The sequence below is a fragment of the Arvicola amphibius genome, chromosome 12 (assembly GCF_903992535.2).
Source record: "Arvicola amphibius chromosome 12, mArvAmp1.2, whole genome shotgun sequence".
NCBI lineage: Eukaryota > Metazoa > Chordata > Mammalia > Rodentia > Cricetidae > Arvicola > Arvicola amphibius.
This window is the reverse complement of record NC_052058.2, coordinates 121,502,522-121,569,483: the sequence shown is the minus strand read 5'-3', so window position 1 is coordinate 121,569,483 and position 66,962 is coordinate 121,502,522. Positions and strand designations below refer to the sequence as shown.

At 51.0% G+C, this 66,962-nt stretch overlaps 5 protein-coding genes and 5 non-coding genes across 21 annotated transcripts; all 10 read left to right on the top strand.

The window, feature by feature from the left end:
- Positions 1-3,302: 3,302 nt before the first annotated feature.
- Flt3lg (fms related receptor tyrosine kinase 3 ligand) lies at positions 3,303-11,341 on the top strand. 6 transcript variants are annotated; one of them, XM_038314222.1, is made up of 9 exons: positions 3,373-4,707; positions 5,005-5,071; positions 5,333-5,446; positions 5,827-5,880; positions 6,498-6,641; positions 6,979-7,123; positions 8,726-8,919; positions 9,020-9,088; positions 9,702-10,995. In XM_038314222.1, the coding sequence occupies exons 2-8, from the start codon at positions 5,039-5,041 to the stop codon at positions 9,041-9,043; spliced, it is 708 nt and encodes a 235-aa protein (XP_038170150.1). In that variant the 5' UTR covers positions 3,373-4,707; positions 5,005-5,038; the 3' UTR covers positions 9,044-9,088; positions 9,702-10,995. The 6 variants fall into 6 exon arrangements, with proteins under 6 accessions (XP_038170148.1, XP_038170146.1, XP_038170150.1 ...); XM_038314223.1 differs by lacking the exon at positions 9,702-10,995 and adding an exon at positions 9,558-9,576; XM_038314221.2 differs by lacking the exon at positions 9,702-10,995 and adding an exon at positions 11,121-11,341 and having other exon boundaries at positions 3,375-4,707.
- A 1,223-nt stretch (positions 11,342-12,564) lies between these two features.
- On the top strand, positions 12,565-15,421 carry Rpl13a (ribosomal protein L13a). Its single transcript, XM_038313761.1, has 8 exons — positions 12,565-12,650; positions 13,744-13,816; positions 14,047-14,112; positions 14,228-14,329; positions 14,530-14,615; positions 14,790-14,849; positions 15,097-15,219; positions 15,309-15,421. The coding sequence occupies exons 1-8, from the start codon at positions 12,636-12,638 to the stop codon at positions 15,393-15,395; spliced, it is 612 nt and encodes a 203-aa protein (XP_038169689.1). The 5' UTR covers positions 12,565-12,635; the 3' UTR covers positions 15,396-15,421.
- LOC119803125 lies at positions 13,850-13,932 on the top strand. Its single transcript, XR_005283541.1, has one exon. It is a non-coding gene; the product is annotated as a small nucleolar RNA Z195/SNORD33/SNORD32 family (small nucleolar RNA).
- On the top strand, positions 14,375-14,459 carry LOC119803124. Its single transcript, XR_005283540.1, has one exon. It is a non-coding gene; the product is annotated as a small nucleolar RNA Z195/SNORD33/SNORD32 family (small nucleolar RNA).
- Positions 14,656-14,725, top strand: LOC119803126. The gene has a single exon (XR_005283542.1). It is a non-coding gene; the product is annotated as a small nucleolar RNA SNORD34 (small nucleolar RNA).
- Positions 14,894-14,983, top strand: LOC119803133. Its single transcript, XR_005283548.1, has one exon. It is a non-coding gene; the product is annotated as a small nucleolar RNA SNORD35 (small nucleolar RNA).
- Positions 15,422-17,624: 2,203 nt separating the features above from the next.
- On the top strand, positions 17,625-19,358 carry Rps11 (ribosomal protein S11). The gene is made up of 5 exons (XM_038313935.1): positions 17,625-17,774; positions 18,176-18,307; positions 18,448-18,523; positions 18,745-18,874; positions 19,200-19,358. Exons 1-5 carry the CDS (start codon positions 17,760-17,762, stop codon positions 19,321-19,323), a joined length of 477 nt encoding a protein of 158 aa, XP_038169863.1. The 5' UTR covers positions 17,625-17,759; the 3' UTR covers positions 19,324-19,358.
- Positions 18,561-18,647, top strand: LOC119803132. Its single transcript, XR_005283547.1, has one exon. It is a non-coding gene; the product is annotated as a small nucleolar RNA SNORD35 (small nucleolar RNA).
- Positions 19,359-47,289: 27,931 nt separating the features above from the next.
- On the top strand, positions 47,290-56,831 carry Fcgrt (Fc fragment of IgG receptor and transporter). 5 transcript variants are annotated; one of them, XM_038313568.2, is made up of 7 exons: positions 47,290-47,392; positions 48,418-48,688; positions 49,155-49,421; positions 49,647-49,922; positions 55,281-55,556; positions 56,292-56,408; positions 56,527-56,831. In XM_038313568.2, the coding sequence occupies exons 2-7, from the start codon at positions 48,532-48,534 to the stop codon at positions 56,634-56,636; spliced, it is 1,203 nt and encodes a 400-aa protein (XP_038169496.1). In that variant the 5' UTR covers positions 47,290-47,392; positions 48,418-48,531; the 3' UTR covers positions 56,637-56,831. The 5 variants fall into 5 exon arrangements, with proteins under 5 accessions (XP_038169496.1, XP_038169497.1, XP_038169495.1 ...); XM_038313569.2 differs by having other exon boundaries at positions 47,355-47,517; positions 48,608-48,688; XM_038313567.1 differs by having other exon boundaries at positions 47,355-47,517.
- Positions 56,832-56,987: 156 nt separating this feature from the next.
- On the top strand, positions 56,988-66,258 carry Rcn3 (reticulocalbin 3). Of its 3 annotated transcripts, none has more exons than XM_038313572.1 (7): positions 56,988-57,725; positions 58,112-58,359; positions 59,661-59,863; positions 61,157-61,329; positions 63,159-63,219; positions 64,176-64,375; positions 65,802-66,258. In XM_038313572.1, exons 2-7 carry the CDS (start codon positions 58,118-58,120, stop codon positions 65,907-65,909), a joined length of 987 nt encoding a protein of 328 aa, XP_038169500.1. In that variant the 5' UTR covers positions 56,988-57,725; positions 58,112-58,117; the 3' UTR covers positions 65,910-66,258. The 3 variants fall into 3 exon arrangements, with proteins under 3 accessions (XP_038169500.1, XP_038169499.1, XP_038169501.1); XM_038313571.1 differs by having other exon boundaries at positions 56,988-57,740; XM_038313573.1 differs by lacking the exon at positions 56,988-57,725 and having other exon boundaries at positions 58,339-58,359; positions 59,661-59,769.
- Positions 66,259-66,962: the final 704 nt, after the last annotated feature.

The window sequence follows — 66,962 nt, the reverse complement described above, 5'->3', positions numbered from 1 at the left end:
CTCCAGATGGAAACTGAGTCACACATGAACTCCCACACTCTGTAGACCAGGCTGGCCTCAAACTCCGAGATCCACGCATCACTGCCTCCTGACTGAAGGGATTAAAGATGTGCCCAGGTGATTGTATGTGTCTTAATTAGGGCTATTTAAAAAAAAAAAGATTTATTTATTTATTATGTACACAGTGTTCAGCCACCATGTATGCCTGAAGGCCAGAAGAGGGTACTAGTTCTCATTACAGATGGTTGTAAGCCACCATGTGGTTGCTGGGAATTGAACTCAGGACCTCCGGAAGGGTAGTCAGTGCTCTTAACCTCTGAGCCATCTCTTCAGCCCTAGGGCTACTTTTTCTATGATGTAACACCATGCCCAAAAGCAACTTGGGAGGGAAAGAGTTTAAGTTTACACATTCCAAATCAAAGTTCACTGAAGAAAGCCAAGGTAAGAGCTGATGCAAGGGCCATGGAGGAGCGCTTACTGCCTTGCTCCATGTTTGCTCCGCCTGCCTTCTTATAGCACCCAGACCACCAGGCAGGGTTAACACCTCTCCCTGTGGCTTGTGCTCTCCCCACTCACTAGTAAGAAAATGCCCTACAGGCTTGCCTGCAGCCAGATCTTACAGAGACAATTTAACAAGTGAGTTTCCCTCCCCTCCCATGACTGTAGCTTATGTCCAGGACAGTGAGGGCTACACAGAGAAGCCCAACAAAACCCAGCCAGCACAGTATTTTCTTTATTTTTATTATGTAAGCGGATATGGGCACATGAGGCCAGAAAAGTGTTGGATGCCATGGAGCTGCACCCACCATGGGACTGGACTCAGATCCTGTATGTGATTTTAATCTTGAGTCATCTTCCCAGTCCCATGTTTTAAAGTTTTTTGAGACAGAGTCTTGCTGGGAGTGGTAGCACAGACCTTTAATCCCAGAGGCAGGGCAAGAGGATCTCCTTGAGTTTGAACGCAGCCTTTTCTATCTTGTTCCATGCCGGGTTACATAGTGTACATAGTAAGGGTGTTGTGGGAATTCATTCAGCCAGCAGCCTTTGGGTGCCAGCCTATTAGGACGTGGTCTGAGGTACTACAAGTGCAGACAAAAAAGCATGCTTGCTGTCTCTTAGCTGATGGTCTGGATTCTGTTAGCAGCTTCCAGCACCCACAGAGCAGAGGACCACAGCAACTTTCTTATTGTGAGTGTTCCCCAGTAAACATTTGTTATCTTTTATTCTGGGTTCTCATGAAATTCCTTAACTACTACATAAGACTCCCAAAGAGAGAGTTTGACTAACCCTGGCTGAATTGGAACTCACTGTGTAGCCTAAGCTGTTCCAGAACTTACTGTGATCCTCCTGCCTCAGCCTTCAAGTGCTAAAATACCAAGTCCAGTGTATTACTGTATTTAAGCTCCAGGTAGAGATGCCAACAATGTGAATGTGAGGTTCAGTTTCCAACACACGAGGAAGTTCAGGTGACACAGTCACAACGCAGGCCCACTCCCCCACATCCATTCCGAAGTCTGACGGCCTTCACCATGAAAACCCTTCACTTTTCACTCTCAGGTCATTGGCCAAAGGAAGACATATAAGCATGCCAGAGTTCCCAGGAGGGACCTGTAGAGCTGCAGACCATCTACCTCGGGCAGGTGGACCAAGGAAGATACAGAAAACTCTACAGGGTTTGAGGTGTAGGCCAGCAGTAGAGCTCCTGCCTCGTATCCCCCAGTAAGGGGCTGGGACATGGTGCCACAGCAGAGCCCTGCCCAGCATGTGGGAAGCCCTGGTTCACTCACTAGAGCTACACAAAGAGAAGCCACGTTGTGTTTTTGCCCTGTTTACTACCTCATCTCCCAGTTATGGGTAGAAAAAACCCCAACAACTTATAAAGGACTAGGGGCTAGCCAAGCTCTCACTGTGACAAAGCCAGCACTAGGCTGATACCTGTCAGCCTGGTTGTGACAGATTCCCTGGTGCTCTAAGAACAAGCTAGCCATGGCCTGCGCACCCCACAATCTATACAGCAGCCATCAGGACCCGGAGCACAGGGGAGCCTGGGCTGACTGGAGTTGGAGATGCAGGATGGATTGCTTTGGAAGACTCAGGCTGGCTTCAGTCTCATAGTGAAGGATGGTTTTGCTGGCATTACAGGTGTGCACTGCCCAGCCTGGTTTCTGCTGTGCTGGGGATGGAATCCAGGGTTTTGTGCTTGCTGGCCAAGCACTGTATGATCTGCACCAGCAGGATCTTGTGATGCGTCACCATACCTTATCCAGGAACAAGGAACCTGTGACTCATTGAGAGGACCCAGTAGAGGCATGTGCAGAAGCATGAGGAGAGCAGTGATCAGAGTGAGGGAGCTGGCGCGAACCCAAGAACGCCAGGAGCCTTGGGAAGATGTGTTCCTAAAGCTCTTCTCCCCTGTGTCCTGCAGGGGGAGCCAGTTGGACTTCTAGACTTTAGACCTAATGGAAATAAAACTCCCCACCACCACCACCACACACAAACACAAACCCCACCACACACACACACCCCATACACAGACACACACACAGCGTTTCTCTGTGTAGCCCTAGCTGTCCTGGAACTCACTCAGTCACTCTGTAGACCAGGTTGGCTTCAAGCTTAGAGATTCATCTGCATCTGCCGCCTGAGTGCGTGCGAGCGTCATCACTGCCTCACTGGAGATAAGGTGTTGTTTCCAGCCACTCAATCTCTTGTTATATCAGCAGGAAGCTAACAGAGGAGTTGCCCCAGATCACTGTGGTCGCAAACAAAGAATTGTGGGAAAAGGGATGCGGAGACCCCACATCATCTCTGAGACTGTGGTCCAGCTTGGGGCTTTTGCTGGAAAGACTGGGGTCCTGGAGACTGGAGACCAGCATCATCTTCATCATCATCATCATTATCTGGCTTTTTGAGATGGGGTCTCATGTAGCCCGGGCTAGGCTGCAGAACAGGAGAGGCCCTTTTCAGGGTTGGCGCCTGTAGATGGGCAGAGTCCTGGATCTCCCAGCAGGGGTGAGTTCACTTGGAATGCCACCACAGTCAGTCCTACCTGTAGCCACTTTTTCCCTTTCTAAATTTTATTTCTGTCATTTGCCACAGTTTGCACATGAAGGTCAGAAAGCAGTTTTTGGAGGTGGTCTCTCTCCTCTCCTGTGGGTCCCAGAGATTTAATTCAGATTATCTGGCTTCGAAGTTGGCACCTTTACCTGCTGAGCCACCTTGCCAGCCAGGCTTAGTTTTGTTCGGTTGGTTGGGTTTTCTTTTGTCTTATGTTCCTGAGACAGGGTCTCGCCATGTAGTCCAAGCTGGCCTCAGACTCACAGAGATCCTAGGTGCTAGGGATTAAAGGTGACATCACCATGCCCTGCCCTTTTTGAGACAGGGTCTTATGTAGCCAAGGCTAACCTTGGACTCCTGGTTCTCCTGCCCCCACAGTGCCACAGTCTTCATCCTCAGCCTTTCAGGGACAGCGTGCTCCTTTCTAAAGGGCAGCTCAGGTGCAGTCCAGGTGCCAGCCCTGATAAACAACGGCACTCCCCATACTTGGAAAATCCCGAGGACTTATCTCCCAGGAACCAAAACCAAACCCAGACACCACCTGTGCTCCACAGCAGTGATGGACAGGAAGAGTCAGGGCCTGCTGGACAGTTCGCGTGTGGTTGACGCTGTGGCGGGCAGAGTTCTCAGAGCAAGGACTTTTCAGGGTGGAGACAGTCACTGAAGAGGCCAAGACAATGGATAAGATAAGTGAGCCACAGGGCATGTTCAGTACTGATAAGAGCAAAGCGGGGGTCAGTCTGGTAGTGCAAGGGGTGCAACCTGGAAGAGGGAGTCATGAAGCCTCCGCCTTGTGTGTTTAAGATGGAGGCGGATATAGGTATCTGGAGGGACTGGTGTCCCCCATGCTGAGTCAGTGCATAGACCTTGGGGTGAGAGTAAACCCACCTCACACACACCAGGCTAGTGTCGGATTCGAACAAGGTTAGCAGGCAGAGGTTAGCCCAGCGCAGGACCAAATTCTGCAGATCTTTGTGGCACTCTTGTTTGGAGTCAGGGGCCTGGAGCATGATAGACAAAGCACTCTGCCGCTTACTCGTGGCTTCAAGGCAGCTGCTCTCCGACTGAGCTGTGTGTATCTGTCCCTCTCTCTACTGCTTGAGACAGAGTCTTAGTAAATTGCCCAGGCCAGCCTTGAATGCGCTCTGTATCTAAGGCCAGCCTCTAATTTCCAGTCCTCCTGCCTCAGGCTCCTTGGTAACTGGGGTGACCGATCTGTACCATCACCGCCCCCGCTGAAGCCTGGACTTGTATCTTGAAAAAATCAAGAACCCAGAGACTGGAAGAACTTGGCTGGCAGGTTCACAAGTTCTGTGTCCCTGTGAGCAGTTGGGGAAGTAGGAAACTCAGAAGGAAGGCCACTGTGACATTCTTTGTGGGAGATGGTGGCGGCAAGGCCAGTATGGTGGCAGCTGATGTAATGGGCACTGGTCGGTACTGGAGGGCCTGGTTGCAACCTCAGCTCTTTCACCGTCGCTGTCCTGCGCTGTCCTAGCTGAGGCCTGCGGCCGCACCACTTCTCACCGCTGGGTGGCGCGTCCCGCCCGGGCACGAACTCACCCCTTGCCCTGTCTACCCCAAAGCTTCTTTCACTTTCGGTCTTTGGCTGTCACCAATTTGGTCTTTCCACACCCAGCTGGGGCAAGCCTGGTGCGTGGGGTGAATGGCTTTCTAGGTCCCTGAGGGGCGGTCCCAAGGTCCCCATTCCCGGACCGTGAGAGCAGGGTGCGAGGCTGGGGAGGATTCTGGGGACAGGAACGTCGGTCGGTCGGGGTTCTTAGAAGGGGAGATGACTTTTCACCGTAACTGGGGCTCATGCAGGAAGCCTGAGGGAGCAGGAGACGGAAACGCACCCACATCAAGGGTGGCAGGGCGGGGCGGCGGGGCACAGAGGCGAGTGGGTAAGGGGCTGCAGGGTACGAGGTCTGCTCTTCTGTCCCTTCCAAGACCCTGCCACAGGCATGAGGGGTCCCCGGCCGAGATGACAGTGCTGGTGCCAGCCTGGAGTCCAAATGTGCGTATACCTGAGGGGTGATGGAGCAGGGCGGAGAAGGGAGATGGGCAAGGGATGGAGGCATGGAGAGAGAGACGCGCGACAGGGTCAGAAGAAAGAGGACGGTGCAGGATGAGATGGAGAATATGGACAGGTTTGTCACAGCAGCCAAGGCGCGGGACAGGACAGGCAGAGACAGGGAAGATGACACCCAGTTAAGGAAGGAGCAGGACACAGGGAGCCCCTACTTGGAAGTTAGGTGCTGACACGACCTCCCTGTAGTCCTCCCTGCTGCTGCTGCTGCTGCTGCTGAGTCCTTGTCTGCGGGGGACACCTGACTGCTACTTCAGCCACAGTCCCATCTCCTCCAACTTCCACTTGAGGATCAGCGAGCTGGTGAGCCGACTCCCACCCAGGCCACCCCACACCTCTTCCCTGTCTCTCACAGTGTCGCTGTGGGCTCTCTGTGTCTCTGTGTCTCTGTGTCTCTCTCTCTCTCTCTCTCCCTCTCTCTCTCTCTCTCTCTCTCTCTCTCTCTCTCTCTCTCTCTCTCTCTGAGTCCCTGTTCTACTGTCTGTCTCTGCTTCTCTCTGGGTCTCTCTCAATTTCTGGGTCCATGTCCCTATCTGTTCTTTTTCTCTGATGGTCTCTTTCCTACTGTATCTTAGAGTCCCTTCTCTATGTGGGTCCTGTGTTCATGTTCTCTTGTCTTGGGGTCTGTTTCCAACTCCGCCGATCCTCTCTAATTTGTCGTCTCTCCTTGTTTTCCCCCACAGACTGACTACTTGCTTAAAGATTACCCAGTCACTGTGGCCATCAACCTTCAAGACGTGAGTCACTGTCGGGAGGGCCCTGGGATGGAGGTGGGAACCAGACTCAAGATGCGCCACCGTTCAGGGACAATGCTATGGGCCACCTCCTGCTTCCTCAGATCTGGCGATTTAGACCCTCGCCTCTCCTCATCAGACCCAAGCGTCCTATCTCGATCTTTCAGAAGTCTGGCCCGCCATCCTCCCTCTCTCAAGCTCTCAAGACTTGCCTCACTGTTCATTTCTCCTTTAGGTGTAGTGGGCCCCTCCCTCTCAGGCCCCTAACCCCGCCTCTCCGTCAGGGACCTTCAGACCTGTAGCCATTTTTTCTCCCATGATATCTGGCCGGGTCCCATCTCAGGGGTTTGGTTCGGTCCCTCCTCACATGACCCCTTCTGGTCTCTAGCAAGGCCCCACCTCTTTCAGTACCCTGGTCCCACCCAACCTACCTTTGACATCTGGCCACGCCCATCCTCTTCAGCCACCTAGCCCCGCCCTCCCTCAGTCATCTGGCCCCACCCATCCCTTTCAGCCATCACCCGCCCACCCTCCCTCAACCTTCTGGCTGGGCCCTTCCCCTGTTAGTCATCTGGTTCCGCCCCTCTTCCCTGTGATTTGGCTTGGGTTTTGGTCTGCAGGAGAAACACTGCAAGGCCTTGTGGAGCCTCTTCCTGGCCCAGCGCTGGATGGAGCAACTGAAGACTGTGGCAGGGTCTGAAATGCAAACACTCCTGGAGGCTGTCAACACGGAGATACATTTTGTCACCTCATGTGCCTTCCGGGTTAGCACTGGAACTTGGTAACAAATGAAAAGAGCCAAGTCCCTCCCCAGGCCTTAAAGTACATACAGCTCTGCTAGGTAGGTCTTTTGCCCACAGCATACCACAGAGGTAGAGCTGGAACCTCCAAGCCCTGGGGTCACCTGGGGATCCTGGTACTGGGTCCGTGCCTCAGTAGGTGAAGAAGGCGTTACTAAGGGGTTCTCTTCTCTAACAACTGGAGGACCCTGGAGTCTGTGAGACCTGGGCCCACTGGCTCTGTGTCCCCTGCATGTTAGGGCCCTGGGTTGGTGGAGACTCTGGTGTGACATGGTGATGACCTATCCATCCCTGCTCCCAGCCTCTACCAGAATGTCTTCGCTTCGTCCAGACCAACATCTCCCACCTCCTGCAGGACACCTGCACGCAGCTGTTGGCTCTGAAGCCCTGTATGGGGAAGGCCTGCCAGAATTTTTCTCGGTGCCTAGAGGTGCAGTGCCAGCCAGGTAGCAGCAGTGCCGGAGCCCGGCAGCGCCGGAGCCCACCACCCCCAGTGCCACCTGGCTTGCTTACTGTGTGTCCTTGAGGCTTCTGCTTCCACTAGCTGGAACTTGAAACAAGGTCTTTCTCTTTTCTTTTTTCTCTTCATTTTTTCTTTCCTCCTCCTCCTTCTCCTCCTTCTGACTTATTTTTACGAGTGTTTTACCTACAAGCTGTAAATGCACTGAATGTGTCTCATGCTGAAAGAGGCCAGCAGAGGGCATTGGATCCCCTGGACCTAGAATTACACAGTTGTGAATCACCATGTGGGTGCTGGGAAATGAAACCAGGTCCAACGCAAGGGCAGCCAGTGCTCGTAACTGCTGGGCCATCTCCCCAGCCCCTTTTCTCTTCTTTTGAGGTAGGGTCTCATTATATAGGCTAAGCTGCTGTTGAGTGCTGGGATTATAGGTGTGAAGCCATCATATCTGGCTTCATACCACTTTATTTTTTCATGTTACCACATATAAATTACATATAGGAATTGTAGCAGGCTTTCTCTTTGGGCCACCAGTCATCTCCCAAATAAAGACATAGAGAGTTATTTTTTTAAAAAAATATTTACTTATTATGTATACAAGGTTCTGCCTGCATGTATCCCTGCAAGCCAGAAGTTGGCACAAGATCTTATTACAGGTGGTTGTGAGCCACCATGTGGTTTCCAGGAATTGAACTCAGAACCTCTGGAAGAACAATCGGTGCTCTTAACTGTTAAGCCATCTCTCTAGCTCCACATGGGATACTCATTAATAATTATGAATTCTTGGCCTTAGATTAGGCTATATTTTTGGTTGTGAGCCTAGCCTTTAATGGCTGAGCCATCTCTCTAGACCTAGGCTTGTTTCTAACTAGCTTTTTGTTTGTTTGTTTGGTTTTTTGAGACAAGGTTTCTCTGTAGCTTTGGAACCTGTCCTGGAACTCACTCTGTAGACCAGGCTGGCCTCGAACTCACAAAGATCTGCCTGCCTCTGCCTCCTGAGTGCTGGGATTAAAGGCGTGTGCCAGCACCGCCCAGTTCTAACTAGCTTTTTTTTAACTTAAATTAACCATTTCTGTTAATGTGTGTGCTCTTGTATGTGCGTGCACGTTTGCGTGTGTGCATATGTGTGTGTGTGTGTGCACATGCACAGAGCTCAAAAGAGGGTATTGGATTGGTAACTCCTGGAACTAGAGCTACAGACAGTTGTGAGCTGCCATGTGGATACCAGGAATCGAACCTGGGTCCTGGAAGAACATCCAGTGCTCTTAACCACTAAGCCATCTCTGTAGCCCCAAGCTCATACTTTTTATATCCAACTTGGTTTATTTTTGAAAGTGTTTCACTAAACATCCCTGTCTGCCCTGGAGCTCACTATGTAGACCATGCTAACCTGAAATCCACAGGGCTCCTTCTGCCTTTGTCTCTGGAAGGCTTGATTAAAGGCTTGTGCTGCCGGGCCCGTCTCATCCTCACTCAGGTTTGACCTTGGTTGTTTGAGGGCCCCTCATGCACCATCAGCTGTGGTCCAGGACACCCAGTGTTTGCTCTGATGAGTGCCCTCTGTTACTTGGTTCTGCTCTCTCCCCAGAGTCCACTACCCTGCCACCCCCAAAGAATCCTGTAGCCCTAGAAGCCACTGGGCGTCCAGAGTCTCCGTCCAGTCATCTGTTTCTCCTGCTGCTGCTGCTGCTGCTGCTGCTGCCTCTCACGCTTTTTCTGCTGGCAACTGCCTGGTACCTTCACCGTCAGAGGGCAAGATGGAGGGCAGTGCTCCGCCCTGGGGTGAGCCGAGAATCCAGGCAGTTGGGTGGCATGGGTGGTGAGGGATGAGGGTGGCAGGTGACCTTGCCAGTGTACTGAGGCTGACTTTGTGGGGCCTCAGGTGCCCCTCACCTCCCATCCCTAGAATATGAAACTTGCGCAGCGTTGACTCCGCCAAGGTCTTATCTCGGTGAGTCTTCTGCTTCTACCAGAGCATGGAATGGCCAGGCTTGGGGGGTACAGAGTCAATCCAAGATTGAGGGGCTCACTATGTCATAGGAGGGGCAGGGGTTCTGGGGAGTGGTGTGTCTTTGATAAGCTTCCAGTGTCACAAAGCTCAGGGGGTTTCTGAAGCGTCACCATCACAAGGCAGCAAAGAGCCATGGAAGTGTGAGGGGAAGAGTCTGGCGTGGGGAGAGCAAGCTCGGAGGCAGGCAAGCAGGCAAGAAGGCAGGGCCCCCTGCAGGCACTCACAATCCCTCTCATATGAGGCTACACCTGTAACCCCAGCACTCGAGAGGCCAGAGCAGGGGGATTGCTGCAAGGTCTGGCCATCCTGGGCTACACGGTGAGTTCAAGGCCATTGTGAGACACACAGTGAACCCTAGTCTCCTGTCTCAAATAAACAAAGAAACTCAGTGACCCTGATGTTTTTGCAGATGAGGTCTCACTATGTTGTCCACCTGAGTCTGAACACCTTGGTGAATCTTCCTGCCCCTGCCTTCCTAATAGCTGGGCCTACAGGCATGTTATATACAACAAGGCTTTTCTTTTTCTTTTTTTCTTGGTTTTCTCGGTGCTAGAGTTGGGAACCAAACAAGGAACAAGCTAGGCAAATACTGTGCTACTGAACTCCATGTCCTGCTAGAGGACACAATGTCCAGGCACAGTGATGAACATTCCAGTACTTCTGAGCTGGCGATGCTGAAGCTGGAAGATACTGACTTTAAGAAAATCACAAAGGAAGAAAGAGAAAGAAAAAGAGGACACTGTAGCCCTGTGTGGCTGCTTCTGTCATCCCAGCTTCTTAAAATAAAAAATGACTGCTGGGCGTGGTGCTGCCTGCCTGAAATCTTAGTAGTCAAGAGGCTGAGGCAGAGGGATTTAAGGAGCAAGGCCAGCCCTGGGAACTTAGTGAGAACAAAGAAGAGTAGCAATGCCGGGCTGGGCTTGGGGAGCTCGCACAGAAAGGTTCGGTTCCATCCTGGTTCCATCTGCAGCAGCAGCCACACAGCCGCTGGAAACATTGTATCTGCACTAATATTCCCACTGCCGAAACAGACTCCCTGCTAGCTTAGTTAAAACAATTAGATGGAGGAACAGTTTCTAAACTTTGTGGCTTCCTATTTCTGGGCTTGTTTCAGAAACACAGACCATTTATCAGACATAGTGGCACATGTCTGTAATACCAACTCTATTTACTATTTTTTTTTTGAGATGGTCTCTATGTAGCTCAGATGGCCTGGAACTCGGTAATCCATCCTCCTGCCTCTACCTCTGGAGAGCTGGGATCACTGGTGTGTACTCTCACATCTGAGAGTAATTGCTCTTTTTTTAAAAAATTACACTCAAGCCTCCCCAAAATAAATAAAAATTTAAAAATAATTCCGCATGGTGGGGGCCTATGTGCACCATTGTGCTTGCGCACTAGTCGGAGAACAACTTGCTGGAGCCACTTCTCTCCTTCCATCAGATGGGTCCCAGGAGAACTCAGGATGACAGGCTTAGTGGCAGAGGCCTTTTATCCTTTAAGTCAGCTTGAGGGCCATGATTTGTTTTGCTTTGAAACAGGGCTTCAGATAGACCTACCTGACTTGGAACTTGTGTTGACCAGGCTGGCTTAGACAGATATCCACCTGCCTCTGCCTCCTCAGTGATAGGACTAAAGGTGTGTGTCACCACGCCTGGCTGTGAGACTCCCTTTGGAAAGACAAAGAACAAAACAAAAAACCCTTGGAGCAGATTTTGTGGTCAAGTTGTAGTTCCTGCACACCACAGAAGAGGCAAAAGGGCAAGGATTCTGGGTTATCTACTAGTACATAGAAATCCCAGACTAACCTAAACGGGGTGTGGTGGAGTGGGAATGGGAGAGGTGGGGAGGGTTGGGAGGAGTAGATTAGTGGTAGAGGGTTTGCTTGAAAGGGGCGTGGCGGGGGCGTGGCTCAAAGGTGGAGTGCGGACCAAACGCCAGTCCTCAGATAGACTATTGGTCAATTTTACAGACGAGGATACTGAGGCGAAGCAGGAGGCACCTGACAGAAGCCGCACAGCCTGGACGCAGGGAAAGCTGGGTGAAGGTTGGCCCCCTCTTGGACTGCGCGGCCACTCCAGCTCTCTCCCCAGGATGGAGTCAACATCAGAAGCCAGCAAAAGCCCCACTCACCCCACTCTGTACAAAGGCCTTGCCCCCATTAACTTGTATATAAATGGTTTTTACAAGCTCTTCCGGACCTGTCTGTGGACGGGACAGGGAGTGGGTGGGCTATTTTAGGTTTCAGGATTTTGTGGTGCTTGGTGATGTAATCCCATCTCTCCAGAAGCTGAGGCAGTATCTCAAGCGTAAGACCAGCCTGAATTGCAGAAATCCTACGTCAAAAGCCAAAACCAACGACAAAAGGTTGTCTGTTTTCTGAGGCCTCCAATGGCCCTGGTCGGCGCTGGGTAATGCTCCATAGAATCCTGATGTGAGGCAGGAACAGCCCAGTTCCCCAAGATCATGACAACAAAGGGGCAGGGAAGCCAAGTGCTGGAGACTCCAGGTAGAATCGACTCAAGCTGGGATGTGTGGGGAGGTTCTCACGGAGACTGCCAAACCGACTTGTTTGGCTTTTGTTTGCTTTGGGGGGCTATAGGTGCACAGCAGGGAGGGTATCTCAGATAATGTGCCCAGCTAATGCAAAGCATTTGGAAACAGAAGCAGGTGGGTGCAGCTCAGGAACCTCAAGTCCTGCTTTCCCCCAACTCCTCTCTCTCCCTCCCTCCCTCCCTCCCTCTCTCTCTCCCCCCCCCCCGTCTCCCCTCCCCCCCTCTGTTTGTTTGCTTGCTTTGTTTTCGAAACAAGGTTTCTCTGTAGCTTTGGAGCCTGTCCTGGAACTCACTCTGTAGACCAGGCAGGCCTCGAACTTACAAAGATCTACCTGCCTCTGCCTCCCGAGTGCTGGGATTAAAGGTGTGCGCCCCCACCGCCCGGCTCCCCGAACTCTTTCTATTTCTACCTGTTTAATACTGGGAGACTGCTAAGCTCGGAAAAGGCCGGCAATTGTCTTGCACACCATGAGGGTGAAGGGAGGAGACGCTAACCGCTATGGTTCTAACGCAACACGGGCGAGCCGGCCAGGACTGATGCACGCCCCCTTATGGACACCACGTGTTCCGCAACCGTCGTTACTGGAGGGGAGCAATGGCGCCCCACACATCTGCCGTCTGTATGGAGAAGAGCACTCCCTCCAAAATATGGCCGCCGGGGCTGGACGGCCTTGTCCCGCGGAAGCCGCCTCGGGACCCACGTGACCTCTCGCCCCGCACAGTCATGGCCGCCAAGGGCTAACTCAAATGTTGTCCTGATTGGACAATATAAAGATGACGCACCTTCCAGTCTGCGCATGCACACCGCTTCGACCAATGAGAAGACGGAAAGCCTTCGGTTCGGCCCGGCCTGCGTCACTTCCTCCGCCCCTGCAGCAAGGGATAAGAAACCCTGCGCCAAGACCTCCTCCTTTCCCAGGCGGCTGCCGAAGATGGCGGAGGGGCAGGTCGGGCTCTGCGCGCCGGGCGGTGAGGGGGACGGGTGGGTTCCAGGCGGGAGCGGCACGGGGCCTGTGCCCCACGCCTCCTGTGCCATGGGACTTACGGACGGCAGTTGAGCAAAGTAAAAAGTTTTTTGACGCGAGGGGAGTGTGTAACGTGGGCATAGCAAGCCGCGATGTCTAGGTATGGGGCGCCGGGAATGCTACGTTTTCCCGGGGTAAGAGGGGAGTGGGGCTTGGGTTCCCAACACCCGCAAAGAATTTCTTCAGGCTTTATCCTAGGCGGTTGGGATGCGAGGAGCTTAGGGTTTCACATTGCTGTGTTTGCACATTCATGTGGTTTTCTAGGAAATGGGAAATAGCTGAAATGGAGGCGCCCGCTTTTGTGACTCTTTTTTCTTTTTTGGGGGGTGGTGGCCGGTTTCCGTCTTAAAGTTCTTGAGTAGGGTAAAGCCACTGTTCGGTAGACCGAGCAGAAGCATCGTGATTTTGTGACTACTCAGAGTCGGATTGCACATTTCACATTAATTTTAGACGTTTAAAAGTAACTATTTGAGAAGTCTGGTAAATGGTGCTATGGGACTTTCCCCTTAGATAACTACCCCTAGGATCTGTCTCTAGGAACAGCAGCAGAGGGAGCACAGTTGTGGAAGGGGGTTCTTGTGTGGCTGTCCCCTGTAGTTTGGGCTGGGTTGTCGGCACATGTCTTGAGAAATGAAGACCTCTTTGCTGCTTGCCAGAATTACAAACTAGACAGGACAGCCATTGTATACTGAGTTAAAAGGTTTTGCTTTGTACTGTTGATAGGATGGTTTCTATTCTCGTGAGACTTATGCAGAGCCACTGTGGCTTAAACTTACCCAAAACTAAGTCTTAGTGTTGAATTTCGTTGTAGTACAGAGCTTTCCCACAGGAGCCAGTTATCCCGTGATTGGAGGCTTGGTAGAGTACGGTGAAGCTTGGCTAAGGAATTGCAGGCACCTGAAGTCTTACCTGTGCTTGGCTTGTTCATCTGGTTAATAGGCATCCTGTGGGAAAAGGTGCAGGAGTGGTTGGTAGCTTGTAGGGAGAGCTCCCTAAGCCTTTCTGTCTCCCACAGGTTCTGGTGTTGGACGGCCGAGGCCATCTTCTGGGTCGCCTGGCAGCCATTGTGGCCAAGCAGGTACTGCTGGGTAAGTTTCTTCCAGGATTTCCCTGTTGGTCTGGGAGTCAGTGATGAGCAACAATCACCATCTTTCGTTTGAGTCTCACGACTGTGAGATCAACCCATGCACCGCTCTGAGACTTGCCAGCCCCTCTGTGTTCTGGACTCCTGGCTCAATGGATCTTTAGAGCAGGAGATTGGCTTTGCTGGGTGTTAGGTGTAACTTTCCTGACTGTTTACGACCCACATTCTCTCTAGGCCGAAAGGTGGTCGTTGTTCGCTGTGAGGGCATCAACATTTCCGGAAATTTCTACAGAAACAAGTGTGAGTTAGGGTTGAGGGGTGGTCTCCAGGTGGGGCACTGACTTGTCCTGGACAAACAGATCGCTAGGAGCTGTTCTGGGACTGAGGAGGCCTCACCCACCTTTTCTGTTGACAGTGAAGTATCTGGCCTTTCTCCGAAAGCGGATGAACACCAACCCCTCCCGAGGCCCCTACCACTTCCGAGCCCCGAGCCGCATTTTTTGGCGCACTGTGCGAGGTGAGTGAGCTGGGCCTGTCGGCTATGTGGAAGGGCGGGTTTCTGGCAGCCTGTGATGAGGATCTCTCCCACTCGTGTTCGAGTTCCCCAACTGTGAGATGACTCCACATGCACTACCATCTGAGGCTGGTTCCTCACCCTGCTCTGGACTATGGCCGGGCTTTCAGCCCCTCTGAAAAGGAGGCCTGATGTTCTTCCAGGCATGCTGCCCCACAAGACCAAGCGAGGCCAGGCTGCCCTGGAACGCCTCAAGGTTTTGGATGGGATCCCTCCACCCTATGACAAGGTGAGCCGCGCAAGCCTAGCCTCAAAGCCTCTGTGCGACCAGCGTCTGTGATGTTCTGCTATTACCTACATTGTTTGAGCCTCGTGAAAACGCCACTGGCTGAGACGCCTGCCCCAGCAGCCTCCTTCCCAGGTGTCGCTCACAGGTCTCTGAGCCCCTCTCGTTCTCTAACAGAAAAAGCGGATGGTGGTCCCTGCCGCCCTCAAGGTTGTGCGGCTGAAGCCTACCAGGAAGGTAAGCTCCAAATTGCAGAGTGTGGGCTGGGGGACCTCAAGACTGGCACATGATGGCTATTTTCTCACGATGGTCTGCGGATGCCGCTGACGGGCAGTGCCGATAATGCCAATGGGCTCAACTGATGCCAGGAGGGGCTCCTGTGTGGAAGGGGAATGTGTCCTTTAATAGAATCTCTAGGGTCCTCTAGCTCACCCTTGTGCTGCCGGGGCACCTTCCATGTCCTTACAGCTTTGTGCCCCTGCAGTTTGCTTACCTGGGGCGTTTGGCTCATGAGGTCGGGTGGAAGTACCAGGCAGTAACAGCCACTCTGGAGGAGAAACGGAAGGAAAAGGCCAAGATGCACTATCGGAAGAAGAAGCAGCTCTTGGTGAGGACAGGGCCTGCAGCCCGGTGTGAGAGGGTGGGTGCTCCTGGGAGAAGAGCAGGCATTCACTATCACTTGTCTTTACCCCACAGAGGCTGCGGAAACAGGCAGAAAAAAACGTGGAGAAGAAAATCTGCAAGTTCACAGAGGTCCTCAAGACCAACGGACTCCTTGTGTGAGCCCAATAAAGACTATTTGTGCCTCATGCCTGCCTGGCCTGCTCTTCCTCCGCCGACTAGGGAAGTGTGGGGAGGACAAAGGAGCTTCAGGCACTGCTCCTGTGGGAAAGAGGGTGTTTTTATAAAAGCTCTTGAGAGCTTTAGTGTTAACGACTGGGCTGCTCAGCCCAGCAGACCCAAGGCCATATGTATTCTGCAGCTGTGAGGATGGAGATCTAACATCTGGGCTGGGATTCAGAAGTGCACATTGCCTTTGCTCCTTCCCAACACTGCTCAGAAAGCAATTTTACTTTCTTGCTGCAGCATTCTGTTGCTAATAAATCGTTTACCTGTTAAAGAAAACTGGTATCTTTGCACTGTCTGCTATATATGCAGGAGCAGAGGGGCACCAACAATGGCACCAAAAATTTGGAATTTTTAGGCTGTGGTCTGCCCTTTTGTTGAAGGCACGAAGGTGCTTTGTTGCTCAAAAGGTGCAAGCACAAATCTTACCATGGGTCCTTCCTGAAATGGTTTGTTTTACTTCTCTAATTCAGCTGCAAAGTATGGGACTGTCACTAGCACATGGGCTTCAGGAACTCAATGCCCCAAATGAGTTAAGGCTAGGGTACTGAAAATGGGGAGTTGGAACAGTACCAACCAGGGAAGGGAGGTCAAACTAGACTATTTAAAATGGTTCCTCAGACACAAAGGCATGAAGGGTTTAAGGGACATCTTTATTGGTGGCTCACAACCAGGAGATCTAACCTTCTGGCCCTCGCAGTAATCTCATACATGTTATTTCATAAATTCCACCAGCCTATACCAGATAAGACTAAAGGTGGCAGTGCACACCTTTAATCAGGCAGATCCTCTAGTGTTCCAGGAGAGCCAGGGCTATACAGGAAGCGTGTCAATTAAAGGTATCCTGTAGTGCAGGCAGCTAGCATCCTTGTGCTCTTGCCATAATGACCAGGAACTTGCCTCATGAGACTTGAGTTTCGTGGAGAGGGTTTTGTTTCTCTGTAGCTTTTCCTGTCCTGGAACCCATTCTGTAGACCAGGCTGATTTTAAAGCTGGAGGTCCTTCTGTCTCCAGGTGCTGGAATGAAAGGTGAGACCCACCACCCTACTGAGGTGGCTTTAAATGTAGAATTGTTGATAGTGGTTCCCTGAGCCACATCCTCAACCACAGGTTTCCTTAATAGAGGTACTGCCACAGAAAAAAAGGCCACGTGGTAAATGTATGCTTGTAATTTTAGGTTGGCTGAGCTGGCCAGCCTGGACTAGTAGGGTAGAGGACGAATCCTGTCAGTGATCAAGTTTGTTGGTTTGGGGTAAGGTTGACCTCTGTCCCTCAGCTTTCGAGGTGTTGGGTGGTATTCAGATGACCATGAACACGTCCAGCTTAAAATAATTTTGCTTATGGTTTGTCACACACTGGGTCTGTTTTCTTGGTGATTTAAAAAAAAGAAAACTATCAAATCCTTTACGTATTAAATCTTTGAAATTGTAACATCCTAGAAAGACATCTAAAGTCCCTTCGCTCTTTATGCTGTCCCTAGGTGGATAGAGACTAATGTATCAGGAGGTTGCTTGCTTTGCTAGGCAGTCTCACTATGTGGCCCTACCTGGTCTGAAACTGAACTGAGTGCTGGCATTAAAGGAATCCCAACACCATTCGCAAAACGTTATTCTATGTTGACACTAGCCTTTAGTGTCCTGGATATAGCCGGGATAATCCTAACTCCATTTGGCACAAAGCTTTTTCTGCCTCCTGAGTCCTGGTTTAATAATTGGGGTCCCTCCAGAACGCAAACCCAGAGGGAATGGGGTTGAAATTTACACCCAACAAGCAATAAACTTGGCACCTATAGCTCCAGTCTCGGTGGTTTGAGTGAGGGCCACGCTGGTGCCAAGCGGTCTACAGAGACCGTGCCGCCGGTACACGTGGATGTACACTTCAATAAAGGAAATACAGCTATAACGTCGGCCAGGAAACGAGGGCAGCCCGCGGGAAACGTGGCCACCGCCGCCTCTCGCCGGGAATCTGAAGACCACCACGCGGGTCTAGATTCCACGTGACTCCCGTTCCTGCAGAAACCTGGCCCGCCCTGTTACTCTCGCGGCACCGCAGGAAGTCCCTGCCCATCCTCGGCGATGGCCGCCTGAGCTCTCGCGAGATGATAGGCTCCGCTTCCCGTCCCCATAGTCTTCCACTATCATGGCGGCGTACGGACAATTCCAGAATCGCGTGCTCTGCACCGGAAGTGCCTCCTAAATCCGTGCAGGGCTGGCCGTACGTCACTTCCGCTCCGGACCTCGCGTATTGAAGAAGGAAACCTGGGAGTTGGACCACCTCTCTTTTCCTCAGGCTGCCGGGAAGATGGCGGACATTCAGGTTCGAGCTGAGGGGTGGCGCCGAGGCTAGCGTGGGTCTCATTCCCTGGCGTCCCCGTCATCCTCCGAATTAGCCGGAGCGAGGGCGCGTGCCCTGTGCCTCCGACGTCCTGGGCTTACACAGCCGTGGGGGCTCAGGCGCTTTGGGCGTCAGTCCTGTGGGAAGGCCGCTTCCACGCGGTTCCCCCGAGTGGGGGTGAGCGCCGGCTTGGGACGGCGGTGCTGAAAGGCCGTGATTCGGGCCTTAGGACGGAAAGCGTGTTTGAACCTGGTGTGGACGCTAGAACAGATGCGGGGGGATCGTGTGTCTAGGGTGGTTGTGAGGCTGGCGTTAAGGGGTGGGAGCGTAAAGGGTGGACAGCTGAGCTCACCCGAGGTCTCACCGAACGATTGTCCCTACAGACCGAACGTGCGTACCAAAAGCAGCCCACGATCTTCCAAAACAAGAAGCGTGTTCTGCTTGGAGAAACCGGCAAGGAAAAACTCCCTCGGTACTACAAAAACATCGGTCTAGGCTTCAAGACGCCCAAGGAGGTACAGGACCCTCCAGCAGATGAGACTCATGTGGCCTTGCATGTGGGAGCAGGGCCACCGCGCTCTTTTCGGAGTGCCGCCTCCGGGGCTCCTGGGAATTGTAGTTTGGTAGTTCAAGCTGCACTTTCTCATCCTTTCAGGCCATCGAGGGCACCTACATTGACAAGAAATGCCCGTTCACTGGCAACGTCTCCATCCGAGGGCGGATCCTGTCCGGTGAGTAAGAAACTGAGGTTGTGAATCTGGGTCCCCCGGCAGATGATGTCCATTCTCACGATGGTCTTCAGACAGCCTCAAGGGCACTGCTGAGACAGCCAGTTGGCAAAACTGATGCCAGAAGTAGGGTTTCTTGGGAGCCCCGTTCAACAGCTTGTTTTCCTGCAGCATGAATTACCCTTGGCCTGCTAACACCTCCCCCCTCCCCCCACTTCCTCAAGGCGTCGTGACCAAGATGAAGATGCAGAGGACCATTGTCATCCGCCGGGACTATCTTCATTACATCCGAAAGTACAATCGCTTTGAGAAACGCCACAAGAACATGTCTGTGCACCTGTCCCCCTGTTTCAGGTGAGCACAGTTCTCTACTAACCTGGCACAGCCTGAGACAAGCACCTGTGCCAATCAGGAAGGGCCGCTGGGGAGGGAAGCCCCTTAAAGGCAATTTTGGGAAGAAGCTGGGGTGTCCTGTGGGCAGAGCACAGAGTGGCTCAGAGTCAGGTGTGTAGACTGCTGGGGAACAAGAGACAAGGCCACTGATAACGGCTGGGAGGTTGCTCTTAGCAACCACCTGAATGGTCACTGGTGGGTGGAGCCAAGGAGGGGACCCGCAGCCTTTCAGTGGGGATACTTTCAGGGGTCCCTCCTGAAGACACCTTCTTGTGTAACCCCACAGGGATGTACAGATCGGCGACATTGTCACTGTGGGAGAGTGCAGGCCCCTGAGCAAGACCGTGCGATTCAACGTGCTCAAGGTCACCAAGGCTGCTGGCACCAAGAAGCAGTTCCAGAAGTTCTGATCTAGAACAAATAAAGTTAGTTTCTGTCTACAAAACAGGTGTGGAGTCCGTGTCCTGGGCCAGAGTGGGCTTGCCCCTGAGGGCTTCTCTGATCTAGGGGGTCTGCTGCCTAAATCTTGCCGTCCAAGTAGACATGGTCAGTTATTTGGTGCCACTAGCCTCTGCCCTTCACCTCCCAGTCCCTAGAGAGGAAGTGAGGCCACCCCTGACCTCATTGTGGTCAAGCCTTAGAGTGCCCCAGGGGGCAGTCTGACACACGCCGCCACCCACCCCGCAGCTGGAGAGGGAAACTCAGCCACCTAGGTAGAGGCAGGCTGTCCACCTTGAGTGTCAACAGTCTGTTTGAATGTCCACTTCCAGAGAGCTGCTGCCTACCACCGGTTCCCAGGACAGGGCGCTGTTGAGATGGGAAAGATGACTTGGTATATGGGAAGAGGGCCCCAGGGTAGTGGGAGTGGTGGGGATACCCACTCAGGAAAAGGACCCAAGGCATCCCCAGATTTGTGGGAAGGGGACAGACCTGGAGGGAGGAGCTGGAGCTGCTGCTGCTGGGGTCCCCAGGTCCCTGCCCCCCAGGCCTGTACCAGGGTCTAAAATCAGCACTGGTACAAGGGTTGGGAGACAGGGCCTTGGGAAGAGTCCTCTGCCTGCAGGAGGTGCCGCATGCACACTGCCTCACCCCGGCCTTCTGCCTTTTACCAGCCTCTGAGGGAGGGGGTTCCTGTCAAAGGAAGTGGGCCTACATCAAAGCAAGCAGGAAGGGGCAGGGACAGGTCAGGGGGGCCACCGCCCAAGCTGGGATCCTGCCAGCTACCCCTGAGGGGAGGGACTGCAGGGGACAGGGACCCTGAGGAATAAGAAGCCAATTGTTGAGAGGTGTGGCCCCTCCAACCACAGGTGCTTCCGTTCGGGTGGGGCCTTGTGTTTACAGCAGCCAGGCTCTTATTTCCTCCCAGTGGTAGTTGGGGCTTCTCCTTGGTACCTGTGACAGGCCATGAGGAGAGACCCCTGGCTGTCCCCCTCGCACAGCTGAGGGGTGGTTTCCCTCAGCACTCGGGCTTGCTGAAGTCCCCGGTGCCAGCCAACCCGGCACTTCCACCCTGGGTGGCTTGATGTTTAGTTATTTTGTCAGGGTCATGTTTTGTGTTCCTAGCTGAACAGAAGCTCCCTCTATTGACCAGGTCAACCTCAGAGTCTCTAGGTGCTGAGATTCCAGATGATGGCCCTTTATCGTCTTTCTCCTTTCTCCAAGCTGCTTTTTCTGTAGCCCTGGCTGCCCTGGAACCAGCCCTCTTGACTAGACTAGCTTTAAACTCAAAAAAATACCCTGTCTGCCTCCCGAGTGCCACCACCATCCAGTCTGTTTGGTCTTTAATTTTGGGCACCATCTGACATGTCCAGCTCCAATAATTTGTAAACATTGGTGGTAATCCAGCAGCCAAGGAGGGTAAGCTGAGGCAGGAGGGTCATCAGAAGCCAGAGACTTAGAGCTGGTAGGGATGTGGCTCAGGTGTAGCGCCTGCCTAGAATCCGCCAGCACAATTCTGGGATTGTAGCTCCGAGGGGTAGTGCTTGTCTAGAGTGTGCAGGGTCCTGGGGTCCACCCAGGACCTCAGACCAACAGCAAGCATTCAGGAGACAGACTTGAGGAGAAGCAGAGTTTAAGGCCACAGGAGACCCTGTCTCAAAAACAAGCAAAGCATGGTGGTGTACACTTTTAATCCCAGCACTCTAGAGGCAGACAGATCAGAGTCCAGTCTGTCTACAAAGAACCCTTTCTAAAAATGAAAATATTGGAGTGTGTGCCTGCCACAGAACACCCCCACCCACACACACACACACACACACGTGAAGGTCAGGGTAGTCTGTTCTCTTCATCATGTGGTTCCCATGAGCCAAACACAGGCCTCCATGCTTGGCAGCAAGTCCCCTACCACTGCCCACTAAACCATCTCATTGGCCCACACTTCTCCTTGATTCTCTTATACAGAGAGTTGAACCTACTTCCTGTCTGTTGCAATGACTGTAAACCTACTATCTGTACCCCTCATCCCTGTAAGTGGAAACACAAGCAGGTAACCCCCTGCTGAGGGGTCCCAAGACTGAACCCCACTCACCAGCTGTGTGGCCTTGCTTAACTCCTCCACAGACCCAGAGTCACATCTGTAAAGGGTGTCCACACTACCAGCTGGGCAGGTGGGACACCACAGCCCTACAACAGCTACCTTTGGTAGGTAGCTGCAGAAGTTTGCTATGGTGTGGGACCTTGGGTCTTTTAGAGCTAGCTCTGTGGAGTCAGTATGCTTCTGGAAGATTCTGTGGCCTGGCATGTCTGGTGGAGACCATAGGGCTTCTCAGCAGGGTTCTTGTTTTTGTTTAGCTTTTTGTTTGTTTTTGAGACAGTTTCTCTCTGTTTCCCTGGCTGTTCTGGAACTCACTTTGTAGATCAGGCGCTTCTGCCTCCCGATTGCTGGAATTAAAGGCGTGTGCCACCACCAGGCACTCACAGGGTCCTGGTTTGGTGACAGCAAAACAGGGCAGGCCTGGCTCCGTTCTTACTGTGGCATGGTCTGGCCCTGCTGTGGAAGATCACTGGAACACTCTAAGGAGGCAGGATGGCCAGCAGGGGTTGCTGCTACTCCTGTTTGGGTTGTTTCGTTTTGAGACAGTCTCACTCTGTCTAACCTCGGATTCCTAGCCATGCTCTGGCCACAGCCTCCATAGTGCTGGGATTGCGGGAGCTGTGATGTCCCAGATTCCGGTGGCCTGTGACAATGGGAGAGCATGTTGGTGTTAATATAGGCGCAGAGCTCTGGCTGTGTACATACTGACTTTTGTTTGTTAGTTTTGAGACAAGGTCTCTACATAGTTCTGGCTGACCTGAAGCTGTAGACCAGGCTGGCCTTGAACTCAGAGATCCACCTGCTTCTGCCTTCTGAATGCTAGGATTAAAGCCCTGTGTCACCATAGCTGGCTCTGTTGTGTGTGGGGGGTGTGCATTTGTTTTGTTTTTAGTTTTTCAAGACAGGGTTTCTCTGTGTAGCCCTAGCTATCCTGGAACTTGCTCTGTAGACCAGGCTGTCCTCAAGATCAGAGATCTGCCTGCCTGTGCCTCCCAAGTTCTGGGATTAAAGGCGTGTACCACTACTACCTGCCTGTTTTTGTTTTTTGATTTTGTTCTGTTTTGTTTTGATACAGGGCCTCACTATGTACCTTGGGCTATTCTCAAGCTTGCGGCAAAGCTCCTGCCTCTCATTTGTTTGTTTTTGGCAGTCTCCTCAGCCCAAATTGACCTAGCAGCCTGTACCTGAGGATGACCTTGAACTTGTAGCCTCCACCTCGAGTCTTGAGGTGGCTAGTGTTCTCCCCCACGCCCTATTTATGTAGAGCTTGGGATCGAACTCAGGGTTGCACACTTGCTAGGTAAGAATTCTACATCCCCAAGCTCAAAACCACAATGCTTTAAAAAATTTATCTTTCTTGCCGGGCGGTGGTGGCGCACGCCTTTAATCCCAGCACTCGGGAGGCAGAGGCAGGCAGATCTCAGAGTTTGAGGCTAGCCTGGTCTACAAGAGCTAGTTCCAGGACAGGCTCTAGAAACTACAGGGAAACCCTGTCTCGAAAAAAAAAAATTTATCTTTCTTAACCTGGCTGTGATGATGCACGCTTTTATCCCAGCACTCAGAAGGCACAGGCAGGCAGGTCTTTGTGAGTTCGAGGCCAACCTACTCTACAGAGCAAATTCTAGGGCAACCACTGCTACACAAAACAAACAAACAAAAAAAACCCTGTCTTGAAAAACAAAACAAAGCCCTCTAAATTACAATTAGTGTCTGCCACAGAGTGACGTGGAGGTCTGCTGCATCCAGAATGGCTCTGGAGACAGACATGACAGGGGCATTCAAGGAATGAAGAAAAATGGACACACAGGAAACCTGAGCCCCTGGGGAGAGCACTGTTTATTATACAGAGTTGAACAGAAAAGCTGGGCGATGGTATGAGCTCATCTCCACAGGACGGTCTTCAGGCCATGAGAGCTACCATGATCTTTTACACACACACACCATCAACAGCCACACATGGCCCCGAAAGGCTTTGCCGTCCTCACAGCATCTCCTGCCTCACCCCAGTGGCGGGATTGGGGGTCTTTGCCATTTTCCCATGGGACTGGTACTGAAGTTCTTGGCATGGTACTGCTCTCATGAACTCAGGGGCGCCTCTGTTCCTCAGAAATGGGAGAATAACTTTGGGAGTCAATTGATTCTCTCTTCCTTCCACTCAGATTCTGGGAATGAAGCTGGGGTCGTCAAGCTCGACAGTGGGCATCTTTACCACTGTGCCGTCTCCCCAGACCCAGGCCCGTTCACTTCTGTTCACTAAGAAATCCATTCATTCAGAACTGAAAGTTTGAATGGAGGTGGTGCACACTGTAATCCCAACACTCAGGAGGCAGAGATGGCAAATCTCTACAAGTTTGAGGCCAGCCTGGTCTACAGAGTGAGTTCCAGGAGAGCCAGAGCTGTTTCACAGGGAAACCTTGTCTTGAAAAACCAAAAAAAAAAAAAAAAAAAAAAAAAAAAAAAAGAAAGAGAAAGAAAGAAGAAAGAAAGAAAGAAAGAAAGAAAGAAAGAAAGAAAGAAAGATAAGGAAAAGAAAAATCCTGACAGTTTGGAATGCATGCATCACATACAAGCTTTTAAAAAGAGATTGAAGAATGTGTGTGTACATCGTGGGCATTGGTAGAGAAAGACATTTTTTTGTTTTGTTTTTTGTTTTTTGAGACAGGGTTTCTCTGTGGGAGAAAGACATTTAAGGAAAGAACAGCTTTCTCAAGAGAGCTTCTCAAGAGAGAATCCCCTGTGGGGTCTTTTTTGTTCTTTTTTTTGTCTTGTTGTTTGTTGGGTTTTTTTGTTTTTGTTTTGTTTTGTTTTGTTTTGTTTTTCAAGACAGGGTTTCTCTGTGTAACAGCCCTGGCTGTCCTGGAGCTCACTGTGTAGACCACACCGGCCTCAAATTCACTTGAGATCCACCTGCCTCTGTCTCCCAAGCGCTGGGATTAAAGGTGTGCACCACCACTGTCCGGCTAAACATTTTTATTAGATTTATTTAGTGGGTGTCTGTGGTCAGAGGACAACTTCTGGAGGTCAGCTCCCTCCTCCCATCACGTGGTTTCCAGGGACTGAACCCAGGTCCTAGGACTTGCACAGCAAGCACCTTTACCCGGTGAACTAGCTCTTCAGGCCTGTGCAAACACTTCTAAGGGTTCCCCTACTGCTTTTCGGTAAATGAACTCATAGGGTGTTTCCCAAGAGGTGCAGGGTAGGATCAGAGGTGATAAAGACCCCGTGTCCCAGGGCAACACAAGGGCTTAAGATGCTTCCGTACAGAACACACAGTTTGTAGTCTTGTTTGTGAAATTCCTCGGAAATTGTAATTCACAGCTGGGAAAGGAGGAAGATGGATTCAGGGGCCATGTATGCTCGGCCTTAAACAGAGTTTGCTGCAATTTTATATTCTTTGAAATATCACTTCATAGAAGGAATGTTGTCCCTTGGTAAGCAACCAACATTAATTGGTTAATTATGATGGCATTTTTTCTTTTTCTTCTTTCTTCTTCTTCACCCCCATTCCCACCTCAAGACAGGGTTTCTCTGTAAAGCCCTGACTGTCCTGGAACTCACTCTGTAGATCAGGCTGGCCTTGAACTCACAGAGATTTGCCTTCCAAGGGACTAAAGGCATGTGCCACCACTGCCTGGATCTTTTCTTTAAAAAAATTTTTTTTTCATGTGTGTGGGTATTTGGCCTGCATGGATGTCTGTGCACCATCAATATGTCCAAAGATGTCGGAAGAAGGCATCAGATCCCCTGGGACTGAAGTTACAGAAGATTGTGAGCCACCATGTGGGTGCTGGGGAACACCACCCTGGTCGGTCCCCTGCAAGAACAGCAAGGGCTCTTAGCTCCTGAACCTTCTCTTTAGCCCCCCCATTCTTATTATATTTATTTTTTGTGTGTATTGTCATAGTGCATATGTGGAGGTCAAAGGACAACCTCTGACCTTTCAGGAGTCTTTCCCAACATATAGTTTCCTGGGGATAGAACTTGGGATGTCAGGATTGGTTGGCAGCAAGCACCTCTACCCACAAACCCTCTTTTTGGTATCTTTTTGTCCTTTTGTTCTATAAAACTTAGGAAATATTTCTCCTGCTTCTGAGGAGGAGAAATGTGCCCCTGAGCACTGGCTGAGTTCACCACTGGCTGAGTGACAGGAGGTGGCATGGGAGAGTTTACTGGTTACACTGAGATGCAGTCCCAGGGCTAAGAAGTGGAGAGACTGCCATCGACCCAGGGTTCTAGGGAGCTTCTGGAGCTGTCTCCTGTGTCATTGTGCCCTGGGTACTTAGGTCTTATCAGCGAGGACACCTGTGGGGCTCATGTCCTGTCCACATGGATATCTCACTTTGCTGAGGAATAAGTTTGACAGCATGGGTTGTCTCTTCTGCAAGCACAAGTCACAGGGCTGAGATTCCAGTGATGGGAGTGTGCTCACGGAGGGCCGTGTGCTCACGGAGGGCGGTGTGCTTACGGAAAGTAGCATTAGGGTCAGGGAGGTGTCAGCAGGTAACTGCTTCCACACTGTTATGTCCACATCTCTGGAGCTGGACGTGAGCTGGATTTACCATGCAAATGACATGAGGGTTTTTAATTCAAACTTGAGTTTGGGCCAACACCTTTCCAGCTCCCCAGCATGGTAGGTAAGGAGAGTGTAGCAGGGAGCCCTGAGAGGATTTATTTATGTATACAGTATTGTCTGTGTGTATGCCTGCACGCCAGAAGAGGACACCAAATCTCATTACAGATGGCTGGGAACTGAACTCAGGACCTCTGGAAGAATAGTCAGTGCTCTTAACCTCTGAGCCACCTCTTCAGGTCAGGGAGGATAGAACTTTTAAAGGGGAAACGCCGTAATCAGGGCAGTTCATGTCCTGTTGCCTTGGGACTGGCTAAGGAAGGCATAGGGTAAGGTAGTTTTTGAAGCCATTGGTCAGTTTTGGGGCACAAAAACCTAACAGAAAGCCATAAGTTACTGACAAGGTATGTTCAAGGACAGGATGCCTCCCAAGAACATCTGGACCTCATTAACTTTTATGGCCCTGCTCCCTAGCTCCATAATTGGCCATTTTTAGGGCATCTGTTCAAGTTGCTGCTATGGCAGCGCATTTCTGGAGCTGAGATTGCCCACCCCCCAGCTCATTATGTGGCTTAAGATGAAGCCTCTTCTTTAAAATGGAGTTTGCGAAGTTGGGTCCTCACAATGCCAACCTTACGACCTTCCTGTGAGCCCCAAGAATCCCTCAGTGTAAGGAGAGAAAGGATTCCAAGGAGCTAGCCTAGCCTCTAACTGCACGTGCACACCATGTGTCCTCTCTCTCTCTCTCTCTCTCTCTCTCTCTCTCTCTCTCTCCCTCCCTCACACACACACACACACACACACACACACACACACACACATCCCACATGCACTCATGGAAAAAGGGTGGAACCGGGCCTGGAGAGACTGCTCTGCAGGTTAGAGCACTGATTGCTCTTCCAGAGGACCCGGCTTCATTTCCCAGAACCCACATGAAGGTTCAAACATTTTTAACTACAGTTCCAGGGGATCCCACACCCTCTTCTGGCCTCCATTGGGACCAGGCATGCGCAAAGCACACAGAAACACATGCGAACAAACCATCCATATACAGAACAAAAATAAAGAGAAAACATTAAAAATTAAGTCACTACTAGGACTGAGGTGTCACACAGAGAGAGGTACAATATTTCTCTCGAGTCCGTGAGGCCTGAGATTGAGTTCCCAGCACTTACAGACTAACAAGCCAACTACCTAGCTAAATGCACACATGCATACATCTAGAGTTGAGTGTCCTACAGAGGAGACAGGAAGCCCCACGACAGACTGCAGCCTGGCCTGCTGAGGCACAACTTTGCTCAGAGCCCAGCCTGTTCCAAGACTAACTGTGGAACCCTTACCTGTTGGGTGTTCTGTGCTGTGTGGGTCGGTCGGAGAAAGAGGTCAGTCCAAGCTGAAATTTTAAGGCCTCTGATGAACTGAGCCCCAAACGGCCATATAAAGGCATACTTATTGATTGCTACATGAAGTTGTTTTCTGGGCCAAGTATTTCTTCACACCAAGGTCCCTAATCTGGTCTATATGTCCCTCTAAAGGAAAGCATCGCGTGCCCTCGTGACTTTAGTCCTTTACTGCCGACTGTTTGCAGTACACAGGTGTGCGAAAGGCGTCTTGTGACCAAAGTCATGTGGACGCTGCAACACCCTGTCAGAAAAACCGTTCCTTCCACAAATCCCAGAAAACAATCGCTGTTTCCCGCAAAGATTCCTTCCTGTTTTCTACAATGATTCCTCAAGGTCAAAGCACTTCTAGAAAACAACATTCGTTCTGATGTTTCCCTGGATCCAGTGGAAACTCTTCATTTCAATGTCTGCCCCAGATACAGTGACTCTGCTTGATTCCTACAGTGCTTTCCAGCCACCCCAGCACAGATCCGCAAGGCCCCATCTCTGGGTCTGGGGTCTTCTTCTGAAGCTGCTTCCCGCTGAGCGGTTATCCCGGGGAAGGGGGACGGTGAGGAGGGGCCTGGGCCGTGTTCCTGCTCTGCCAGAGGACCACAGAACCTCAGGGTCTAAACAGAGGAACCTTGAGATAGGAAAAAGGGTCTGTCCCAAGAGACAGAGGTGGGTGGGATCTCCAGTGCCAGGAGGCAACACTGATGCTGCAGGGAATGACATTAATAACTCTGGCAGTCAAGTGTTTATTAGTAGTTATCAGTGCCACAGGCAGACAGGCAACAGCATAGATGGGCTCTGAGGAGTGAAACCGAGCCCAAGTGGCTGAAGTGGGATCTTTTTTGCACCTTTCTGAGAGTAAGAAAGATTTCACAAAAAAGTCCCTGCAGCCAGGCTCCGGTTCCCAGGCAGTAGGCAGGGAAGTGAGAGGCAGAGGAGAACTGCCTATGTGGACATTTATACCCACTTCAAAGTGATGTGATGTGAACTGACTTCCCAGGTGACAGGTCCTGCCTACCCCACCCCCACCACAGACGAAGTTCATTCAGCAGGGTGTCTGCAGGTATCTTTAAAAGCGGCTGCTATGGCCTGAGCAGCCTTTTTACATTCAGAACTGGGGGGAGGGGTTGATACAGAGCTTATGGGCCAGCCAGGCCAGCTGAGCTTTGGGTTCCAGGTTCAGTGAGAGACCCTGCCTCAAAACAAAACAACGCAAGGTGAGAGAAAGGACTCTGGCTACAGTAGGGTCTGCAGGAGTCCAGAGACGCTGGTGTTCCCCAGGTCTATAGAGTCTGCAGGAGTCCAGAGACGCTGGTGTTCCCCAGGTCCTCAGGAGGAAGCTGTCATCTGCCCTCTCAGGAGTAGAACAGGTTCACTGGGGCCAGATGAACCCACAGTGGCAGGACTTGCTTGTACCTTGACTGCATTGGCAAGATCGGATAAGGTCAGGCCCAGACAGCGTCTGGTGTCCTTATCCTAGAGAAGGGTTTTTGATAAAGCCAGTCTCCCCAGTTAATGGTGAGGGGCACTCCAGAGAAGCTGATCTCAGGCCTGGGACTGTCGTTATCCTGGGCCTCAGGGACTTAATGAGTGTTCCTCAGATATGACGCGTGGAGCTAGATAAGGTGTCTAGGGTTCACTGAGAGACCTGTGTGCTGGACAGTACTCAGAGGCCAAAGGGGCTACACAGTTCACAGTAGCACAAAGTTTATCTATTTATTTATTATTATTTTGTTTTATTTTTTTAGACAGTTTCTTTGTGTAGCCCCGTCTGTCCTGGAATTGCTCTGTAGGCCAGGCTGGCCTGGCACTTACAGATCTGACTATCTTTGCCTCCCAAGTGCTGAGACTAAAGGCATGTGCCCCCAGCACCCAGCCAGAATTTCTTTTAGATGTGTTGCTTGTTTTTATTTTATGTGTGGGGGTGATTTGCTTGCACATGTGTCTGTGTAACACATGCATGCCTGTCACCAACCGAGGCTAGAGGAGGGGGGACTCAGCTCGACTCAGCTCGACTCAGCTCCCCTGGAACTGGAGTCACAGATGGTTGGGAGGTGCCATGCGGATGCTAGGAATGGAACCAAGGTTCTCAGGAGGAATAGCCAGGGCATTTCTCCCATCCCTTAGTATAGGATCTTAAAAGTATTACTGGAAGGCCAAGTGTGGTGGCGCACGCCTTTAATCCTAGTGATCAGGAGGCAGAGGCAGGTGCGGATCTCTGAGTTTGAGGCCAGCCTGGTCTACAGAGTGAGCTCCAGGACAGCCAGGGCTACACAAAGAAACCTGGTCTCGAAAAACCAAATCAAACCAAATCAACAAAAAAGAAAACAACCACAAGAAGACAACCACAGAGCTCTGTTGGCTGGAGAACTGGCTCGGGGTGACGCACTTGTTGAGGAAAGGTGAGGACCAGAGTTTGGGCCCCACAACCCAAACAAGATGGTCAGGCTAGGTGGCCTTCCTGTAATCCCAGCACTAGGGGCTTCAGAGAGAGGGGAATCACAGAGGAAGCTGGTCAGCTAGACTGGCCGGAACCGGTAAGCTCTTGGTTCAGTAAGAGACCCCACTTCAGTAAAATGCAGAGCCATCAAGGACACCTGATATGAATGAACTCTAGGCCTCCACAACTGCATGTATCAGCATGTGCATCCACACACGAACATGAATGCACACATGCAAACAGACGGACATGCATAGCTGTTACATGTGCGTGCAGGGAGAGCGCTTTCAAGACCTCCACTGGCCCTCGAGATTAACACTCTCAGCTTGTGGGTTGCGACCCCTTTGGGGTCAAATGACCCTTTCACAGGGGTCGCGTATCAAATGCCCTGCACGTCAGATATTCATATTATGATCCATAACAGTAGCAAAATTACAGCTATGGAGTAGCAACAAAAATAATTTTAAGGTTTTGTGGTCATCGCAACACGAGGAGCTGTACTAAAGGGTCCAGCATTAGGGAGGTGGGGAGGCACCAGTCTAGGTCTTTCCGGAAAGCTGAGGGTGACAGGCTGCGTGAAGAGCCCTCTCTCCCTGAGTGGAGTGCAGCCCAAGGCTAATATGTTTGCTCTTTTCTCTTTCTCTTTATCTCTCTCTCTTTCTTTTTTCCTTTTTTTTTGAGATAGGGTTTCTCTGTGTAGCTTTAGAGCCTGTCCTGAAACTTGCTCTATAGACCAGGCTGACTTAGATGGAACTCACAGAGATCTGCCTGCCTCTGCCTCCCAAGTGATGGGATTAAAGGTGTGCGACACCACTGCCCCTCTCAGAGTTAATATATCCTAAGAGTAATGTGGTGACCCCTATCTGCTTTCGAGGGGATGACACTGTCCACCTGCTGCTGACAGAATCCACTAGAACCACTAGATATTCTGGTGCTGGCATGGTGGTTCCCCTATGCCGAATAGGCTGTAAAGGTCCAAGTGTTGTAGACCTGGGCGCAGGGGGCAGAGGAGGAGAGCCCGAGGGCATGGGGGGCAGAGGAGGAGAGCCCAAGGGCGTGGGGGGGCAGAGGAGGAGAGCCCGAGGGCGGGTGGGGGCAGAGGAGGAGAGCCCGAGGGCGGGGGGGGGCAGAGGAGGAGAGCCCGAGGGCAGGGGGGCAGAGGAGAAGAGCCCAAGGGCGGGGGGGGGGGGCAGAGGAGGAGAGCCCGAGGGAATGTCAGAGACCCAGCTGGGTTGCAGACTTACTTTTTTTTTTCCTATTTATTTTGTTACATTTCTTTGTGTGTGGTGATGGCCACGGTAGGTGTGGGCGCCACAGCACAGGCCTGAAAGCCAGAGGCCGCCCTCTGCTGTCATTTCTTCCCTTTCACAATGCGGTCCCAGGAGTCCAACTCAGGCCTTTGGGCAAGCACCTCCACCCCTGAGCCATTCTTCTGGGCCTATTTATTTTTTTGGGTTTTGTTATTTTGTTTTTGAGTCAGGGTCTCACTAGAGATCAGCCTCCCTCTGCCTTTGCGTCCCGAGTGCTGGTTAAAGGTGCGCTCCACCAATGTCTGACTGACCCAGGAGCTCTCGTGGTTCAGGCTCCTTTGAACTGCTTCCACCTCCTGAGTGCTGGGACTGTAGGTGTGTGTCACCTTTTGACTTGGGTTCTGGATATCAAACACTGCTGCAGAGTTACTCTGTGGGAGACAGGAGGGACCCTCGTCTTCCCTGAACTGTTCCTCTACCCGAGTGACAAGCCCTGGGTGCTGCAGGGTCTTGTTGACTATGTGGCTTCCTTTGGATCACAAGGGCTGTGTGTCATGGGCCACTTCTGTCTCTAGTCTGGAGGAGAGGTGACTTATCAGAACAGTAGGGCCCTTTCCCTGGGGACCCATGGCCCCCCAATCCTGGATAGCTTCAGAGGACAAGGGTCAAAATACTGGCTGGCCTCTTTGACTTGCTAAAGTCTCTATGTTCTCTGAAATACCAGGAGACAGGATCCCCAGTCTTAAAGAGGAAATAATGAATTTTAGTCTTGGCTGGCTTGGTGCTAGTAGACCAGGCTGGCCTTGAACTCATAGAGATCTGTAACAGGCTTTCTTTGGGGCCACCAACCAGCTCCCAAATCATGACCCAGAGACTTACTCTTAGTTATGAATGCTTGGCCTTATCTTATGCGTGTCCCACTTGCTCTTGTAAATTAATTTAACTTGTTTCTCTTCGTCTATGTTTTGCATGGGGACTTTTTACCTTTCCTTCATTCTGTCCTGAACCCGAGTCTGGCTGGTGGCTGAGTCCGGGTGTCTCCTCTTTCTCCTCGTTCTTTAGATTCCTCCAGCTACTCACTCCTCTGCCCACCAGCCCTGCCTATCCCTCTGCTACCTAGCCTTTGGCCATTCAGCATTTTATTAAACCAATCAGGTGCCTTAGGCAGGCAAAACAACACATCTTTACATAGTTAAAGTAATATTCCATAACAGAGATCTGCCTGCCTTGCCTCCCAAGTGCCAGCCTGATCTACACAGCAAGTTCCGGGCCCATTAGCACTACACAGCGAGACCCTGTCTCAAAAAATAAAAAAATAAGCCAGGTGGTGGCGATGAGCATCTTTAATCCCATCACTTGGGAGGCAGAGGGAAGCAAACCTCTGAGGGGCCAGCTTGGTCTACATAAAGAGTTCTAGGACAGGCTTCAAAGCTGTCTCGAAAAACCAAAAAAGAAGAACTAAACTAAACATTTGTTTAGTTTTTAAAATGGTTGTTCAAGGCAGGGTTTCTCTGTAGCTTTGGAGCCTGTCCTGGAACTAGCTCTTGTAGAACAGGCTGGCCTCGAACTCACAGAGATCCACCTGCCTCTGCCTCCCGAGTGCTGGGATTAAAGGTGTGCACCACCACTGTCCTGGCCCAATGAGTATTTTTTTTAAAAGGAAGAAGTACCACATGCTGTAGTTGCTGCTGCTGCCAGCATTGCTGGAGACTCAGCCCAGCATCCCCAAGAATGGGGAGCTTCATCTCCACCCACAGGCAGAGCAACCCCACCCCTAGGAATTATGGCTCTTCCAGCTGATAGGAGACCATCCATGGGCTTTCCCCTGTAGGAGAAGCCTGTTTGTCCCTGCCACCCAGAACTGAAGTAATCACATAGAAATCATATTATTTAAATCGCTGCTTGGCCTATTAGCTCCAACTTCTTTTTTTTAATTAATTAATTTATTTATTATGTACACAGTGTTCAGCCTCCATGTAAGCTTGCAGGCCAGAAGAGGGCACCAGATCTCATTACAGATGGTTGTAAGCCACGATGTGGTTGCTGGGAATTGAACTCAGGACCTCCAGAAGGGTAGTCAGTGCTTTTAACCTCTGAGCCATCTCTCCAGCCCTAGCTCCAACTTCTTATTGGCTAACTCTCTCTCTCTCTCTCTCTCTCTCTCTTTTTTTTTTTTTTTTTTTTTGGTTTTTCGAGACAGGGTTTCTCTGTGGCTTTGGAGCCTGTCCTGGAACTAGCTCTCGTAGACCAGGCTGGCCTCGAACTCACAGAAATCCGTCTGCCTCTGCCTCCCGAGTGCTGGGATTAAAGGCGTGCGCCACCACTGCCCGGCATTGGCTAACTCTTAATTTTTTTTTTTTTTTTTTTTTTGGTTTTTCGAGACAGGGTTTCCCTGTAGTTTCTAGAGCCTGTCCTGGAACTAGCTCTAGTAGACCAGGCTGGCCTCGAACTCAGAGATCCGCCTGCCTCTGCCTCCCGAGTGCTGGGATTAAAGGCGTGCGCCACCACCGCCCGGCTAACTCTTAAATCTTAATTTAACCTATTTCTATTAATCTGTGCATCACCACAAGGTCATAGCCTACCAGCAAAGTTTCAGTGCCATGGTGTCCCCTGACTCCGCCTTCTTCCTCCCAGCATTCCGTTTAGTTTCCCTCCCCCCCAGCTCTGTTCCCCTATAGCTCTGCTATAGGCCCAAAGCAGTTCCTTTATTCATTAACCAATCAAAGCAACACATAGACAGAAGGACCTCCTACACCATTCCCCTGCTTAAGAGACACCTATGGTCATGCCCCCACCAGGAATAAGGTCCCCTCCACCAGCAATTACAGGCCCATCTCCTGTGAGAATTTGTCCACCAAGAACCAAAAATAAGCTAGGCATGGTGGCGCACACCTTCAATCCCAGCACTCAGGAGGCAGAGTCGGGGGATCTGTGAGTTCAAGGCCAGCCTGGTCTACAGAGTGAGTTCCAGGACAGGCAGGGCTACGCAGAGAAACCTGGTCTAAAAACAACCACTGAAAGAGCCCAAGATGGTGGTGATGAACATCTGCCTTCTTTGCCTGGCATCGCATCTCACGGAATTGTGTGGTGGGGCTCTGTGTCCCTCTCACTGCACTAATTATAGCTAATCACAAACGCGGAGTACCTGAACTGAAAGAAAAAGGGATGCCTGGCAGCTTGGAGTTGGTCCCCACAACCCACACAAAGGTAGAGAGCGAGTCCGCAGTGGTCCTCTGACACCTAGGTCAGGAGAGCAGCTGAGCCCGGCAGGCGTCTGCTGGATGGGGAGGCGGAAGGATCAGGGCTGCGGGGGCTAAGCTACAAGACACCCTACCTCAGAGCAGCAGGCAGGGGACAGCAAAGGATCCAGTGAGTGAAGGTGCTTCTCCCCAAGCCTGGTCACAAGTGCAGTGCCCAGACCCAGAGGAAGGGAGGACTGGCTCCTGGAAGTTGACCTCTGACCTCCACCCATGCCAAGCAGCACATACAGACACAAAATAAATAAACAGCATTGCTGTTGTTGTTTCGAGACAGGTTTCTCTGTGTAGCCCCGGATGTCTCTGTAGGCCAGGCTGGCCTCAGAGATCCGCCTGCCTCTGCCTCCCAAGCGCTGGTATTAAAGGCGTGTGCCACCACATCTGGCAAAAACATTGTTTTTAAAAAGTAAAAATCTTTGATTTTTGTGAGAAAATCAAATGTATGTGCAACACATACATTGGCCAACTTCACAAAAGAAGGTTGAAGCTAGGTGATGGTGGTGCACGCCTTTAGTCCCAGAACTCGAGAGGCAGAGGCAGGTGGATCTCTGCAAGTTTGAGGCCAGCCTGGTCTACAGAGTGATTTCCAGGACAGTCAGAGCTGTTACACAGAGAAAGCATGTCTCAAAAGAACAAAAACAAAAAAAATTCATGGTGTGCTTAGCCCGTTGTCCCATCCACACCCTGACTTCAGGGGTCACGTCCTGTGCGTGTCCTGGGTAGAATTTATTGCTTCTTGGGTCTTGTTTTCTATGAAGACTCTTCTGTACACTTTTGGACCTCACAAGAATCTGAGAGTTACAAAGTTTTACATTCCAGAAAGATAGGCCAAGATAATGACTGGTGTTGCTTAGGGAGCCTGGCTCAGCAAGAAGAGAGAACCCACAGAGAGCCAGGGAGGTTTCTAGTTAACCCTGAAACTGCAGGTTTGGATGCAAAAGAAGTGTGTTCTCCGGTGGGGGGGAGCAGAGGAAAGAGAGGGGGCTGGGGTGGCGACTGAGTCTGTAGAATGCCTGCCCACTATGCTTGAAGTCCCATGTTCAGTCCCAAGCACTGCACCACCCACACACGGTGGGGCCCACCTGGAATCCCAGGTCTTGGGGCTCATTCTGGATTACTTATTGAATTTGAGGGAGTAGCCTGGGCTACACGAGCTGTTCTTTTTTGCTTCTCTCTCTCTCTCTCTCTCTCTCTCTCTCTCTCTCTTTCTCTCCCTCTCTCTCTCTCTCTCTCCCTCTCCTTCCTTTCTTCCTTCCTTCCTTCCTTCCTTCCTTCCTTCTTCTTTTTATTTTTGTAATGTATTTATTATGATTTTTTTAAAGACAGTATCTTTGTGTAGTGTAGCTGTCCTAGAACTCGCTCTGCAGACCAGGCTGGCCTTGAACTAAGAGATCTGCCTGCCTCTGCCTCCCTAGTGCTGGGGTTAAAGGTGTGCGCCACCACCACCACCACTACTGCACGATTAATGTATTTATCTCTATTTTATGTGCAGTGGTGTTTTGCTTTCATGCATGTCTGTGAGGATGTTGGATCCTCTGAACTTGGAGTTGCAGTTGGTTGTGAGCCATCACGGGGGTGCTTGGAATTGAATCTTTGGCCTCTGGAAGAGCAGCCAGTGCTCTCAACTGCTGAGCCATCTCTCCAGTACCCACAAGCTGTTCTCAAAGGGGCGAGGAAGAGGGGGCTGGTATGAGTAAATGTGCTTATGGTCAATCCTGCTGATCTGAGGGTGATCCCCAGGGTCCATGCTGGGAGGAGAGAACCAACTGTTGCGGTTGTCTTTTGGCCTCTGCATGTCCTCCGTGGCGGGCCTGCCTCCCCCCACCCCCGCCTCCTCCCCCCACCCCTCACCTCCCACATGTCCGTGGTGGGCCTGCCTCCTGCCCCACTCCGCCATGGCAGGCCTGCCTCCCCCATAATTAACATAATACAAAAGGGGACGAGATGGAGAAAGACAAAGGCTGAAGTGTAGAAACCTGTTCAGTGGAGACCCATGGACCAGGGATGGCAAGCTGGATAGTGAGCTGGGTATTTGGAAGAGGTCAGCCACAGAGAAAGTTGTAGAATATTACTTTAAATATATAAAGGTGTGTTGAATTTGTTTATACTGTATATTTTTAATTACGTAAAGATATGTTATACCTTGCCTGCCTAAGGCACCTGATTGTTCTAATAAAAAGCTGAATGGGGCCGGGCGGCGGTGGCGCACGCCTTTAATCCCAGCACCCAGGAGGCAGAGGCAGGCAGATCTCTGTGAGTTCAAGGCCAGCCTGGTCTACAAGAGCTAGTTCCAGGACAGGCTCTAAAAAAGCTGCAGAGAAACCCTGTCTCGAAAAACAAAAAAAAGAAAAAAAAAAAAAAGAAAGAAAAAAAAAGCTGAATGGCCAATAGCTTTGCAGGAGAGGTATAGGCGGGGCTCGTGGGCAGAGAGAATAAATAGGAGGAAGAATCTAGACTCAAGAGAGAAGAGAATGAGGGGCCAGCCAGACACCGGAGAAGCAGGAAGCAGGACAAACAGAACAAAAAAAGCCCGAAGGCATAATGTAGGTGAAGAGAAACTAGCCAGGTGCTGGTGCAGGGCAGGCAGATCTCTGTGAGTTCAAGGCCAGCCTGGTCTACAAGAGTTGGTGTGAGTTCAAGGCCAGCCTGGTCTACAAGAGCTAGTTCCAGGACAGGTTCCAAAAACCTACAGAGAAACCCTGTCTCGAAAAACTAAAACAAACAAACAAACAAACAAACAAACACCCAACAACAAAAGACAATAAAAATATGGAACTAATTTAAAAAAAGCTAAAAAAAAGAGCTAGACAAGCGTCATAAGATAAGGCAGAACATTCGTAATTAATATTAAGTCTCCATGTCATGGAGGCTGGCGGCCTGAGATAGCCTGACCCAGAAGGGGACACATCCAAAGATCCCCTCCTGACCACCTTGTGTAGTGGAAGACGTTCTCTGAAGGGGTGAGGGTCGCTAGGTGTGGTGGTACACACCTTTCATTCCAGCAACTGATGGAAACAGATGCAGAGACCCACAGTCAAACATTAGGTCAAACTCAAAGAATTCTGCTGAAGAGAGGGAGGAAGGATTGTAGGAGCCACTGGGGCAAAGACATCACAAGAAAACCCACAGAAACAACCAACTTGGACTCATAGAGCCTCACAGAGACTGAATCAGGCCCCGATGTCATATTATGTGTCTGAAGGTTGAGTCAGAGGAGATAGAACACATAAAACTTGTTAGGTTCTGCTGAAGATGTCGCCTCCAATGAAGAGGCATTTCTAGCTGGTATGGACTTTCCCTAAAGCCAGGGGTGAGACCCAGGCTCACAATGCTGACTTTACTGAGCTGGGCCTCAGACTGGGCATCCCCTGAGGATGACGGCCTCCAGCCTCACGGAAGAGAAGCTCAGCACCAAATGAACTCAGTGCCTCAGGCTGCAGTGATCTCGAAGCAAGATTGATGAATTAGAACTGGCCATCAACAGGTCACGTGGAGGAGCTGGGGAACCTGTTTGGGAGGAGGTGGCATAATGCCCATCAACTGCCTCCTCCTGCAGTGGAGGCTGGGAGGAAATGCTGGCCCAGGAAGAGAAAGGAGATGTAGGTGGTGGAGTGAGTGCTCACGCGGAGAGTGCCACAGAAGTTGGGCGTGGCAGTTGTGGCTTTAGTTCTCAATTTGACAAAAGCTAGGGTCATCTGGGAAGATGGAACCTCAGTTGAGACAATGTCTCCATCTGATCTGCCAGTGGGGGCATCTTCTTGGTTTTTGTTTGATGGCAGAGGCCCAGCCTTCTTGGGCAGCGCCATCCCTGGGCAGGTGGTACTGAATTGCATAAGAAAGCAAAGTGAGCAAGCCCTGGGGAGCAAGGCCAGGAGCAGCCTTCCTCTACGGGTCTCTGCCTCAGCCCCTGCCTCCAGGTTTCCTGCTAGAGTTCTTGTCCGGACTTCCCATCATGAAGGGATATGAAAGACGAAACAAAGCCTTTCCTCCTCAAGTTGCTTTTGGTTTTGGCTTTTATCACAGCAGCAGACAGCAAAGTGTTACTCACTCTAATACTGCACTTGGGAGAAAGGCTCAGGGTGAACCTGGGCAACAGGGGAGCCTTTCTCAAAACAAGAAGTGAGAGAAGAGAAAAGACAGTTTCCTCTGGAGGAGCTGCCGCTGTCAGCCACACCACACTGAGGGCGGGCTGGAAGAAAGTGTCCCCTTACCCTTGTGGCTACAATGAACCATCACCAAAGTGTCCCTCGGCCAATGCCTGTCTGTGCAGTTACAACCTACGGCTCTTTACAAGAAGCTGAAAGGAAGCCCTCAGCCGCTTGCACCCGGTGAGGGGACAGCAGCCCAGGATAACAGCCTGGTCACCCTCCTGTCTCTTTAGAGAGTGAATAAGAGCTCCCACCGGCTCACTCAGTGACCTCAGGCACCCTAAGAAGAAGACAAAGGAAGAGAGGTCCCATTCAGGTCACCAAAATACCATTCCAGGCACAGCCCACAGGCTGGGAGTTCACCAAGACAGCAGAAGGCTGTGGTAGAGTTTACTAGACACTCTGAGCTGAAGTCACAGTGGGAAGAGACCATGCCTGTAGAGGTGGTCTAAACTTTTAACAACCCCCCCTCAAGAAAAGAAAGAAAAACCAAAAACCAAAAACCTTTTTTTTTTGGTTTTTTTTTTTTTTGGTTTTTCGAGACAGGGTTTTTCTGTAGCTTTGGAGCCTGTCCTGGAACTAGCTCTTGTAGACCAGGCTGGCCTCGAACTCACAGAGATCCGCCTGCCTCTGCCTCCCAAGTGCTGGAATTAAAGGGGTGCGCCACCACCACCTGGCCTCAAAAAACTTAAGACTTTTTTTTGAGTTTTTTGAGACAGGGTTTCTCAGTAGCTATGGAGCCAGTCCTGGAACTCACTCTGTAGACCAGGCTGGCCTCAAAATCACAGAGATCCGCTTGCCTCCGCCTCCCGAGTGCTGGGATTAAAGGTATGCACCACCACTGCTGGTAAAACTTTTTATTTTTTTATTTTTTTTAAATATTTATTTATTTATTTATTATGTATACAGCATTCCTTCCATGTATGTCTGCAGGCCAGAAGAGGGCACCAGATCCCATTACAGATGGTTGTGAGCCACCATATGGTTGCTGGGAATTGAACTCAGAACCTTTGGAAGAGCAGGCAATGCTCTTAACCTCTGAGCCATCTCTCCAGCCCCTGGTAAAACTTTTTAAAATTATTCTTTTTTGCTTGTTTTTTGAAGACAGGGTTTCTCTGTGTTGTATAGCCTTGATTGTTCTGGAACTCACTCTGTAGACCAGGCTGTCTTTGAACTCACAGAGATCTGCCTGCCTCTGCTTCCCGAGTGCTGGGATTAAAGGTTGTGCCACCACCGCCCAGTCCCAAGTTTTGTGCTTTCATTGCTGTAATAAGCACCATGACCAAAGTAGGTTGGGGAGGAAAGGGTTTATTATTTTATATATTTTAGCTTATACGTCCATAGGCCTGTCAATCACTGAAGAAGGCAGGGCAGGAACTCAAACAAGAACCTGAAGCACAGAGGAGCGCTGCTTACGGACATGTTTCTATGGCCATCAGTCTGCTTTCTTTCTTTCTTTCTTTCTTTCTTTCTTTCTTTCTTTCTTTCTTTTTTTTTTTTTTCGAGACAGGGTTTCTCTGCAGCTTTTTTAGAGCCTGTCCTGGAACTAGCTCTTGTAGACCAGGCTGGCCTCGAACTCACAGAGATCCGCCTGCCTCTGCCTCCCGAGTGCTGGGATTAAAGGCGTGCGCCACCACCGCCCGGCAAGTCTGCTTTCTTATATAGCCTGGGACGTCTCCTGTGCTGGGAGTCAAGAAAACACCCACAGACATGCCATGTGAACCCCCCCATAGTCTATAGACATGCATATGAAGCCCCCATAGTCTACAGACATGCCATGTGAAGCCCCCCATAGTCTACAGACATGCCATGTGAAGCCCCCTCCCCCATAGTCTACAGACATGCCATGTGAAGCCCCCTCCCCCATAGTTCTACAGACATGCCATGTGAAGCCCCCCATAGTCTACAGACATGCCATGTGAAGCTCCCCATAGTCTACAGACATGCCATGTGAAGCTCCCTCCCCCATAGTCTACAGACATGTCATATGAAGCTCCCATAGTCTACAGACATGCCATGTGAAGCCCCCTCCCCCATAGTTCTACAGATATGTCATATGACGCTCCCTCCCCCATAGTCTCCTTTGCATCTAGTTTATACAAATCAACCAGCACAGTTGGTAAAATGCTTGCCATTGAGGAGTTGAGTTTACTCTCAGAACCCAAGGTAGGGTGGGGAGGGAAGCTAGGCGTGAAGGTACACGTGTCTAATCCCAGCTCTGGAGCCAGGGACACAGGAGGAGATCAGGGACGCACTGGCTGAATAGCCTAAATAACTAGAACAGGTTTTCTTTTGGGCCCCAACCAGCTCCCAGATCATGACACAGAGACTTGTGAATGCTTGGCCTTAGAGTAGGCTCATTTCTTGCTAGCTTTTTGTTTTGTTTTGTTTTGGTTTTGGTTTGTTTTGTTTTTCAACTCAGGGTTTCTCTGTAGCTTTGAAGCCTGTCCTAGAACTAGCTCTTGTCACGGGTTGTCCTTGAACTCACAGAGATCTGCCTCTGCCTCCAGAGTGCTGGGATCAAAGGTGTGTGTGTGCCACCATGGCCTGGCTCTTGCTAGCTCTTATAACTTCACCTGTTTCTCTTCTTCATCTACATTTTATCCTGAGCTTTTTACCTCTCTTTCCTTCTGTATGTCCTATTCCATGTCTGGCTGGTGGCTCGTCCCAGGCATCCCCCTTTCTTTCTCTCTCATTCTCTTCTCTCTGGAGTCTAGATTTTTCCTCCTACCTATTGTCTTGGCCTGCCAGCCCTGCCTATCCCTCTACTGCCTAGTTATTGGGCCATTCAGCTTTTCACCGCATTGATCAGATGGCCTTAGGCAGGCAAAGCAACAAATCTTTACAACATTAATTAAACAAATGCAGCATAAACAACACACCTTTATGTAAATAGTCCACAACATACACAAATGTAACATACCTTTACATAATGAAAGTAATATTCCACAGCACCTAACCAACGCTTTGAGGGCCTTGTCTCAAAGGGGGTAGATCAGCTCTTCTGTGAAGACCCTCTGGCCTCCACATTCATGTGCACACACAATACACTCGCACGATCACGAGCACGAGAGTGAAACTGTTTGCAGTGGAGCCAGCCTCACACACAGACCGTAGCAGGCTGGTAAAGCCTCCCTCTGCCCCTCCCCAGGAGCCGCTGCAGTCTCGCTCTGAGCCTGTTCTGCCTTGAAGCCAAGGCAGGCTGGTTCTGGGGTAGAATGGCTCGGCACAGCCAACTGTCTTAGAAGGGTGCTCGTGGTGTCTTTCTTTCTTTTGCATTTTATTTCCTTTTTATTACTGTGTATGCATGTGTGAACACGGATCTGGAAGCTCTCACTATTTAGCTCGGGCTGGCCTCTCCTTCCCGAGTGCTGAGACTAAAGGTGTGACTAGCTGACTGGGCCACCCTTTTTTATAAGAGCTTTTGTGTAGGAGAGATTTATCTGCATGTATGTATGTGTGTGCAGCACATGCGTGTCTGGTGTCTACAGGGCCCAAAGAGGACTTCAGACCCTCTGGAGCTGGAGTTACAGACCGGGCTTCATTATGAAGGGATTTTGAGGGTCTGGTTTGTGATGGTACTTTTCATCTCAGCACTTGGAAGGTAAAGGCGGATGATCCCTGAAAGTTCCAGGTCAGCTGGGGATACACAGAGATGGCCAGTCCAGTCTGTAATGCCAGCACTGGGGGCAGAGACAAGCCTGGATACACAGAGATGGCCGCTGTCGTGTCTGTAATGCCAGCACTGGGGGCAGAGACAAGCTGGTCCTTGGAGCTCAAACAATAGGGCAGGCAGCAACAATGGAAGACACCAGACTCCTCCTCTGAGCTCCACAGGAGGGTGTGTGGGTGGACCAAACACCTCAAAAAAGTGAGGGATTAAAAACAGAAAAGTTGGGCCGGGCGGTGGTGGCGCACGCCTTTAATCCCAGCACTCGGGAGGCAGAGGCAGGCAGATCTCTGAGTTCGAGGCCAGCCTGGTCTACAAGAGCTAGATCCAGGACAGGCTCTAGAAACTACAGGGAAACCCTGTCTCGAAAAACCAAAAAAAAAAAAAAAAAAAAAAAAAAACAAAAAAAAAACAGAAAAGTTGCCAAATGGTGGTGGCACACACCTTTAATCCCAGCACTCGGAGGCAGAGGCAGGTGGATCCTTGTTTGTTTGAAGTCAACTTGGTCCACAGATGGAGTTCCAGGACAGTCAGGCCTACACAGAGAAACCCTGTCACAAAAACCAAACAAATAAAACGTTCTTTTTTGTTTGCTTGTTTGTTTGTTTGTTTTGAGGGAGGTGTGGTTTCAAGACAGTATGTAGCCCTAGCTATCCTGGGCTAGACTGTAGACCAGGCTGGCTCAGAGATCCGCCTGCCTCTGCACCCCAGTGCTGGAATTAAAGGTGTGCACCACCACCACCCGGCTGGCTACACTTAGTGTTTTAACACACATATGGTTTTGGAGGCTTCTGAAAGTAAGTTTTGATGTATTTGAAAAGGCATTCCTTTCCCCTCTCTTTTTTAGTGAGTGAAATTACAGAGTGTTTCCTGGAGGGCTCTGGGCAGGATTGCAGCTGATGAGGTAAAAGTCATGACTGTAAGATTGCACAAGGGCGCAAAGACAGCTTTTCACAGTGAACAAAGGTTCTGGGCTTATTTGCAAGGTTTTCTGGAAGTTTTGAGTTTCCATATGGGGAAACAGAAAGGGCAGGACTTGACGGTGGTCGTTAGCATAGCTGATTGCTGTGTTCGTGTTCTCTCTACAGAGGGGCATTGTCTCCAACACCACAGCAGCACAGCAAATGCTCTTAACTCTGCTGTGACTCTCAGCTGTCTGGACAATGTAGACTCTGGGTGAGAGGCAGCTTTGCCTTCCCATGACCGTTTCCCTGTTAATTTTCTTCCTTCCTTCATTCCTTTCTCCCTCTCTCCCTCCTTCTTTCCCTTCCTCTCTCCCTCCCTTTCTTCTACAGGGTCCTTTGTAGCCAGCCTGGTTTCACATTCACTATGTAGCTGAAGATGACTTTGAACTCCTGATCCTTTTGCCTCTGCTTTCAGAGGACTCAGATTACAAGCACGCTTCACCAGGCCTGGTTTATACCAATGCGGGACATGGGCTTCACTAGGCCTGGTTTATACCGTGCTGGACATAGGCTTCACCAGGCCTGTTTTATTTTATAGCAGCTTTCTTTCTTTCTTTCTTTCTTTCTTTCTTTCTTTCTTTCTTTCTTTCTTTCTTTCTTTCTTTTAATTTTATTGATATTTATTGAGCTCTACATTTTTCTCTGCTCCCCTCCTTGCCTGTCCCCTCACCCCTCAATCCTCCCCCAAGGTCCCCATGCTCCCAATTTACTCAGGAGATCTTGTCTTTTTCTACTTTCTACTTCCCATGTAGATTAGATCTATGTAAGTCTCTCTTCGTGTCCTTGTTGTTGCCTAAGTTCTCTGGGATTGTGGTCTGTAGGCTGGCTTTCTTTGCTTTATGTTTAAAAACCACCTATGAGTGAGTACATGTGATAATTGTCTTTCTGGGTCTGGGTTACCTCACTCAAAATAATGTTTTCTAGCTCCATCCATTTTCCTGCAAAATTCAAGCTGTCGTTATTTTTTTCTGCTGTGTAGTACTCCATTGTGTAAATGTACCATATTTTTCTTACCCATTCTTCAAACGAGGGCCATTTATGTTGTTTCCAGGTTCTGGCTATGACAAACAAAGCTGCTATGAACATAGTTGAGCACATGTCCTTGTGGCATGATTGAGCATCCTTTGGATATATATCCAAAAGTGGTATTACTGGGTCTTGAGGAAGGTTGTTTCCTAATTTTCAAAAGTGGTATTACTGGGTCTTGAGGAAGGTTGTTTCCTAATTTTTTGAGAAATCGCCACACTGACATCCAAAGGGGTTGTACCAGCTTGCATTCCCACCAGCAATGCAGGAGTGTTCCATTTTCCCCACAACCTCTCCAGCATAAGTTGTCATCAGTGTTTTGATCTTGGCCTTTCTTAGAGGTGTAAGATGGAATCTCAGAGTTGTTTTGATTTGCACTTCTCTGATGACTAAGAATGTTGAACATTTCCTTAAGTGTCTTTCAGCCATTTTAGATTCCTCTGTTAAGAGTTCTCTGTTTAGGTCTGTACTCAAGTTTTTAATTGGATTATGTGATCTTTTGGTGTCCAATTTCTTGAGTTCTTTGTATATTTTGGAGATCAGACTTCTGTCTGATGTGGGGTTAGTGAAGATCTTTTCCCATTCTGTAGGCTGTCATTTTATCTTGTTGACTGTGTCCTTTGCTTTACAGAAGCTTTTCAGTTTTAGGAGGTCCCATTTATTAATTGTTTCTCTCAGTGTCTGTACTTCCCACTTTCTCTTCTATAAGGTTCAGTGTGGCTGGCTTTATGTTGAGGTCTTTGGTCCATTTGGACTTGAGTTTTGTGCATGGTGATATAGATGGATCTATTTTCATTTTTCCACATGTTGATATCCAGTTATGCCAGCAACACTTGTTAAATATGCTTTCTTTTTTCCATTTGGTATTTTTTAAAATATTTATTTATTTATTTATTTATTATGTATACAATATTCTGTCTGCGTGTATGCCTGAAGTCCAGAAGAGGGCACCAGACCTCATTACAGATGGTTGTGAGCCACCATGTGGTTGCTGGGAATTGAATTCAGGACCTTTGGAAGAGCAGGCAATGCTCTTAACCACTGAGCTATCTCTCCAGCCCCCACATTTGGGATTTTTTCTTCTTTATAAAAGATCAGGTGTTCGAAGATGTGTGGATTGATACCTGGGTCTTCCATTCAGTCCCATTGGTCCTCCTGTCTGTTCTTATGCCAATACCAGGCTGTTTTCAGTGCTGTAGCTCTGTAGTAGACTTTAAGTCAGGGATTGTGATGCCTCCAGAAGTTCTTTTATTGCACAGGATTGTTTTGGCTATCCTGGGTTTTTTGCTTTTCCAAGTGAAGTTGAGTACCGTTCTTTCGAGGAGGCCTGATTTATACCAATGCTGGACACCAGACCCCCACCACCACCTTTTTCTTTTTCTTTTCTTTTTCTTCTTCTTCTTTTTTTTTTTTTTTTTTTTTTTTTTTTGTCTTTTTGAGACAGGGTTTCTCTGTGCAACAGCCATAGCCATCCTGGAACTTGCTCTGTAGACCAGGCTGGCCTCGAACTCACAGAGATTCCCAGTCTCTACCTCCCATGCGCTGGAATTAAAGGCATGTACCACCATCACCCAGCTGCCCAGGGCCCTTTACATGCTAGGCAAGAACTCTATTAAGTGAACCAAAGCCCCAATCCTTATGTGGTTTTTTGTTGTTGCTGTTGACTTTTTTTTAACTAAAAAAAAAAAATTGACACAAGGTCTCAGCACCTAAGTTTGGATGGCCTAGAACCCCCTGTGTAGGCCAGGTTGGCCTGGAACTCACAGAGATCTGCCTACCTCTGTCTCCTGCATACTAGGATTAAAGGCATGAGCCGCTATGCCTGGTTTTGTTTGTTTGTTTTTTAGTTACATGTATTCTAATGACTCTTTGTGTGTCTGTGCACGTGAGTACAGTGCCCTCAGAGGCCAGAGAGGGCGTCAGCTCTCCTGGAGCTGTCATACAGGTGGTTGTGAGCATCCATGTGGATGCTGGGAACTCTTTTGGAGGGAGGGGTTGAGACAGGGCTGCTATGTGTAGTCTTGGCTGTCCTGGAACTCACTCTGTAAACCAGGCTGGCCTTGAACTAACAGAGATCCTCCTGCCTCTGCCTCCCAAGTCCTGGGGTTAAAAGTGTGTGTGTGTGTGCTGCCACCGCCCTCAGAAGCTGGTGCTCTTCATCGCCAAGCTGTCTCTCTAGTCACAGAGCCAGCTTTTTACATGGCCACTCAGGATCAGGAAAAGACCGCAACTGCAGTCCCCACACTTGCAAGGCAAACACTTCTTAGTCATCCTCCTAGCCCATGGGAGGCCTGTAATCCCAGCATTTAAGAGCTGGAGGCAGGAGGATCAGGAGTTATGGTCAGCCTGGGCTATGTGAGTCCCTGTCTTGTGCCCCCCACCAAACACACAGAATACAAACCGTTTGGAGAGGAGGTCGAGACAGCAGCATGGTTGACTTTCTACTCTCCCTTAACACAACTTTCTTAGATCTATTTATTTTATTTCTGCCTGCACATATGCATGTGCCCCACATTCCTGCCTGGTGTTCCGGGAGATAAGAAGTTGACTCACCAGCCAACCACTCACGGCTCGCTCAGCCTCCCTCTGCACCTGTCTGTGGGCTTGGTTAGTCCAGGTTGACCATGAACTCCTGGCCTCCCTGCCTTCGCCTCCTGAGTGCTGGGATTACAAGCACTGGCTACCGCCAATCCCCCTTCTACTTAACTGTCTGTCTGCCTGTCAGCCTGCCGTCTAGTGTCCATATTTCTGTGTGTCTGTGTCTGTGTCCTGGCAAGATCTTGGATGGGCAGCAGGGTGGGACAGGGCCTGATAGAAGGTTCTGTGCACAGAGAGAGTCTGCAAGCGGGCCTGGGCTGCCTCAGGGGTTCACACAAAAGTAATCCGAGCAGACTACAGCTGGAAGAGAGCTGTAGCCAAGCCTGGTACATTAGGCAACCACTCCATGACTGAGCCACACCCCCAGCCTACAAATCCTGGGGAGTCTTAAAGCAACAGGCTGCGTACAGGCCTTTCCAAGCCTGTGAGTCCACGAGGAAAACCCTAAACATGGAAGCTGCTCAGGGAGGCAGGCTGAACTGGCTATTGCCCCAGAAGGCTTCCAACCAAAATACCAGTAAAGTAGGAGGTTCTAGAGAGGCTGGGCAGAGGCCCAGGGGCGTGCCTAGCAGCTAGAGGGTGGAGCTGGATGCCCTCAGAGTTCCACAGTTCTGTGTACTGACAGGATGTAAGAAAACTAGGGGCTCCAGGCAGAGGATCCGCAAGCTGCAGGCAAAGAGGGAAGCAGGCTTCTGCGAGCCATACAGGCCCAGGCTGAGGGTCGGAGGAGGAGGCCGAGGCCTGGGTTCCTAGGTTTGAGGGGCCAGCACTCCAGGGTCTGAGGGAGGAGGCTGGGGCCTGGACCTCTGGGTCTAAGAGAGGAGAGCTTGTGCCTGTACTCCTGGGTTGAGGGAGGAGGCTGGGGCCTGGACCCTGGGTCTAAGGGAGGAGGCTAGGGCCTGGACCCTGGGTCTGAGGGAGGAGGCTGGGGCCTGGACCCTGGGTCTGAGGGAGGAGGCTGGGGCCTGGACCCTGGGTCTGAGGGAGGAGGCTGGGGCCTGGACCCTGGGTCTGAGGGAGGAGGCTGGGGCCTGGACCCTGGGTCTGAGGGAGGAGGCTGGGCCTGGACCCTGGGTCTGAGGGAGGAGGCTGGGGCCTGGACCCTGGGTCTGAGGGAGGAGGCTGGGGCCTGGACCCTGGGTCTGAGGGAGGAGGCTGGGGCCTGGACCCTGGGTCTGAGGGAGGAGGCGGGGGGCCTGGACCCTGGGTCTGAGGGAGGAGGCTGGGCCTGGACCCTGGGTCTGAGGGAGGAGGCTGGGGCCTGGACCCTGGGTCTGAGGGAGGAGGCTGGGGCCTGGACCTTGGGTCTGAGGGAGGAGGCTGGGGCCTGGACCCTGGGTCTGAGGGAGGAGGCTGGGGCCTGGACCCTGGGTCTGAGGGAGAAGGCTGGGCCTGGACTCCTGAGAGAGAGAGAAGGGGCTAGGCTCTGAGGGAGGAGAGCAGGAACTTGGGCACTTGAGTCTGAGGGAGGAAGGCTGGGCATAGATTTTTGGGTCTGAGGGAGGAATTCATGCAACTGGACCCCTGGGTCTATGGTATGGGGTGAGGTTTGAACCTCTGGGAATGAGGGAAGAGGATAGGGCCTGGAGCCTTGGATCTGAGGGCAGAGAAAAGGAAATAGCAGAAGTCTGAGACAAATTTTGGTCTGTCTAGTTCTGTAATTAATTAACTAAAGTGGATCAAATGAGGAGGTGAAAGTTCACGCAAGAGCGGGCACGCCTGTCATCTTGGACTGGGTCCTCATCCCACCACCCAGCGTCCTGGTCTATGCAGAATCTACGGGGACCTTGTGAAGAATCAGCAAGGCTGGGTCCAGAGGAGTCACGTGTCCCTCCCGCTTCAGGTCGCCCAGTCAGGATGGGGATGCCCCAGCCTTGGGTCCTCAGCCTCTTGTTGGTCCTCCTGCCTCGGACCTGGGGTGCAGGTAAGAGGCCTCCTGGACCTGGAGTAAGCACAGAGGTCAGGAGGAGAGCCAGAGAGTGGAAAAGAGACAACGAGCCGAGCCGGGAGGCAGTGGCACAGGCCTTTAATCCCAGCACTCTGGAGGCAGAGGCAGGTGGATCTCTGTGAGTTTGAGGACAGTCTGGTCTACAGAGTGAGTTCCAGGATAGCCAGGACTACACAGAGAAACCCTTTGTCGATAAACCAAAAAAGAGAGAGACAGAGAATAAAACAGCTTTTCCTGTGGCCTTCCTGGAAATCTCACCGTAGACATCTTTCCTTAGCTTTTGAGTCAAATACACATGACAGTAGTGTTCCTCCTTTTCTGAGTCTCTGTTTCTGTCCATCCGTCTCTCTCCCTGCCGCTCAGACCGAACTGAGTTTTTCACTGTGCATCTCAGTGGGGTGTAACCCATGCCTTACTACCTCCCCCTCTTTCCTCTGCACAGAGACCCGGCCCCCGCTGCTGTACCACCTCACAGCTGTGTCCAACCCATCCAAAGGGGTTCCCTCCTTCTGGGCCACAGGCTGGCTGGGACCTCAGCAGTACCTGAGCTACAACAGCCTGCGGCGGGAGGCTGAAGCCTGCGGTGCCTGGATGTGGGAAAGCCAAATGTCCTGGTATTGGGAGAAGGAGACTGTGGACATGAAGAGCAAAGAACAGCTCTTTCTGGATGCCATCAGAACCCTGGAAACCCATATCGATGTGCCACAAGGTGGGGCGGCCTGGGCCTGAGGAAGGAGAATGGGTTGAGGAAGGAGGCTGGAGCCCTAGCTCTGAAGGAGAGGGTGAGGTCTGAAGCCCTAGGAATAAGTGTGAGCGCTGGGCCTGAGCCTCTAGGTCTGAGGGAGGAGGCTGGGCGTGAGCCCTGAGTCTGAGGGAGGAGGCCACAGGAAGGCTGCCCTTGCCAAAGCCTGCTCACCTGCGTCTTGGCGTCTAGGTAACTTCACACTGCAGGGCCTGCTGGGCTGTGAACTGGCCCCGGACAACTCCTCATTGCCCACGGCTGTGTTTGCCCTCAATGGCGAGGAGTTCATGGCGTTCAACCCAAGCATTGGCAACTGGACTGGGGAGTGGCCTGAGACGGAGCTTATCGGCAATCTGTGGCTGAAGCAGCCTGAGGTGGCCAAGATGGAGAGCGAATTCCTGCTGACTTCCTGTCCTGAGCGGCTGCTAGGCCACATGGAGAGGGGCCTTCAGTACCTGGAGTGGAAGGGTGAGCCATCTCCCGCCCGCGTGCGCTAGGGGTCCTCCTGCTCAGTGCAGGAGCTGTTTAAGACTAGGTCTCATGTAGCTCAGCCTAGCCTCTACTTAGCATGGCATGCGATGATCTTGAATTCCTGACCCTCCTCTTTCTTCCAAGTGCTGGTTGTCAGAAGTGTGTTGCCTCACCCAACTAATTGTAGACCAGGCTGGCCTTGAACTCACAGTGATCTGCCAGCCTCTGTCTCCTGAGTGCTGGGACTGAAGGGGTGTGCCACCGTGCCCGGCTACTTTTCTTATTTATTTTCTTCTTTTCTTTGTTGTTGTTGGTGCTGTGTTTAGATAGAGACCAGGTAACCTCAAACTTATCATCCTTTTGGTCTCAGCCTCCCAAGTGCTAGGATTTTCCATGTCTTTTTCTTCTTGTTAACTTCTGAGAGTTCCTTTATATATTATGGACCCAACCCATCACCAGATAAGTGTTTCAAACACACACCCTCCACCGTTTTTCTTTTGTTCTTTTAAAAATATCTTCAGAAAGCAGAACATTTTCTTGTTTTGAAGGTTTGTTTATGTGTATGAGTGCTGTCTGTGTGTCTGTATGTATGCCTGCAGGCCAGAGGAGGGCATCAGATCCTGTTACAGGTGGTTGTGAGATGCCATGTGGTTGCCGAGACTTGAACTCGGGACCTCTGAAGAGCAGCCGGTGGGACCTTTTCATTCATCTCTTTTCTCTCTGGAGGACTGTGCTTTTGTTAGTGTGTCTGGGAGGTCATTCCCAGCCCAGGGTGATTGGGTCTCTGTGTTTGGAGGGTTTTACAGCTTTAAGTCTATGTACAGGTCGGCTCCCTCTGTGTTTGGAGGGTTTTACAGCTTTAAGTCTATGTACAGGTCGGCTCCCTCTTGCTCTCCTCTCTAACAGACTGAATGTGAAGAAGTTTTGTCATCTTCCACCAAGGTTTCCTCCCATCTGGATTTGGGTGTGTGTGTGTGCGTGGGCGTGGAGCCCAGAGCACAGCCGTGTTGGTCTGAGGACTTTCCACCTTTTCCTTAGGGCTTGGACATGACTCCGTAATTAAGACCACATAGTGATCTTGCGGAGGACCCGAGTTCAGGTCCCAGAACCCACATCAGGCAGCACATAGCCACCTGTAACTCCAGTGCCAAGCATCTCATGTCACTGTCCCGCATGGCCATCTGCCCTCATATGCACACATAGATGTGTACATAATAAAAATAAAGCATATACATTTTATTTTCCATATGTGTACTTGTGCGTCTGTGTGTGCCTGAGTGCAGCCGCTCATCAGGGCCAGAGAAGGTGCTATGTCCACTTAGGCGTGGTTATGACATGCCCAGTTCTGGGAACCGGACTCAGGTCCTCTGGGAGAGCAGCAAGCACTCTGAACCCTGGAGCTACCTCTGCAGCCTCAGCCCCTTTTGGTTTTTATTCTACCTCTCACTTCGTTGACTCTTTGGGGATGAAAATCAGACCCTGTCTCTGTCCGGGCAAGAACTCTGCCACTGAGCCATACCTGTCTTCCATCTTTTAGGGTTTGTTGTTGTATTTTCTTGAGACAGGGTTTCTCTGTGTAGCCCTGGCTGTCTGGAACTCACTCTCTAAACCAGGCTGGTCTTGATCTCACAGAGTTCCACCTGCTTCTGCCTCCCGAGTGCTGGGATCAAAGGCATGCGCCTACACTGCCCAGCCATCTTTTAGGTTTATAAAACATTCTTTGAACTTACATTCATTTATTATTTTGTGTGTGTGTGGTGTGTGCACATGTGTGTGGTGTGTGCACGTGTGTGTGGTGTGTGCACGTGTGTGGGGTGTGCATGTGTGTGTGGGGTGTGCACGTGTGGGGGGTGTGCACATGTGTGTGCACCTGTCCACATGCACAGAGGCCAGAAGGACAGTAGTGTCCTCCTCTATAACGCTCCATCTTGTTTATTTGACATGGATTCTCTCACTGAACCTGGAGCTGCACTGGCAACCAGCCAAGCCACCAGGGGCTCTCTTTTCTCTGCCTCCTCCACCCCCAGTGCCAGGGTTGCAGTTGCAAAGTGCTGAGGATCGGAACTTGGGTCCTCGTGCTTGTGCAGTAAGCGCTCTTACCCGCTGAGCCATCTCCGCAGCTGGAGGAACTGTGGCTAGACCTGCGTCTCCTGTCCTCGTTCATCTGCTGCTGGGTGTTTAGGGTGTCTATGTTCTTTGGCTGTTCTGGTGGGTGCTGCAATGCAGATCGGAGCCAGTATTTCTATGAGACCTAGATTTCAACTTTTGGATAAGTGCCCACAAGAGAGATGGCTGGGTTCATTTTAGAAAAAAGGAATAATTATTTTTTTAATTATTTATTTATTTATTATGTATACAATATTCTGTCTGTGTATATGCCTGCAGGCCAGAAGAGGGCACCAGATCCCATTACAGATAGTTGTGAGCCACCATGTGTTTGCTGGGAATTGAACTCAGGACCTTTGGAAGAACAGGCAATGCTCTTAACCTCTGAGCCATCTCTCTAGCCCAGGAATAATTATTTTTAGTGTGTGTGTGTGTGTGTGTGTGTGTCTGTGTGTGTGTTTTGCCTCTATGCATGTCTGTGCACCACGTGTATGTAGTGCTCACATAGGCAAGAAGAGGGCATCAGATCTCCTGGACTTGGAGTTAGAGATGGCTATGAGTTATCTACCATGAGGTGGTGCTGGGGATTGAACCCACGACCTCTGGATGAGCAGCCACGACTTTTGCCTGCTGAGTCTTCTGTTCAGCCCCTGGGCTCATTTAGCCAGGAAATGCCCTGGTGGCTTAGTGTGGTGGTCCACGGGTTCTAGAGGCAAGGCAGGGGGATCTCTGAGCCAGCCTTGACCAAGAGAACAGGAATACAGTGTAGCACATTGTTCACATGGCCACTACAGTTGATACTTTCTGTCTATATGTGGTTTGGTTTCTCATAATAGCCTGTCAGCAGGTGTAAGGCTGTGTTACTGTTCCCTTCCTTCCATACTTACCAGTCAGCAGCTCCACCACAGATCTAGCTCTGCCACCCAGCACACCTCTGGCCCTAATTACTTAAAAAGATTTTTTTTAAAGACAAGGTTTCTCTGTGTAACCCTAGCTGTCTTTGAATTTGCTCTGTAGACCAGGCTGGCCTGGAATTCACAGAGCTCCCCCTGCCTCTACCTCCTAAATGCTGGGATTAAAGGCATGCACCAACACAGCCCGGCCACCAGGCTAGCTTTGAACTCTTCCTCTGCCTCAGCCACCTGGCCGCCAGGCTCACAGGCCTCCCGGCTCTCTGGTGGTTAAAGGGCTTCCTTTTTCCTGTTAAGCAGAAGCCCAGGCTGGGCTGACTCTCAGTCGACCCTGGAAAACAGGAGGAACATGGGTGTCCCTCAGCACCACCCACAGGAAATCATCTTCCCTAGAAAACAATAGCAGCCCACAGGACACAGAACTGCTGACCTAGGTCCGGTCTTCTGTGGCAGAGCTCATGGTGCCCCAGATCTCACCAGCTGCCAGTGAGGCCCCTCTTTCAGGGAAGCTGCCTGGCTTCCTCTTCCTAAGAAACTGTCAGCTTATTTTCTGCTGAGTACCTGCAGCTGGGGACCCAAACAGACCCACCCCGGATGGAGGGAATGCCTCTGCCCGGCAAGCCCTGCTGGGTTCTCAGATCCCCATGGGCTTTCACTTTGTTTAGGGGGGTTTATTGCTGTTGATTCAGGATCTTGTGTAACCCAGGCTGGCCTCAAACTTTTTTCTTTTAAAGATTTATTTATTCATTCATTCATTTATGTATTTATGTATGTATGCATGTATTTATTTGTTTGTTTGTTTGTTTATTTATTTATTTATTTATTTATGCCTGGATGCCCGCAGAGGGCACCAGATCTCATTTAGATGTCCGTGAGCCACCATGTGGTTGCTGGGAATTGAACTCAGGACCTTTGGAAGAGCAGCCATTGCTCTTAACCTCTGAGCCATCTCTCCATCTCTCCAGCCCAGCCTCAAACTTCTTTGTAACCATAGATAATCTTGAACTCGCCATCCTCTGTCCTCCACCTCTGGAGTGCTGAGATTATGGGTATGCCCCACCACGCACAGTGCCCTGGCAGCTGAACCCAGGATGTCACACAGGGCAGACAAGCACTCTGCAAACTAAGCCACATTTTAGCTGCAATTTATTTATTTATCCTCCCTCCCTCCCTTCCTCCCTCCCTCCCTCCCTCCCTTCCTCCCTCCCTCCCTCCCTCCTTCTGTCCTTCCTTCCTTCCTTTCTCCCCCTCTCTCTTTCTTTTGTTTAGACAGTGTTTCACTTTGTCACTATGTAGCCGTGGCTAGCCTGGTATTTGCTCTGTAGACCAGGCTGGCCTGGTACCCACAGAGTTCCACCTTCCCTGCCACTGAGTGCTGGGATTAAAGGGGTGCCTCACACCCCCAGAACTTCTTGAGTTCTGGTGTTACTGGTGTGGTGTACAGTATCACATCTCTGTGTGACCTGCCGTGTCCATGCGTCGATGTGCTCCCAGGGCCTAGAGCAGTCGTGGGTAGAGAGAACCTACAGCCCGTTTCCACCGGGGAATGTGAGGGGGCGGGGTTCACTTCAGCACTTGCCTCTCAGCGCTAAACTGGGCATGGTGGCAATGCCTACCAGCTCCTAGCACTTAGGAAGTGGAGGAAGATCAGGAATTCAAAGTCATCCTTGTCTACCCAGGGAGTTCTAGCCAGTCTGGGCTAGAGTGAAATTCAGTTTCAAAAGAGACAAACACACGTGCCTGGAGGGATGCTTGGTGAGCAAGAAGACCGGGGTTCTGAGCCCCAGCACGCTTGCTGGGGCCCGGTGTACTGCTGCTACATGTTTGCACCGGCAGAGAGGGCACCAGATCTCACTACAGATGGCTGTGATTCACCGTGTGGTTTTTGGGAATTGAACTCAGGACCTCTGGAAGAGCAGCCAGTGCTCTTAACCTCTGAGCAATCTCTCCAGCACTGCACTGGCTATTCATGAGACGACCTGAATCTGATTCCCAGCACCCACATGGTAGCTCGCAGCAATCTGTAGTAACCAGTTCAAGGGGATCTGATGTCCGTTTCTGGCCTCTGTGGGCACTGTGTGCATGTGGCACACAGACACACATGCCAAAAAACACCCTTCCACAGAGAGTGGAAATAAAGGGGAAAGGCAGGAGCAGAGGAGGAGGACAGCTGCTGTGGAGCTCTGGCTTCCACACCTGCATAGCCACACATACACACCAGAGCAAGGGTGGGAGGGGAAGAAAGGGGGCGTCCTGGTGGGGTCAGAAGTGGGTGTCTGTGCATGACCTTGAGGGGTCACAGCCCAGCTGACTGCTGGCTCATCCTGTGTCCCCACAGAGCCGCCCTCCATGCGCCTGAAGGCCCGTCCTAGCGACTCCAACTCCGGCTCCTCCATACTGACCTGTGCTGCTTTCTCCTTCTACCCACCTGAGCTGAAGCTCCGATTCCTGAGGAGTGGGCTGGCTGCAGGCACGGGGAATAGCAGCATCGGTCCCAATGGTGATGGCTCCTTCCACGCCTGGTCGTTGCTGGAGGTCAAAAGAGGAGATGAACATCATTACCAATGTCAGGTGGAACACGAGGGGCTGCTGAAGCCTCTCACCGTGGACCTAGGTGAGGCTGTCACTCCAGCCTCCGCGTCTAGCTTCTCCTGTCTCCTGACTCTGTATTAACCCCTGTGGCTGGACCTCCTGAGTCTGACCACGTCTTGTCTTGCTGTTGCTGGGCTTTATGGCTTCTGACATCTACTTTTGCTGCTCAGCATTTTGCTGCTCAGCATCTTGCTGCTCTTTTGGTTCTGCTCTTTCCTCAGCTGGGCTCTACCCTAGCCCGCTAGCAGTATGGCTGTGTTCTCTCAGTACAGCTATTTTTCCTGGTTTAAAAAAAGATGTATAGGTGGGTGGCAGCAGTGGTGTACTACTTGGATCCCAGAGTATGTGTGTACATTAATTTCTGTACATTTTATGTGGGAGGGTGCAGTAGAGGAGTTCCTGTGTCGTGGCACACTTGTGAGGTCAGAGGATAGCTTGTGGGAGTCGGTTCTCTCCTTCTGCCACGTCAGCTGCTGGAATCAAACTCAGTTACAGCAAAGGCAAATGTTTCTACTCACTGAGCCATCTTGTCGGCCTGGATTTCCATCAGCTCTCCTGGCATTGGATATGGGTGCTGGGAACTGAACTCGGGTCCTCTGGAAGAGCACCACTGTGGCTGGTTCTTATATCCAGTGTGGGAACATGAGGCTCAGGGACTTCCTCTGCACACCCCCACCCTCAGACATGCTGGCAGGGGGTCTCTGTGGGACCCATCAGCTGCTTCTTTCCCTGTCTTCATAACACTTTCTGGGTGCAGGTTCACCGGTCAGATCTTCTGTGCCTGTGGTTGGAATCATTCTTGGTTTCTTGGTGGTCCTGGTGGCTGCTGCAGGGGGCGTGCTGCTGTGGAACCGGATGCGCAGTGGGCTGCCAGGTGCGCGGGAGGAAGGGGAGGAGGGTGACAAAGAACAGAGACCAGAGAGGGGCCCTCATAGTGTGTGGGGCAGGTGTGACCTTGGTTACAGATTCTGACCTCTGTTCTTCTCTCTTAGCCCCATGGCTGTCCCTCAACGGCGATGACTCAGGTGACCTGCTGCCTGGTGGCAACTTGCCCCCTGAGGCTGACCCTCACAGTGCAAATGTCTTCCCAGTCTCTTCCTGATGCTAGCCCAGGCCGCCAATACCCATTGCAGCATTTGGTGCTGTGTGACCTCCTGAACTCTTGGCATCTCTGAGCCTCCTGAGGGAGCCCTGGGCCAGACATCCTCCCTGTGGACCCGTCCTTTTGTGGCCTGCCTCAGTTTCCCCTCCTAATGTACATGGCTCTTTTCCATTTCCACATAAATTTGAGCCCAAATCTGTGTGTGCACCGTTATTCTCAAGTTTCAGGCAGTGGGGATAACAGAACGAGTTTGGGAAAAATCAGACTCCTCCTGGTTACTGTGATAGAGCCTGTCCATTTTATACACTGAGTTGTGTGTTTTTAGAACGTATAGGATACCTATGCTGTCAAGCATTTCAAGGAATTCAGCTCTTTCTCCTCTTTCTTTCTTTCGTTTTGAGATAAGGTCTCTCTATGTAGTCTTGGCTCTCCTGGAACTCGCTGTGTATACCAGGATAGTCCCGAACTCATCAGCCTGCTACCTGGGTGGTGGTGGCGCACGCGTTTAAGCCTTTAATCCCAGCACTCGGGAGGCAGAGGCAGGCGGATCTCTGTGAGTTCGAGGTCAGCCTGGTCTACAAGATCTAGTTCCAGGACAGGCTCCAAAGCTACACAGAGAAACCAGGTCTCGAAAACAAAAACAAAAACAACAAAAAAGTAATAAGAAGTCAACCTGCTTCTGCCTCTCAAGTGTTGTAACTAAAGGCACGAGCCACCAAGTCGGATCTTCTCTTTTCTTAAAACAATCCGAGAAACGGTTAAAAAAATACACTTCCCCTAATCCTCTGGGACCAGAGTCAATGGAGGTAGCTGTGCCGGTTGCCCATAAGCCTCCTGGGAGTTGTAGTTCGAATCTGCCTTATTGCCCACCACGCCTTCCAGGCCAGCCCTCAACCTTGTGGACGTGGCGAGGGGCTCCAGGGTCAACCTTGGCGCCCATTGGCTCCGCCCCTGAGTGCCTCCGGCGCCGTCATTGGTCGGAGGGAGGGGGCCTCTGAGCTGCCGGGGGCGGATCTTGACTGGCGCCGCGCCAGGTTGGGCATCTTTGCGCGAAAGCCGAGCTCATCGTGGGGAGCGAACCCAGGCCTGGTAACCGGGGAAAAGGTGGGGAGCTAGCCTGGGAGGGGGGTCTCGGGGTTACGGTCTCGGTCGTGGGGGGACACAGAGAGGACCCTGCATGATGCTCTCAGTCACCACCATGCCCTGAACTTTGCGTGGGGCGTGTGCCACGTCTCAACTGAAATACCCCCTTTCTCCTCTGGGACTCCTCCGAGGCACGGATTCTACCCCCATAGGCGGTTTTACCTTCAAATTCCCTATTCTTTTTGTCGACTTTTCTTAAGCCCCAAACTTTTTGTAGCTTGCTTATATCTGCCCTGCCTTAAGCAACACTTTGAAGTTCACCCCACATTAATGTCTGATTTGGATTTTTTTCTCATGTGACCCGCTGACCACTGGTCCTCACCACTCCCCAGGGACCAATGATGTGGCGACGGTCGCTTCTGTTGCTTCTCTTGCTGCTGAGGTGGTGGGCCCTGGGGAAGCCATCCCCTGACGCCGGGCCTCATGGCCAGGGTAGGGTGCATCAGGGAGCCCCCCTGAGCGACGCCCCCCACGATGACGCCCACGGAAATTTCCAGTATGACCACGAGGCGTTCCTGGGAAAAGACGTGGCCAAGGAATTCGACCAACTCAGCCCAGAGGAAAGCCAGACCCGACTCGGGTAGGAATGGAGGGAGCCGGGCGGAGGTGGGAAGTGGGGGATAATTGAGCTCACTGAAAAGGTCATGGGCAGGAGACTGGACACAACTGTGGTACTCGCCTCCTGGGAAAAGACAGAATTAAACCTGAGGCTGCGGTGGAACCGTCTCACCAACACCTGAGTTCCCCGCTACTTCCTCCGTCTGGACATCCCTGTTCTGACCCTCTTAGCTTCTAAACGGGTCAGCAACTCTTGAAAGAGACTGAAGAAATTTGAGAGTCCAAGCTCAGAATTCAGGTTGGACTGAGAGGGATGGAGTCGTGACTCACGCTGGAGGACACAGTTAGCATGGTCCTGGGGACAAGAAGATCACTCCATGTATACATGCTTTTTAATTATTGTTTTCATTACTTTGAGATAGGATCTCACTGAGTACACTGGCTGGCCTGGAACTCACTATGTAGACCAGACTGGTCTAAAATGCAGAGATTCGCCTGCTTTTGCATCCTGAGTGCTGGGACTAAGGGGTGCGCACCATGTCCGGCTAATCAATTACTCCTTTAAAACTGGCCAAGAAGTGGCATTTGAAGTTTCGCAGGGCTGAGCTGGGGAGGGAGGAACCCAAAATCGATGTGCCCATCTAGGGAAGTGGGCAGAGCTTGAGTACACAGGCAGCCTGAGAGAGGGGCGGGCCCTGAGATGGCAAGAGGTGGAGCCTCAGGGTTAATAGAGACCTGGCGCTCTGGAACTAGAGTGCAGTCAAGAGACCGGACTCGCTGTCCGCACTCCAGCTCAATCCAGCTGTGGCTGAGGTCTGTGCAGAGTTTTGGGGCGGGGCTAGAGCGGAGTGTGACTTTGTTTGAGCCGGGTGCTAATCCACATCTCTAGAACTGCCTGTAGGAGAAGGGCTAGGCAAAGAGGGCCCGGTGCAGAGATTAAATGTGCCTCTCAGTTCATCTGGCTGCCATTCCAGATGTGTGTGACAGTGCCTCTGAGGGATATAGTCAGGGCAGGCAAAGACCTGGAGTGGGCGAGACCTACCCATGGCAACACTCCTCTTGATCCTGGGCTGGCGCACAGTTTAATCCCAGCACCTCTGAGTTCAGGACCAGCCTGGCCTATGCAGTGAGTTTCAGGCTAACCAGGGCTACATAGTGACACCCTCTTTCCAAAACAAAACAGAACTAGAAACAGAACACAGGCAATGCCTCTTCTGGGCTCACCTGTGGGTTTTGTGCAGAATTTTCAGTCTTTTTTTTAGATTTATTTATTTATTATGTATAGTGTTCTGTACCTGCATATATGCTTTGTCCCCTTCGCAGTCGGATCGTGGACCGCATGGATCTCGCTGGGGACAACGATGGCTGGGTGTCCTTAGCTGAGCTCCGTTCGTGGATCGCGCACACACAACAGCGGCACATCCGCGACTCGGTGAGCGCAGCCTGGCACACCTACGACATGGACCGCGACGGGCGCGTGGGTTGGGAGGAGTTGCGCAATGCCACGTATGGCCACTATGAGCCTGGTATGCCCACCTCACCTTTGCCCTGTCTTTTATCACTGATACCTCTCCTCCATTCTGATCTAGCTTGCTCTCCCTTGTGAGATCCAAGCTGGCTGGAGACTCCATATCCCTGCCTAGAACATTTTCCCTCCATATGCTGTAGTCCTGACCCATGGTCTCTGTTTTCCTTTTGAGACAATCTCTCTGAGCAGCCCTGGTATCCTAGTTAGGATTGCTATCACTGTGATGAAACACCATGACCGAACACACCACTGTGCATCACTGAAGGAAGTCAGGGCAGGGACCCAGACAGGGCGGGTACCTGGAGGCAGGAGCGGATGCAGAGGCCATGGAGAAGTGCTGCTTACTGGCTTGCTCCCATGGCTTGTTCTGTCTGCTTTTTTTGTTTTGTTTTGTTTGTTTGTTTGTTTTTTCCAGACAGGGTTTCTCTGTGTAACCCTGGCCATCCTGTAGACCAAGCTCTGTAGACCAAACTGGCCTCAAGCTCAGAGATTTGCCTGCCTCTGCCTCTTGAGTGCTGGTATTCAAGGAATGTGCCACCACTACCAACAGCCTGCTTTCTTATAGAACCCAGGACCACCAGCCCAGCGGTGGCCCCACCTACAGTAAACCAGGCCCTCTCACATCAATCACTAATTAAGAAAATTCTCAGCCGGGCGGTGGTGGCGCACGCCTTTAATCCCAGCACTTGGGAGGCAGAGGCAGGCGGATCTCTGAGTTCGAGGCCAGCCTGGGCTACAAGAGCTAGTTCCAGGACAGGCTCTAGAAACTACAGGGAAACCCTGTCTCGAAAAACCAAAAAAAAAAAAAAAAGAAAATTCTCTACAGTAGTGATTCTCAGCCTGTGAGTTGTGACCCTGTTGGGAGTCACATATCAGATATCCTGCATATCAGATATTTACATTACAATTCATAACAGCAGCAAAATTACAGTTATGAAGTAGCAATAAAAAGAATTTTCAGGCTGGGGTGACCACAGCACGAGGAACTGCATTAAAGGGTCCAGCATTAGGGAGGCTGAGCAACTCTGCCACAGCCTTGCCTCGGGGTGTCTCCTCAGCGGTGTTCCCGTCTCTCAGATTACTCTAACCTGTGTCAAGCTGACATAAAATTAGCCAGCATTCCTGGGTAGCGGTCCTCCTCGGCCTATGCCAAGACGGGAAGGCAGAAGGGTTACCAGAGTGTGGGGCTAGGCATGCAACTGACTTCTGGGTCCTTCTGTTGTTTCCTAAGCCACCGGGCCACCTCTGTGACCATGCACCTCATCCACATCTGTCATCTGTCCTTCCCCAGGGGAGGAATTCCATGATGTGGAGGATGCTGAGACCTACAAGAAGATGCTGGCTCGGGATGAGCGGCGATTCCGGGTGGCCGACCAGGATGGGGACTCCATGGCTACCCGGGAAGAGCTGACAGCCTTTCTGCACCCCGAGGAGTTCCCCCATATGCGGGACATTGTGGTTGCAGTGAGTGAGGTTGCAGAACACCTGCTTCCCAAACCTATCCTAGGTCCCTATTCTTCCACATGAACCCCAGGCCACCGACACAGCTGTGGGCACAGCAGCCTCTCCCATGTCCACTTGTCAGACCTCCCTGTGATCTCATCGGGTGTCCAGTTCCTGGCCTGTGCCCCAGACAACTACATCCTTAGAAGACCCTCAGGTGAACCCCAACTGTGGCTGGGCCCTAGGTAAACATGCAAGTGTGGGACCGCCTGGACCTGGAATTACACTGTGGGTGCTGGCAGCTGAGCCCAGGTCCTCTGTAAGAAGCCAGTTGCTCTTGTTTTGTTTTGTTTTTTGAGACAGGTTTCTCTGTGACAGTCTTGGCTGTCCTAGAACTCTCTTTGTAGACTTTGCTGGCCTTGAACTCACAAAGATCTTTCTGCCCGTCTCTCAAGTGCTGAGGTTAAAGGCGTGTGCAACCACCACCCAGAGACAGCCAGTTTTGGTTTTTGTTTTTGTTTTTTGAGACAGGGTTTCTCTGTAGCTTTGGAGCCTGTCCTGGAACTCACTATGTAGACCAGGCTGGCCTCAAACTCACAGAGATCCGCCTGCCTCTGCCTCCTGAGTCTGGGATTAAAGGTGTGCCCACCACCCCTGGCTGTCCCGGGTTTATAAGTGTGTGCTACCAGACCCGTCTTGTGTGGGTTTTGAGTCATCCAGCTCAGGTCCTCATGATTGTGTGGCTTTAGTTTGCCAACTACACTGTCTCCCTAGATACTAAAATCGTTTTGTTGTTGCTGTTGTTTTGTGGTGTGGTCATGATTATGCTGTACCTCTGAGCCTTGCCCCAGCCCTCACTGGGGGATTCTGGGTAGGGGCTCTACTGCTGAGCCACACCTCCAGCCCCTCACTGGGGGATTCTGGGTAGGGCTCTACTGCTGAGCCACACCTTCAATACTTGCCTGTATCATCTTTTACTGAGTGAGTTTGAATGTAAAAGTGGGGTACAGAAGCCATTTTTTTTTGAGACAGGGTTTCTCAATGTAGCCCTGGCTGCCCTGGAACTCATTTTATAGACCAGACTGGCCTCAAACTCTCAAGAGATTTGCTTGCCTCTGCCTCCCAACTGCTGGCATTAAAGGTGCAAGCTGCCACACCAGACCCAGAAACAAGCTTTTTAATTAGGACAGATAACATGAAGAGTAGACATGATGGGTGTCTGTATGAAAGCATGGCTAACGGAAAGACGGCTCTGGTTAGGAGCACTTGCTGTTCCTGCACAAGGCCCCCTCTCCACCCCACTCCAGCTCTGCAGGGGCTGACGTCCTCTTCGGCCTCAGAGGGCTCTGCATGCACATGGTACAGGATATGCAGGCAAAACATCCAAACACATCAAATTTTTAAAAATCTTTAAAAGTACATAATTCAGCCGGGCGGTGGTGGCGCACGCCTTTAATCCTAGCACTCGGGAGGCAGAGGCAGGCGGATCTCTGTGAGTTCGAGACCAGCCTGGTCTACAAGAGCTAGTTCCAGGACAGGCTCCAAAAAACCACAGAGAAACCCTGTCTCGAAAAAAATCAAAAAAAAAAAAAAAAGTACATAATTCATGAGCCTCAAGAGGCAGAGGCAGGCGGGGCTCTGAGTTCAAAGCCAGCTTGGTCTACAAAGTGAGTTTAACGGCCAGAGCACACAGTGAGAGCCTGTCTCGTAAAACAAGACAGACAAAGCTGGGCAAGGTTGGGCAGAAAGCTTTCCTGACTGCTTTCACATAGACACATGTCCATCCTTGTACCATTCAAAGTCCCAGGTCAAAAGCAGATACACTGACTTCCTCCCAATGCCTCTTCCAGGAGACCCTGGAGGACCTTGACAGGAACAAAGATGGCTTCGTCCAGGTGGAGGAATACATTGGTGAGCAAGCCCTGTTCCTACCTGAGGCCTGTCTTCATCACCCCACTTATGTCAGGCAGATTCTCCTGCCCAACCAGCCCAGGAGAATTTACTGGGCACCGAGACAGATGCCCTCTGGGGGACAGCCTGGGTTTCCACAGAGCCTTCACTTGCCTTTGTTGTACCAGAATCGAGATTAGTCTTATTTCCATACAAACATTGTGTCTCCGGTTGTCCCACTTGGGGCTGTTTGAAGTGTTCCAACCTGCACACCTGCTAACCTGCACACCTGCTAACCTGCACACCTGTTAACTGGCACACCTGCTAACCTGCACACCTGCTAAGGCCCGCTGCAGTCCTGTCCTAGGCACCAAACTGGTTCATTCCAGAAAGTGCTATTGAAGATAAAATTTGATTTGCTTTTTTGTTTTATTTTGTTTGTTGTTTGTTTTGCTTTTTGGGATGAGTCTCCTGTAACTCAGGCTGGCCTTGAACTTGCTGTGACAGGAAGAAGACTCCTGTCCCCACTCCTCCACCTACACGGGGCTGGGATCACAGGCACACACAGTCATGCCCTGTTTATACAGTGCTGGGCACGGACCCCAGGGCTCTGTGCTTGTTACCAGCTGAGCCACGTTCAGCCCCTTGCACGGAGGCTTTTGTGTTTGCAAGGTTCGCACATGAAGTGGCTCATGCATCAGATATGCACAGGAAGGTTTTTGCTTAAATGTGTGTTTATAACATTTGTACGGAATGGATGCTTTATCTTTTTCTGTTTTTCTTTCCAAATCTTTTTAAATAACATGTTTTATCTCCCAAACAAATTTGACAGGTAGAAGATATAAGGCTTAGGGGTCTGGTGGCCTGAGGGTGTGGCTGTGTGGGTGGGGAGGTGAGGGAGAGGGTAAACATCAGGAAAGGTGGCTTTGGGGATGCCCTTGACCTTATCTGCCCCACCCTCTTCCCGTCCCCATCAGCGGACCTGTACTCTGAGGTGCCTGGGGAGGAGGAACCTGCCTGGGTGCAGACGGAGCGGCAGCAGTTCCGGGACTTCCGGGATCTGAACAAGGATGGGAAGCTGGATGGCAGCGAAGTTGGTTACTGGGTGCTGCCTCCATCCCAGGACCAGCCCCTTGTGGAGGCCAACCACCTGCTGCATGAGAGCGACACAGACAAGGTGAGTGTTGAGTCCGGAGGGGGGTGGGGTGAGGGTGGGGCTGGAGAGATGGCTCAGAGGTTAAGAGCATTGCCTGCTCTTCCAAAGGTCCTGAGTTCAATTCCCAGCAACCACATGGTGGCTCACAACCATCTGTAAAGAGGTCTGGTGCCCTCTTATAGCCTGCAGGCATACACACAGAATATTGTATACATAATAATTAAATAAATATTTTTTAAAAAAAACACCGCAGGGCACAGAAGCTTATCAGCTAGCTGAGACCATAGCCAGAGATGGTGTTTGTTAGGCTGTGACAAAAGGCTAGTTTCTGAACCCGCCTTTTATAGTTAGGGCACCAGGCATTAGGTCTGAACAAAGGAATTTTTACGATCTTGCTTCCCCTCTCCCCCACCCGCGGGTCAGTCAACGGAGACCCTAAGGAGGGTAGTGAGTTCTAACGTCAATGGGTAACTAGACAGCTATCATGAAATATGTTTCTGAGTAGATTACAGCGAAAGTCACTAATTGCAAGAAAACAGGTGTCTTTAGCAATTAGGAAAGGGACTGCTAGTAATACCAGAAGGTTAATAAATTAGAATTAATTGGTTCTTAGGCTGGGAACTTAGAAGATAGCAGAAAGTTCTTCATACTTTCTCAAGGTAAAACTCAGATACAGACTGCCATACTTTACAGGCTCCATTATCAGAGCTCATTAGTCAATCCAGGTGTTTGCACCGTGGTCACTGTCTCTCCTGGTTCCTCCAGGCTGTGTATACTGGAGCCCCATGCCTCCCCTTTAACGGTGCCAGTTTCCCATAACAGAGACAGTGCCTAACCCAGAGGTCACACATCTCTGTCTCCTAGAGGTTAACTCAATTCATATCTGTCATTCGTCAACGATGGCCAGGACACTACTTTCAGTTTGCAGAGAGAAACTCTGGCCTTGTAAATAGAACAGCCAGCTGTAAAATGAAGCGACCTAGGCTGATGGAGGCTTCCTAAGCCTCTGAGAAAATAGCTCACTGTGAATGACAGTTTACTTAGGTTCACAGCTTTATGTGTCTCTCTTCCTATATCCTAAGCTTCTACATTCTAATCTTTGCTGTCTATATTTCTATTTCTATATTTTAATTCTTGCTTCCACACTCTTTAGTGAGCTTGGGCCACTGCAGGAACCCAGAAGTGTCCTGAAGTACAGAGAGAGGAGGAGAGACCTAGAGAGAGACAGAAACATAGACACACCCAGAGAGAGAGAGGGAGAGAGACAGAAACATAGACACACCCAGAGAGAGAGGAGGAGAGAGCCAGAGAGAGCCAGAAACATAGACACACCCAGAGAGAGAGAGAAACAGACGGGGACTGAGGCCCAGAGGAGAACGACAAGGCCGAGGTGCGGCCCCGGGGACATTTTGAGTGGGTAGTGTCCATGTGAACCCCTGACCCCCAGGATGGTCGTCTGAGCAAAGCTGAGATCCTGAGCAACTGGAACATGTTTGTGGGCAGCCAGGCCACCAACTACGGCGAGGACCTGACACGACACCACGATGAACTCTGACCCTGGGTCTGCTCAGCCCTGTGACCCAGGACCCCATGGGGGATGGGGGCAGTTGAGGGGCCGCTGCGGCCAACCTCCGGGGCACAGACTCAGCACTGGTGTCCCTGGTTCTTGGGCTCTCAGGGACCCACTGAATCACCTTCTCTCCTTGAGAGCCTGGCCCCCTGCCTGGAGCCTCCAGTCTGCCCCAGACACTCAGGCACTGAGTGACAGCCACTGATACCATCTCCCAGCACAGGCCTTGGGCCCACACCCTGGCCCAACCCTAATCTGAGCCTCAATCACACGGGCTGACCTGTACTGCCCACTACCGGGGAGCAATAAAAGCCTTTGCTGGGGTCCTCTGGTATGTCTGTCTGTCTGTCTGTCTGGGGGTGGGGTGAGGATGCTGTGCCCAGGAGGCTGTGCTGGCGGCTGGGCTGAGGCCTGCAGGAAGGTATCGCATCTTGACCCCTTTGGGACTGAACAATTCTTTCACAGGGGTTGAATATTAGATATCCTACGTATCAGATATTTACATTATGATTTGTAACACTCGAAAATTGCAGTTATGAAGTCCAAACGAAAGTAATTTTATGGTTGGGGTCACTGCAACATGAAGGACTGGACTACAGGCCGCAGCGTTAGGAGGGTCGAGAGCCGCTGGTCTCGGGCGTTTGGACATGCGTGTTAGTGGAAATCTGAGGGCGTTCCCAGCAGCCTGGAGACCACAGAGGAAGGCCAGGCAGGAAGTCCTGTAAGTGCTGCAGGGTGGCTAGAAGCTCAAAACCACAGTAAGAGAAACACCACGGTTCTCAGATGCGTAGATGCAGTGTAGCCGTGCGGTGCTGACCGGACCGCGGTTCTCAGGGCGATGCCCCTCGTAGATGCAGTGTTAGCTGCACTGTGCTGACTGGACAGCTGGTAGTTGGCCAAGGGCAGAGAGGGCCTGGTGTCAGCTACAGTGAGCTAAGAAAAGAGAGAGTGATACATGTCAGTAATACCAGCGCTCCAGAGTCTGGGACAGGAGGATTGCTAGGAGCTCACAGCCAGCCTGGGCTATAGAATAAGACC

Coding starts and splice junctions, on each gene's coding strand:
- Rps11 (XM_038313935.1), top strand. Junction 18,524..18,744: donor CCGAGGGCGGATCCTGTCCG/GTGAGTAAGAAA, acceptor CACTTCCTCAAG/GCGTCGTGACCAAGATGAAG. Junction 18,875..19,199: donor CACCTGTCCCCCTGTTTCAG/GTGAGCACAGTT, acceptor GTAACCCCACAG/GGATGTACAGATCGGCGACA.
- Rcn3 (XM_038313572.1), top strand. CDS start 58,118: ATGATGTGGCGACGGTCGCTTCTGTTGCTTCTCTTGCTGCTGAGGTGG. Junction 59,864..61,156: donor GTATGGCCACTATGAGCCTG/GTATGCCCACCT, acceptor GTCCTTCCCCAG/GGGAGGAATTCCATGATGTG. Junction 64,376..65,801: donor ATGAGAGCGACACAGACAAG/GTGAGTGTTGAG, acceptor CCTGACCCCCAG/GATGGTCGTCTGAGCAAAGC.
- Fcgrt (XM_038313568.2), top strand. CDS start 48,532: ATGCAGAATCTACGGGGACCTTGTGAAGAATCAGCAAGGCTGGGTCCA. Junction 48,689..49,154: donor GCCTCGGACCTGGGGTGCAG/GTAAGAGGCCTC, acceptor TCCTCTGCACAG/AGACCCGGCCCCCGCTGCTG. Junction 56,409..56,526: donor GATGCGCAGTGGGCTGCCAG/GTGCGCGGGAGG, acceptor CTTCTCTCTTAG/CCCCATGGCTGTCCCTCAAC.
- Rpl13a (XM_038313761.1), top strand. Junction 14,330..14,529: donor TTTTTGGCGCACTGTGCGAG/GTGAGTGAGCTG, acceptor ATGTTCTTCCAG/GCATGCTGCCCCACAAGACC. Junction 15,220..15,308: donor GGAAGAAGAAGCAGCTCTTG/GTGAGGACAGGG, acceptor TTTACCCCACAG/AGGCTGCGGAAACAGGCAGA.
- Flt3lg (XM_038314218.1), top strand. CDS start 5,039: ATGACAGTGCTGGTGCCAGCCTGGAGTCCAAAT. Junction 5,881..6,497: donor TGGCCATCAACCTTCAAGAC/GTGAGTCACTGT, acceptor TTTGGTCTGCAG/GAGAAACACTGCAAGGCCTT. Junction 6,642..6,978: donor TCACCTCATGTGCCTTCCGG/GTTAGCACTGGA, acceptor CCCTGCTCCCAG/CCTCTACCAGAATGTCTTCG.